This window comes from Primulina huaijiensis, chromosome 2 (genome assembly GCF_012295235.1).
Source record: "Primulina huaijiensis isolate GDHJ02 chromosome 2, ASM1229523v2, whole genome shotgun sequence".
NCBI lineage: Eukaryota > Viridiplantae > Streptophyta > Magnoliopsida > Lamiales > Gesneriaceae > Primulina > Primulina huaijiensis.
Window position 1 is genome coordinate 3,527,638 of NC_133307.1, and position 70,483 is coordinate 3,598,120.

Sequence of the window (70,483 nt, forward strand, 5' to 3'; positions counted from 1 at the left end):
TGTACAAGTATTGTACTGTAAAATTTAACTTTTTATACAGCATTGATTAAGGTCGTATTTTAGAGGGGCAACGCGGGGGAGAAAATTGTAAATGAAATGCGGTATAAAAAGTGAAATTTTAGAAGGTTCCGTAGATTAGCCTAAATTGAATGAGAATCATTTTAATTGAATAACATTAGAAATTATTCCAGGAAACATAATTTTTTTAATTTTCAAAACATTTAAAAATATATTATTTTTCTTTCATCTATCGACTGTCAAATTTATTTCGTATCTAGTTATTGAGAAAATTTAAATGATTCTATGTTACACCGAGAGAAAATACTTTGGTTTGTTTTTTACTAGATTATATATTCGTGTGAACATCTCACTTCAAAACAGAAAAGTACCGATCGACCACAAATATTTGTTTTGAATTGAGATGTTGTCATGAACATCTTACACAAAAATGCATGGAAGCTTTTCTCATTGTGTAGTATAGAATTACACACAAAAAATGACCGTTTATAGGTAAACTAAAATACCAAAGGAAAAATTGATTCTTAAATATCAAAATAATGTGAAATTAAATACCAACGTTCCCAATCATGTGGTATCTAGCCTTCCGATATTTTTAAGGGTAAATTGGAGTTAAATCCTCAAATCAAATAATAGATTTACTGTAACTCTTTATACCTAAAAAACTTTGTTCAAATTCCCTAAAATAATAAAAATGACAAAAATACTTTTATTTGTTAATTTTAATTGATTGATTTACTGGGTCCAAAAATAGTATTAGATTCTAGGTAAAATTATTTTCAACATAAAAATTTATTATTATTGTGTAATTAAATGTTTGAGGAGGAGAATTTTATCAAATAATATGGATCCGAATCCAGGTTTGAGATAAAATATTTGCAAGACTTATTCTAATACTTTGGAATATTTAAAACAAGAAGATCTTGTTTTAAATAGCTAGTGAATTTGCATTTTTCCTTAATTTTAGCATATTTTTTTCATTAAAAAACAATGAAATAAAAATTAAAATAAAAAATTTATAAAATTAACTAAAAATAGCTAGTGAATTTGCATTTTTCCTTAACAATGAAATTATATTCCTCAAAAATTTGAAGAAATTGAATAAGGAGAAAATTATGTTTGAGAAAAGATAGTTATTGTAAGGTTGTTATTTCTTTAAATCTACTATTATTATAAAAGTATGAGTTTTCATTGTTTTTTTAATAAATTATCCTCATGTTTTATGTTTGTCTTTTGATATGCCATATGCTTGTCTTTTGGTATCACCATAGTTATTTTGTCATTTGTTTATCTAACTTTGACATTTCTTGATTTTTGTTTTTGGTTGGACACTTTAATTCCAAAGTTACATCTCGAGGTTTAATCTTTGCATCGCCACTACCTTTGACTTTATCCACTAATTCGAAACTTAATTTGAAAGTTATATTTCGACTCAAATGTTTTCAGGATGACGCTAATAACCAACGAATGAAAAATGTTTTTTCTTGTATGAATCCTAGTTCAATCTTTGCATCGCCGCTACCTTTGATACCATCCACTAATTCAAAACTAATTTGAAAGTCATATTTTGAATCGAACGTTTTCAGGACACCGCTAATAACCAACGAATGACAAATGTTTTTCCTTGTATGGATCTTATTTCAATGGACAATTGATGAGTTGTTCCACTTACATGTATTGCTTCTACTGCTATATTGTATTTTTGTCATTTGTCAAATATTTAACTTTGAATTTGGTATGTTTTATGTTTGTCTTTTGGTATCACTGTGGTTATTTTGTCATTTGTCTATTTAATTTCGGTATTTCTTGATTTTTGTTTTTGGTTAGATGGTTTAATTCCAGAGTTACATCTCGAAGTTCAATCTTTGCATCGCCATTACCTTTGACATCATTCACTGATTCGAAACTTAATTTGAAAGTCATATTTGGACTCGGATGTTTTCAGAATGCCGCTAATAACCAACGAATGACAAATGTTTTTCCTTGTATGGATCATGGTTCAATGGACAGTTGATGAGTTGATCCACTTACATGTATTGCTTCTATTGCTATATTGTATTTTTTGTAATTTTGTCATTTATCAAATATTTAACTTTGAATTTTCTTCTTTCTTCATTTTTTGGTTGAACGATTTAATTACATAATTACATCTCAAGTTTCGGGGTTTAATCTTTTTATTAAATCTGTTGCTTTGGAGACTTCGAAGTCTCCGACTTCGGTTATGTTAAAAATACAACCAAACTTTAAATATGTATAATTTCAATATTCAGTTTTAACTTAAAATCTTTATTGACAATGATCATTATTTTCATTTTCCTGTAAAAATACAGAGTTTTTTTGAGTCAAATGAGTTAGTATACTTCGATTCACAATAACTGGACTATGACGTCGAAGTGAATGTCATTTACTAAACATAAAAACTTTACAAGTAAAAAATTTAATTTATATTTTAGATTTTTTATATAGATATGTGTTCATCTTTCTCATCCTTTATTATTTATATTTAGACATGATAAGATAGACTTATAACTTGATTTTAAATAATTGATTCGTCTGTTTCGTTTACCATGAATTATTATTTATTCATTGAAATTTTTATTATTTTGATATATAATTATCCAACATCTTTGAAGGAAAAATTTAAATTACTATGCATAACCTAAAATATAAGACAACATAGACTAGTTTCGAGGTTTTAGTGTTTGTAATTTATTTTGTAAAAAAATAATAATATGGAAATAACATATTTTTTGGTGAAATATATATTACGTTGAGATGTATGAGCGTAATATTGGACTAGAATTTTTTTTTATGATTGTAAATTCTTTATATGTGTTCAAAAGATAGAGCGGACAGCATATCTTGCGTTGGAACGGAAATGAGATCTCCTATAATTGGAGACAAAAGATTCATATGAGAAAACATATTATTTAAGTATGATTTTAATTCGTTTAAAATATTTTCTAAACTAAAGATAATATTAGATAATCAAACAAAAAAACATTACAAGTTTCAGTTCAAATTAGACAAATTAATTATTAAGAACAATTATGTATTGTCAATGGTGGTTAAATATATAGAGAAACCCAATGAAAATTCAAAAAATAAGAGGAAATAAAATAGAGCAAGACCCAAGTGTGAAGACTCAAATAAACAAAATAAAGTAAGAATCAAATAAACAAAATAAGGTTAGTAGAAAAAAAACAAGACAAATATCAAAAAAATTAATAAAATTCAAACCAGATGATGAAAAAAAAATGAAAATCAGGTATTTAATTGAACAAAAAAGAAAGAAAATTAAAAATAATTATAAAAAAATGAAAAATATATTGAATGATTCAAAAATCAAACCAAAAAAAAAAAAGATCACGATCAATATTCATAATATATTAAGTTTGTTACTTAAGATTGCATGTGTTTTGTTTTTAGTTATATAAAAAAAAAAAGGTCAAATAATTAAAAAAATCAAGAGGTGGACCCAAGTTGTACTCCATTTCATTGATGCTTTCTCGTCCATTATCAAAGTCTCTCCGGTTCAAGCTTTCTGTAAGACCCTTTGCTCCAATTTATCAGATCTTATTATGTTATCTGCATCTCTAGCTTCCCTCGCCTAATCTCCAATCCAACTTTCTTCTGTGTCCCGGAAGAAAAGATGACATCCCTCAATGAAACCTCACTTTCTTGCAAGATTTTTGTGGCCAGACTATCCGCGACTTGGAAGTTCGAATCCGGGGTGTTGCGTATCAAGCGAAAGATTTAACTCAATCCCACGTCTCAAAGCAAGAAGGTTCAACTCGAGATGATCGAAGAGCAGTTGCATGCATTCCAACATCGCATCGACTGAGTTAATTCCGTCGTGGTAGAGGTGAATTAGAAGATGAAGGTGTTGGAACGTGTAGATCTAATTGTTTGGCTTATGTGTAAATAATTATGGTCATTGAAAACCTCATTTTCTTGCAAGAATTCAAGCATTCCAACATTGCATCGACGAAGTTAATTCCTTCGTGGCAGAGGTGAAGAAGACTTAGGACGTAATGGTGGAAGGAGATGAGTTGCCTGCCAGTGCTGCCGAATCTTCATCTGTGTCGGCTCCATCAAGAGGTGCACTGGTTGGCCAAGAATCCATGGTGGGAGTCGACGAAGACTTGATTCAAATAAAGGATCGGGTCGTGGGAGATGAGCAAAATCTCCAGATCATCCCGATTATCGGCATGGGAGGTATTGGTAAGACTACTCTCGCTAGAAATGTTTACGAAGATCAGTTGACGATAGACTACTTTGATATCCGTCATTGGGTGACGGTATCCCAAGAATATAGCGTGCGAGATATTCTTGGAAGGATCCTTTCTGTTGAAGAGCCGATTGATGAGAAAGTTGAGTTGTTAATCGAACGTGTGTACAAAAGTTTAAAAGGTAGGAAATATCTCGTCGTGATGGATGATATGTGGCATGCAGAAGTTTGGTATAAAGTCCGAAGGGCATTCCCCGACGACTATATCGGCAGCCGTGTGATTCTTACGACGAGGTTGTCGGATGTGGCTTCGACCATCGATTCCAACAGCCCTCTTCATAAGATGCGACTCTTGGATGAGGATCGAAGTTGGGCCCTGTTTTGTAAAAAGGCTTTTACATCCGAGTATCCTACCAGTCATGATATGGAAGAAATTGGTAGATCCATTGCAAGAAACTGCAAAGGACTCCCGCTTGCGATTATCGTCATCACTGGACTTCTGAAAGCTAACAAGACGAGAGAACATTGGGAGAATGTCGCCGAAAATCTTAATGTAGCATCCACGGTAAACGATGATCAATTCTCAGGTATATTCTCTCTGAGTTATAATAACTTATCTCATCAGCTTAAGGCGTGCTTTTTGTATATGGGAGTTTTTCCAGAAGATTACCATATTCCTACCAAAATGCTCATTAAATTATGGGTTGCTGACGGTTTTCTAGAACCAGTAGAGTCCAAAAGCTTGGAAGAGTTGGCGGAGGAGTACTTGGAGGATCTTGTCAAGAGAAGCCTCGTTTTGGTAGTTGGTACTCGATCTAACGGGGGAATGAAATCTTGCAGAATCCATGATGTCTTAAGGGATTTAAGCATAAAAAAGGGTCGAGAAGAAAGGTTTCTTCAGCATTTTACCAACAAGGACAACAAGAAAAGTATTCTTTTAAAAATAGCCGAAGGCCCATGTCGCCTGAGTATTTGTGCCGACTATGTGAACTTTGAGTTGACAGATATCCACAACTCCTCCATTCACACACTTCTATGTTTTGGCTCAGAAAGCTATCTCCTATCATCTATTGCTTCGCAGTTTAAGTCACTCAGGGTGGTGGATGAAATACTTCTAGATCCCAAGGATTTCCCTGATGAGATCTTCGAACTAGTTAACTTGAGGTACCTTGCTTTTATCTTGTTTCAAAGCAGTAAATGCGAGATTCCTCCATCCATCTCCAAGCTCCAGCATCTCCAAACTCTGATTATCAAACGGGACATTATGAGTATCGGCCACTCGGGTAAAGTGATTCTGCCCTTGGAAATCTGGAAAATGAAACAGTTGAGGCATCTTGTCTTGACAAAAGAAACTGCCTTCTGTTTTCAGCCTGGTGATGGGCTCGGAGGAACTTCTTCTGTTCTAGAAAACTTACAAACCTTTTCTGGTGTATTGAATTTCAAATTCACCAAGGAGGCAATAGAAGGCTTTCCAAATCTAAAGAAACTGAAGTTCGAATACGATTGTAATGAACCTGGAGAAGGTTGGGCAAAGTTTTGCCTCGGCAATCTAGTCTACCTGCAAGAACTAGAAGTGTTAAATTTGCAGCTGTATGGTTTGGGATTCGGAAGTGTAGATAGAAATTTTGCCTTTCCCCAAAGGCTTAGGAAGCTCACTTTGACGGGCTGTAAAATCCCATGGGAGAAGATGTCCATAATCGGCTGCTTACCAAATCTTGAAGTTCTCAAACTGCTGCTAGGCTCATTTGCGGGGAAGGAGTGGAAAACAACCGAAGGGGAGTTTCTTGTACTGAAATACCTGCAGATAAGAAATATAGACCTGATGGAATGGAGGGTCGAAAGCAGTACCCACTTTCCATGTCTGGAGACGCTGATCCTCTGGTGTTACAAGCTGAAAGAGGTTCCATCGAGCGTGGGGGATATACCTACGCTTCAGAACTTAAGAGTGCAAGTTTCCCACATGAAAGCCCAGGATTCCGTGAGTCAAATAATAGAGGAACAAGAGAACCTGGGAAACGATGCTCTTCAAGTTCGAATAATGCCTCTTGTTCTCAAGACAGGACCTAAGGCGACGCACAAGAGGCCGTTGGCTCAGGCCCAGCCTGGATCGGGCATCCAAAAAAAACCCCGTTAATATTCCACTCATTTCGTCAAGAGAGACGAGACGTAGTTTATCTTAAGTAGTTCTGACCAAGAAAAAGAGTACAACACCTATAAATCCACGAGAGATTATTTGTAAAAATGCTCCCCTAATTCCGAGCTTCATGTTACTCTTTTCAGGTGGCATGTCAAATATAAGGCATCCTCAATTAGATTGAATGGGATGACAGTTTCTCATTCTGAATCTGTAAAATCAAAATTTTGATCAAACCACACGTCGCAATAAACTAGGTCTTTTAATTCTCTAAGAGGTTTATCAAAAAGATCGATATATTCTTAAAAAATCCGATTCGTGCGGATTCTTCCACCAACTAACGAAGAGATCTTGGACCAATGTCGGTTCACGTTACAGGTTGACTCTTGACATTCACACCTCGTATTGTTTCAACATCTTTGAAGTGTAACAGTGGTCTCACCCACAAACAGGTATTGCCGTAGCCAGAATTTCTATATAGTGTGGGGCTGGACATTAAAATTTAAATATTCTTTAAGGTATTTTTAAATTTTTTTTTGTTATATTTTGTATAATATTAACGAGATAAATTTTAAAAATGGGTAAACACTTTTGTTTGAAAAAAATATTCGCAAGAATTTAACGTATTTAGATACATGATAAATATCATATGTAAAAACGAACTTTTTAAATAAATTCACTTTTAAGAGTAAGTCAAAAAATTGAACGTATGTATGACATTATCCATTCAAATAATTTAGCTATACAATTTTTTTATTTTAATAACTAGCGGTTAATTTGTTTATTATTTGATATTTATATATTTTTAGTTTATTCAAGATATTTATGTAAATATATACTTATAATTAGATCAACGTAGATATATACAAAGTGTAAAATTAGATGAGTAAATATATAAACGAAGAACAGTGATATCGATCGATCTGGTATATGTCGCCATCTTGTGACAAACAAGAATACTATGTTATTAATAAGAAACAAGAATACTAACATTAATAAATTTATTTTGTTATATTTTTACAATTATTTTTACGAAAACAAATTAGTATTTTTTAAGTTAAAAAAATTAATAAATTTATTTAGTGGAGTGTTAAATTTATATTTATTAGCAAAAGATTATAGTATTTTTTTTAGTGATTGCCATATTAAGATTCGAAATTAACTAATTTATGATTAAAAAATATGTATACTATTTGATTTTTTTAAAATACAAATATTATTTTAAATATGATTGATGAAAAAATACGATATAAAAAATTTTATATTTGGTTTATAATTGGGTTTTTTAAATATATTATATTATATATGTGTACATATGTTAAGTTGATACTTATTTCGTACAATCAAATTATTTATTTCATATTTTTCGTTAAAATCTAATTGAAAAATAATTTTCAATCTCAGATTTTAATAATTTATGAAAGTTTTTTGATAAAATTTAATCGATTATATATCATTTTCGGATCTTAAAATAAATTTATAGTTTAATGTTTAATTATAAACTTTTATAGTTTCTGATATTTTTATACCGTTTTTATTATGTTTAAAAATTATATAAAAATTATGATTAATTAGATGATGACAAAATTTTAACAAAAGAAATAAATTTACGGTATAAATAATAAATTATTAATCGTCTTTAAAATTTGCTACTATATTTTAATTTTAAAATATTTATAAATAATTTTGATGCCTAAAATTTAATAATCGTCACAAAATTATTCCCTTTTTGTCAATTTTCATTCTATTTAAAGCTAGTAGATTAAAGGGGGGAAAAAAGATGGTTGATTTAATAGATATTAGAAATGTATCTACGTTGTATTTATCATTATACTTGCTCCAAATTAGTTCATATACTTTCATTTAATTTGAAAGTTTTGAATTTACAAACGAAATAGACAATTATTATTTTGTTTTAATTTTTTTTCCTACTATTGTTCATATTGTTGTGCACATGTAATTTTCTGGAATATTATTAATTCACAACTGGTTACTAATCGACTACTATGAAAGACCGAACGAAATAAAATGAATAATTTGATCTATAGACAACGGTCAATGTACCAGATTGCTAATTCATTGGTCAACGCTGCTCCAGCCCGGAAAATGTGACCAATAAGCAAGGTTATCAACCCAAGTATATGGTTCATCGAAAAATCATGACTTTTTGTCCCAAATTGTGCTTTCAATTTGACACATAAATGATATATTTTTATCTTATTTGAGTACGTTACAAAAAATGCTACATTGAATGTTGAGTAGGTCTCTTATGGGACGGTCTCACGAATTTTTATCTGTGAGACAGATCAATCCTACCGATATTCACAATAAAAAGTAATACTCTTAGCGTAAAAAGTGATATGTTTTCATGGATGACCCAAATAAGATAGTTGTCTAACAAAATACGACTTGTGAGACCGTCTCACACAAGTTTTTGCCTTGAATATTAGTGAGATCCACTTCTTTAATCAATGATAATCGATGTAGAATCCTAAAAAGCGATATTGATTGTCATATTTCTGAAAAATAAACAAAATCCTTATATAATTATCCATAAGAAATGTGGTATCGGATAATGGATAAGCAAGTACCTCTCGAGTCGAGTCCCAAATTATATATCCTTAAATTTCTAATTTATGTTTTACATTTAAAATTCTTTCATTTATATAAAAAAATACAATTATTAAAAAGTTATTCTTTAATAAAATAATCATGATTACTTCATAATTTTAAATTTTTAATATTTTTGTGTTTATGTTGAGCAAAATTAAATTTATATTTATGAAAAATGATGAAATTTAAACATCAATTAACAAAATAATTGTTTAAATTGTTTTAGAAACTATTTAATCCATAGTTGTAGTTTATGTATTTGATAAATACTATATTCAATAAATTTTTACTTGTAAATTTGAATTAAATTAATGAGATTTTTTATTGTATTCAAACTTGTTTATATATAATCATAAAATAAATAATTTAAAATTGTCTCCAATCATTATTTTAGTTCATTATATTTCAACTTATGTGATGTAACCAAAAATTTATCTAGGATCCGGTTTAGTGAGCTAAATCATTTGTGTGATGCTGTGCAGGGCGAGCAAGACAATTATATGGATCTGCACGGACGAGCAAAAGTTAAGGGGCGTCGAAGATGCTTAGGTGAGTACCGTGACAAAACTTAATAGTGCAAGCAAAATAGTATCAACTGATAATAATGAGTGAATGTGTAGATGTGTACTTGATATTTAATAAGTTAGAAAGAGTCGGATATCTTATATGAAAAGAAATCTAGTAAGTCGAATTCCTTAAGATGTGAGATTTGTTGTTAGATTTGTGCTGATTTACCTTATCTTTGGTAAATTTGAAATGTATCCCGATAACTTCAAAATTCTTTCCTGATTGCTAAATATTTATAGAATAGGTCTCTTGTGAGACGGTCTCACGAATCTTTATCTGTGAGACGGGTCAACCTTACCGATATTCACGATAAAAAATTTTACTCCTAATATAAAAAATAATATTTTTTCATGGATGACCCAAATAAGAGATCCGTCTCACAAAATACGACTTGTGAGACCGTCTCACACAAGTTTTTGCCATAATATTTATATGCGTCTTTCATACTCAAAAGACTTTGTCCGTAAGTATCCTAATATTTGTTTGGGCTCAGCTCGGGTAGCCATTGGCTAATGTGGGATCGGGTATCCGAGCAATTTTAACTTTATACGTTGTTTCCCGAGGCATAACCAACTTGGATTCTCTGCTGGTGTTGGTCCTTGCCCCATTTACTTGCATCAGATATGGGCCAAGCGCAATCTCATGGATGCGCTTTGGTATATAGGTAGTTCAGGTCGAACCCGAGTCGGATCGACTATCCAAGTATAAAGTTTGGATCGGATCGACTATGTGTTTCCCGAGGTACACACTCGGGTCTATACGTAGTTTGGATCGGATCGACTATCTAAGGTATCATTATGTTTTGAGCCTCATAACTTTAAAAAAAATATCACCAACTAGTTCTTAAATTTTTTTTAATGATATAATTAACCGTTGTGTTATAGGATGATTTTAATTTAAGGACAATATATTAAAATTTTAAAAAAATCACATGTGAAAATTAATTTTGTAATCTATTATCATTAATTAAAGGAGACCTTCGATTAGTAATTAATTTTGAATAGTTTGTTGAGGTCTTTTTCAATTACCTAAAATATTCTTATTATCTTTAAACTTTGTCACTATTTTAAATTAATAATTATTCTAAAAAATTTCAGAACAATCCATAATTTATAATTTTATTTTATTTTTAGTTAATAGTGATTTTTTTTTTCCAATTTAGTTTAGATCATAAGAAAATAATTAAAATGTAAAAACTTGTGTGAGACGGTCTCACGTGTCGTATTTTGTGAGACGTATCTCTTATTTGGAACATCAATGAAAAAATATTACTTTTTATGCTAAGAGTTTTATTTTTTATTGTGAATATTGAGTCTTCTCACAAATACCGACAACAGACGTACTCAATTCATATTTAATATATTATCTTATACACATGGCATAAAAGAATTTATTGCCCTTCGAGTGACGTCATTGCTGGCGATTGTGAGCCTTTGACGTCATCAATGACTCGATATTTTCCCTCTCCCCCGTCACAACTTCGCTGCCAGTTCTCACTCTCAGAGCACCCCACGTACGCTTGTATAAATCCCACTTCGAGTGACACATTCGAAGCCCAAGTGATGCGAAATGGCAGTGAAAGTAGAGAGAATCAAGCTGGGTTCACAGGGATTGGAGGTGTCGAAACTAGGATTGGGATGCATGGGCATGTCGGGCAATTACGGGTCAGCGAAGCCGGAGCCCGAAATGATCTCTCTGATTCACCATGCTATCGATTCTGGAGTCACGTTTCTTGATACTTCGGACGTCTATGGCCCCCACACCAACGAGATTTTACTCGGAAAGGTCTGATTTTTACTTCGACCCACCCTTTGTTTTGTTTCTGGTTTTTGTATGTTTGATTTGATTTGATTGTGTAATTTCGTTCTGGGTTTTGGTTTGGACTATTTCTTTGATGAGTTTTTGTTTGATTTAGTTTTTAAACATGCTTTGGTTGTGGAATTGTCCAGTTTAAGATTGTCAATTCTGTTCTCCATTTGAGTGAATCAATGGATTAGAATATATTAGTACAAGAATCTTGAAGCAGATGACTGATCGCACAAAAATTTTGGAATATGTTCTTGAAGGCAAAGAAATATAGGACGATATGTTATAACAATCTGTGTATTTAAATTTGTTTAAATCTCGGTGAAAAATCAATTGAGTGAGTGCAAATCATTATATAGCTCAGTTTTTCACTTGTGTGTGCAAACATTTCTGTATGTAGAGATGTTTACAACTTCTAGCAGCAAAAATATGATGCAAATTGGAACGAGACGTATTCCGCTTGAAATTAATTCTAAGCCCATATGTAGGTTCACTATTTTGTCTGAATTGTTGTAGGCTTTGAAGGGTGGAATGAGAGAAAAAGTTCAAATAGCCACAAAGTTTGGTATAATGCACAAAGATGGGAAAATGGAAGTGCGTGGTGATCCGGCATATGTGAGGGCCTCGTGTGAGGCGAGCTTGAAACGTCTTGAAATTGATTGCATTGATCTCTATTATGTTCATAGGATTGATATCCGTGTCCCTATTGAAATCACGGTGAGCACTCTTTCATAGGTTTCTTTTGAATAAATTGATCATTGTTATGGTCTATTGTTGGTTTAGTTCTGTTCACTTGTGAGTTGAGATTCAGATACTTTGATTAGGATTATAATCTTGCTTTTGCATTGTGATTCTTGAAAGTTATGGTATGTTTATTTAACTTTTAGTTTCGTTGAGTGAAAATATTGCATTATGTGTATAAATGGAATGACATGTTCATTCCCAGTTCTTAGGCTCTATTTTTATTATCCATCATCATGCTGGAGAATATTTCTCTCTGAGGTACGTCATTAAAATCTCAAGTTATATTCTACATGTTTAGATTGTATCTGTGGTCCTATACTATTCTCAGTTTCCTAGAAACTCTATCTTAATTTTCCTTTCATTCGGTTGTTTTCATCTGAACTGTAATTCATTTTGTACTCAACTTTGGGATGAGCAAGAACATAGTGGTTGGAATGAGAATTGTAGGATTGGCTTTTTCCTAATATCTTTATTTTATTGCATGAATTTCAAGATGAGAGAATTAAAGAAACTTGTTGAAGAAGGGAAAATAAAGTACATTGGTCTCTCAGAGGCCTGTGCTTCAACAATTAGAAGGGCTCATGCTGTTCATCCAATCACCGCCGTTCAGAATGAGTGGTCCTTATGGTCAAGGGATTTAGAACAGGAAATAGTTCCTACTTGCAGGTAACGCTCTCACACATGTACACACACTATAACATTAGTATGCTAGACAATTTTACCATCTTCTTTACTGTTTGACTTTGAATTTCAGAGAGCTAGGTATTGGAATTGTCCCATATAGTCCTCTTGGACGTGGTTTCTTTTCGACTGGTCCTAAGTTGATGGAGAACTTGTCCGAGGGTGACATGCGAAAGGTTAGTGTGTCAATGGCATATGTATTATCATCACACAGTCAGTTGCTCTTGCAGAATACACGTAGCCTTATTGACAAGCTAACCTAATCTGTAAATAGAAGTATTATGCTGAATGAAAATTTTGGAACGAAGTAAATGCTGATTTGTGCTGGTAGGAGAGAGTATTTGATTAGGCGGTGGCTTTGTTCTATGTGCATTTCATCGAGGATTAATAGGGATGTGATCTTCAGTATAATCTCAAAAAAATTTACTAAATCTATCAAGGCTTTTCATGTTCATCATTTTGATAAAATCAATGCCAACTGAAGATAATTTTGAGTTTGGACAAGGCCAAAATTGAAAATCCTGTGCTTGGAAATTTAGGAATAGATCAATTAAATTGAATACTAAGATCACAGATTTAGTAATGGGCTACAGTATTTTATCATTTATTATTAGTTAGAACATAATTATTACTTATGGGCCTTAAATTTGTTTTTATATTTGTTTTGGATTATATTAGGATTTTATGGGCTAGTTTAGGTAATATTTTAAGCACATTATGCTTGTTTTAAGGTGTTATCACATGTAAATGTTAAGGCATAAAACTTGAGCAAGAATCAGACATTTTTCATCAGTAAATATTTGATTCTTTTTCTCTCAAATGTGTGAACTTTTTTCCTATATTTGCAAATAATCGAACTTATAAAGATTTGTTTGTGGCTTTCAAAATTTTTTATCTTCATATTTCTACCTTGCTAAAATTCAGTTTGTGATTGTTATATGATGTTGGGTTCGTTTACCAAATCAAACTACCTTCCTATCTTGAAGTTCTTATGCAATTCAACATTTTCTGTGGAACTTGTTGAAATATTGGTGTAGGATTCCTTCATTACATTCTTGGGATTCTCATAATAATCTCAACTTTAGTGATGTTCTTTTTTATATAAAAGAAAACTATTATGTCCAATTACTGATTTACTGAGTCCGCAGTAGAATCACGTCATCAACTCACAGACATAAGATCGTCTTTTCTGTCACAGCATATTTAAACCTTGAACAATTAAAAAAGGTCATGGCAACGGAAGGCTCAACTTAGCAAATTACCATATCCAGAATGGCATTTATATGCTTTAGCAATTTCATCTTGAATATTAGTTTTTGATTCATGATTTATTGCATTCTTTGCGAAGTAATCTTTTGGGTTCTACCTTCATCTGTTCGGTCCAAGATTTTTTTGTTTATATACTGATTCAAGAATCGTACTCTGTAGAAATTTCCCAGGCTCCAGGTAGAAAATCTTGAAAACAACAAGTTGATATTCGAGCGAGTTAGTGAAATGGCATCAAGAAAAGGATGCACTTCATCTCAACTTGCACTCGCCTGGGTTCTGCATCAAGGAGACGACGTTGTCCCCATACCAGGCACTACCAAGAGTGAGAACTTCAATCAAAATATCAAAGCACTCTCTGTGAAATTAACTCCCGAAGAAATGAGTGAACTTGAATCCTATGCATCAGCAGATGTGGTCAAGGGAGAAAGGCATGCTTTCATGTCCAACACATGGACCAATTCAGAGACCCTTCCACTTTCCTCTTGGAAAGCTGAATAGTGTGTGACTGCGCGGCAAAAGCAGTCAGCTCTTGTGCATCTAAATCTCTAGTATAATTATCCTTTCAATCAGTGTCGAATCTAGAATTTCCCTGCAGGGACTGTCATCTCCTTTAAATTTTAAGTTTTCGTATGGACTTGGTTTTTTGTGTGTACTAGATAGACCGAAAAATATGATTTCGATCCCCGTTTTTCCAAGTTTCAGTTTCGCCTCGACGTGAAATTCCTCGATATAACTCAAGTTTGTGTTATGTGAATGAAATATACACATATTACTGTCTCATGCTATGTGAACGAAATACATACATATTGTTGTGTCATGTTTATGAAGATGCGTTATTTTAAGTGTTTTTTGAGTTATATGTCTGGTTCTCTCTATTAGTATTACAATAATTGAAATAAAAAAATAATTATGTTATCTTTATATTATTTTGTATTCTATCATTTTATTTTACGAGATAAGTTCATCATCTCATTTTATGAGCCGAGCTTGTCTAAACTAGTTCACTTTGGTTCCTGTTTTTTCTATTATCTATTTATTTTTTTTAGTAATTACCAGAATTTTTAGTATGTTTATTTTTTTTCCTTTTACTTTTTCAAATAAAAAATAAACGATGAGGGAATATCTTGATTTGATCAAATTCAAACCAATTATTTTAAATGAAATTTTGCTGAACTCCCGCGTAGAATGGATAGTGTGTACAAATTTGGGGTGTATTTAATGTAGGAAATTTAATGACTTTTAATGATTTTTGTAGATTTTAAAAATTTAGATGTATTCAATTAAGATTTTTACATACTCTATAGAAGTCTAGTGGTATTCAAAATAGACTTTGATAAAGTTTTAAAAAGTCAAATGGTATTCAACATTGACTTTTAAAAACTCTATAAAAGTTTACAGATATTCAAATTTTCAATAGACTTTTTAATAATTTCATGAAATTCATTAACATACAAACATTAAAGCCTAAGGTACAATTATAAATTGTCAAAAATTGTATTTGGTTCAACCCAAAGATTTGGATGGTTTTTAAAACTTCTAACTCATACACAAATTATTTATTTCTCTCTGTCGTTTCACATCACCTCTCTTCTTATCTTCTCTCCTCTCATCTATCTCTATCACTCTCTCAAATTTTTTAAGTGTATCTATATATATATTTTCATATTTCCTTTTCAAATTTTTCATTTTTTGGTTGATTGTTCATTTAATAATTTTTTATTTTAATATCATAGGAAATTTTGAATTCTAGAATTGATTTTGTGATTTTAAATTTATGATTTATACAAATTAATGTAATATTCAATAATAATAAAAGATGATCCAAAAAAATGTCGATTAATTCTTAATAATTGAATAGACTCGCAACAACTATGATTTTTTAAATTTTTTTTAGCATTTTCAATTAATATGTAAGTTATGATATTTTTATACAAAATTATATCAACACAATGCTAAACAATATTATTTTCACATGTATATTTTCAATTCAAAAACAAAATTATAAATTAATCAATTGATGTATTTTAAAAAATTTACAAACATGCATACAAAATCACGTATATACACATATAAAAATTAAATGATTTAACTTTTAAATAAATAGATTTATTTATTAATATAAATATTAAAAAATTATTTTAAACCTGATATATATATCAATTAATTATTAGTTCGAAAAAATTAATAAAAAATAATATATTATAACAAATCCATGAAATTCTACAATTTGAAAAAATCACTAAAAACCATGAAAATTCTGGATTTAATACACATTGGCTTCGGAAGTAATCGAGGGCTACGAAAGTGGATCGGAGGGCGAATATGTGAATCAACGGATTTGGTACTTTTTCCTCAATATTTGATGTGGATTTTTGTGCGTTCTTGCTGTAGAGATATCTTCTGTACATGTTTCTTCAATTTATTGCACCCATTTTTCTGTATACCAGAGCCGAATCCCGTAGAAACCTTAGAAATTTGAAAAGTTTCAGTTTCTTATTGCAATTTGCAGTTTGTTCGTGAGAAATTTGACAAATTTTGAGGGGTTTAAAAGTTTCAAGATTTTATACATATAAACATTGTGAGTTATGGAGTGGGGTGGATCATTTACAACAGATGGAATGGTGAAATCTGATTAATAATGCGTGGAAACATGGTGGTGGCATTACCATCTTGTTAGAATTATGTTAACTTTTATATATAGCATTTTGAAGCTTTTTATCTGCTAGAAATGCGAAGGTTCAGCTGACAGCGCCGACACCATATCAAAATCTTGATGAGATAGAGAATTGCAAGACCAATAAGTCCCGCGAGCTCTATTTTGGCTGAATTTATAAAGCTATCTAATGTTAACATATCAGGCATTGATTCCTATGTATACATTCACAAAAGTTTGAAGTTCTTTTGGGATTTATTACAATTTGTTTAAAGTTTAGTTATCTTATTTATGTTATCTGTATGGCTATGTATCATTTCTTTTATCAGGAAGGCGATGATTGTGTTGCCTATGGAACCCTGAAATATGATTAGCAAAACCAATGTTGAATGAAGAATGTGATGGTTTAGTATTTGTGACTAATCAAGTACCATTGAGTTTTAATTAAGAACTTGTGATTTCTGATTCTCTAGCCTGAAATGTAAGTTAATGTACTATTGTTACTCGTGATTCTCAGAAGGGAAAAAAAAAAGAACATCATTAAAATTCTGTGTAGGAATTTGTGTTGTTTTGGCTCCCATTAATTTATATTTGTTTCGTCCCCCATCAGTTCAAGTTGTGCCAGAAATGTTTCTTCTATGGGGAAAGCAGATAAAGAGATCCTACTACTCCTAGTGGTACACCAAATGATGACCAGCTCGTTCGTGTTTTTAACAATTGTGACATGTTATTTTTCCAGGAATGTAGCACGGAAAAAGTACCAGGTGTTGGATGATCACCCATTTGTGGAGGCGATTAACAAGTTTACTGATATGATGAGAGCTACAATGTGAGACCTGGTTAGGAACATTGGCAGCCGCGATGAGGATATATCAAACATGATCAAGCAAGTGTTTGGTGAATTGGGGCTGCTTCCAAATCTCACTGTGGAAGAAAGAGTCATTGCAGCTGAGAAGTTGGTGGAAAAACCAAACAAAATGGCTCTCTTCTTCATCCTTCCGCAGAAAGCAAGACTTATTCTAGCGAGGAGGCTTCTGAAATCTACCTAACATCGATATCTTGTATGCTATGTTCTCAGCTGAACTTTACCAAGACTTACTCTATAGTGAGGAAGATTTTGAATATCTAACTAACCTCGATATTTTGTGTGAGCTATGTTTTGGTATCTTGAATGAATTCAGGCTCATCACTCTCCAGTTCCAGTTCCATGGCATCATGTGGAAATATTTGTCTGGTTCTTTTGTTGTGTGTGCTTTATGTTTAAGCCCATTCCTCAACCTTTTGGTATGTTCGAATGCTGTACTTTGTGCAACAGTATATAGACTAGTTAAATTGACTATTTGTTTGGTTTTTGTTTTTTTGTTGTTAAATATTGATGCTATTGTTGATTGAATTTTGGTTTTTTTTTTTTCAATTCTCGGGATCTGTTAGGAAAGAATGCCATTCATATATATAGTATAAATGGTTTGGAAATTATTGTTTTCACTTGTTTGTTGTTCATTGAAAATTTTGAATCTTTCGTTTCACAGCTCCCAAATCTTGTTAAATCTGGTTCCAAAATCTGTCACGCAGATTTATTCAGCAAGAATGGAGATAAGTTTTTTATTTTAATTAATATTTTTGTCTTATTTTCACCGCATCATCCAGTGATTTACTGCGTTTTTCTAGACTTCCAATACCCTGTTTTCCAAGAAAATATAAATGTCTCTAATCATGACACAGGATGTACTAAAATTTTCTACAAATAAAGTATGTATCTTAAAGATATTTTTCAGGAAATAATGTATCTTTATTCTTTTACGATCTAAATATCCATACATCCAAATGATCAAAATATGACTAAAGCTAACCAATCACCAAACTGAATAAAGCTATGTATCACATTAGTTACATTAAAGTCTTACCAAATCCTCAATTGAAAAAACCACAAATAGCACTGATCTCCCTATCAACACAACAAGCTTGGCACTGCAACTTTGCATCCATATCCCTCCACCCAGATCTCCAGCGATTCCGATGTGGCGTTTTGCAGAAGATGCGCTGCTGTTTTAAGATGGGATTCTTCACCCACATTCGCCTCAGAGATTCCAACAAATTTTTCCGGTGCGAAATCAATTTTCGTCTCATCGATGCGGACTTCTGCATGTTACTAATGATTTCAATACCCTTGTCTTTAAACTTGTCATCATCGTTCAAAATTAGTATTATGCAAGTGACATAAAGTGCCCCAATGTGACTTGACTTCATAGCCTTGTGTAGTTGGTTGCAAGCCGATTCAAGATCCACCCCATTAAAGTAGTCCACCTGAATCAAGAAATTTTGAAAATTAATTAATTAATCTGCATCATTCAACATATATAGTATACATGATCTTTATCTCATAGAATCCAACAATTATTCAATCATTGAACTAATAAACAAACTTACCACTGCTTGTCGATACAACAATTCGGGATTTTCCGATTTCCAGCACTTGTTCAAGAAAGCATGCTGTTCTTCACTCAGAGGCTTCCAGGAATCTGTACACAGCTTGTCCAGAGACACATGATGGTAGACATGCGAATCTTCGCCAATTTCTTTGAATGTTTTACAACTGTATGTTCCATACCCCCAAAAAAAATGAAAAATCAAAGCGAATTTAATTAAAGAAACTACAACAAGACAAAAAAATTTCAAAACCCGGAAAGGTTATTGGTCTATTTCCATGATTCGAATGTCATATATATTAATATTAGCAGATATGGCGGAAGCCATTGAAGAAGAAAAGATAACTTCCATTGAAGAACATATTGCTACTAGTGAAAATGAAAAGAAAATCTGTATTACCTTTATTACTCGTTCTTACCTGTCAAGTGCGAGTGGGATGTGTGTATTATTTACGTGTATCGATCCTAATAATTAATGTAACGAAGAAAATTTACATTATTTTTAAAACCCTTTTTCAGACTTATGATTAAAAAAACCATAGGATCGTGTGCATGTAGTCATACCTGGACTTGGCGTTGATTATATCGATAACCGAAGATGCTGCAACTCGAGCCAAAACTTCACTAACCAATTCATTCGGAAACGTTTCGATTCTTGAAACCACACGTCGAGTTTCCTTGCAGGAATATTGTCTGGATAATCTCTTCTTAATTCTTGGCATGATTGCAGGCTTCAAGTTTTTCTTGTTTTAGGCTTATTTCCACGTTCTAATCTTGTGAGATGGGAGTTCGCTCAGAAGAAATAGGAACAAGAATTGGATGGCAAAATAGAATAAAGATGATGCTTATTTATGGTAATCAATAATTTCATGTGTCCGAGTCCTTCAAGGATTCTGCATGGAATCTTATTTGAGTTAGAAAAGTGAAGAAATTGATCCTTATCAGATTTTTTTTATGTGACAAGATTTGTTGGCTCCTGATTTTATTTCCATATATGTATTTTTCGTTTTTCATTAATTTCATTAAATAAGAAATATAGATTAATATACACTTCATAATTCATAGTTTTAACAATTTAGAAAAGTAGATACTTTTTTTTTATTAATTTTTGTGTAAAAAATAAAAAATATTTTATTAAGATATGATATCCATAGATTAGATAAGATTTATTGAGATAGTTTGAACTTTTACTTTCGAGATCGAAGAATCATAACTATCAGTGCATTGACAAAGTAGACCCAAATTAGAAAGAAAATACAAAAATAATTGGCCTTCTTTTAATTAAAAAATATTATAAAAATAATTTTAATAAATTTATAAAATATATAACTATCATATTTTAATAAAATATTCATTTATCTTTATTTATATTTTCAGTTTTTAAATAATCGTATCGTTTCTAATATAAAAAAATTTTATTATTATTTTTATTATGAAAATATTTTTAAACTCAACTATTTTCCATTTAATAATACTCTATATACTGATCACACAAACATAACATTAAAAAATAATAATAATAACATGTATATAGGCATCACGTGTCAAAAAAATATTATAAATGTTAGGTATTTATTTAGAAAAGTTGTTAATATACTTTTCATTAAATGAAAAAAAAAAATATTCGAGAAAGGTATTTTTGTCAAATTCAATTAATGTAACCATGTTATACCATTAAGACTCACATATAATAATATAAATAGTATAGATGGATATATGATGTGGTTGATTTGATTGTTACAATCCAATAAACAAATTCAATCTATCTTTTTAAAATCATACCAAACATAAATAATCAGTCCTACCATCCTCTTTATTCCTATATATATAAGTTTATTGTTTTATACTATTGTACATCCTCTCACTCGTCCAATCTCACGAACCAAATAACGCCTACTAATGACAACAAGAATTCCATTGAGATATACCAGACATGTTGAAAATAAATGTATATTTCAAAAACAAAAAACAAACATTATAGCCCACAAAGAATTTCATCCACGAGCTCGAACATAGTAACTTCGATACGCAACTAAAGTTCACTGCACTGCCTAGACAAATCCCAGATCATGTAGATATACATTACAAAACATACTAAACAAATTAAGGTTTACTGAGATATGAAACAAACCACCGCCAAGATTCTAGGGATATACAAACCTCGGTCATCATCGGGTACATGTCCCAGCTTCCATTTCTAATCCTTTGACGACGCATCTGGATCAATGTCTTTTTGAATGGATGATGCCTTTACGTCCCCAGCTTGTTGATGCAGCTGCATAGAGGGTTGTGGCTGCTGCTGCTGCTGCTGCTGCTGCTGAAATTGGTGCATCTGGTGCTGTTGAAACTGATTCTGCTGCTTCTGGGAATGTAATTGGAGCTGCTGTAATTGTTGAGCTGTTAATAATGCATGCATAGCTTGGTTGTTGCTATAGTAAGGCTTTTCGGTTCCATAGGTTGATGCAGGAAAATTCAGCATAGGTCCACCGTTTGGAATCGTCTGTCCTGTCAGCACCTTAAGATGCTGAACCTCCTCCTTCAGGGCATCATTTAACGCTGGTTTAATGGATATAAAAGACTTCAATCAGCATCAAAATACAAATTCTGGAAAGTAAATAGATTTGAGCATGCATTGGAGCTTTTAAAATGCAACTCAAATTAAAGTTCCTACGTAAGTAAGTAGTAAGGAGGTTCTGAAACATACCATCTTGCAACTGCACTTGTTGTTCCATAGTTTGTAACCGCAGTTTGAGCTCATTGTTTTCTACAGTAAGACCATGTGTATCTCTCTGTTGATTAAATATTAGAAGTGAACATGATGCGTACTGATCTTGGGAATAAAATAGTTAACAGGAGTGGGAGAAACATAAAGGCGATAAAACAAGAACAGAGAAGCATCTGCCTTTCTCCCCTTTTCTTAGACGAGGGAAATAAACAAGAAACCTGCTCATGTTTGTTGCATGAGTGGAAGTTAAAAGTTTTTCACCACAAATAACAGACATAGCTCTAGACGCGTATGTTTGCTACACTCCAATAAATTTAAGAATGCCAATGCTAGGCTTAACACAACGAACGATTCTTGGATGTCAGCAGCTGTGACGTTTAAATTCACCCATATTTTAATTCTGATAAGTTTACTTGCTTTCCATTTCATGGGAGGAATCTGCAGTTGGAATAAGAAGGAAACGTAAAAATCACCTGCAATAAGGTCAACTGAGCAGACAAGGAAGTTGCTTCAGTTTGCAAAGTTTGGACTTTCCTTTCAAGTTCAGCAATATATCTCATCTTCCGTTCCTTTGACCTCGCTGCTGACTGCCTATTTGCCCAAATCCTATCAGGAGCCACAAAAGAGAGAGTTAAAAAACAATTAAATTAAATTAAATCTTCTTTTTTTCAAGAAAATATTTTTAGTAAATGCCTATATACTATATTACAACATAACAGTTTTGGGAAATATAAATTGGTAGTTTTGGTAACCCGGAAGGAATTGAAACGCAGCACAATAATTTCAAATCAATTTCATTTTTCTTTCTTTGGCACTCAGACATTGATAGCAAAATAATGCTTTGTTGAATACAAGGGATCTAAAGTAATCTGATACATGGCACTTCTTAATCTATTCACACGAGAAGGGCTAGAAGCCCAAAGGACAAACAACATTAGCAACCCAGAATATGCAGGTGCAGACAGAAAAGTGATACAAAAGTTTCATCTCATGTGATAGAGATTTACGAAACAAAATTCAACATTGGTAAATATCAATAAAAATGTGAAACAATAGCTATCATTAAGCACAAAATTTCGCACAAAACCTAAGGTATGGCCCTTAACTAAAAAATTTGTAAGAATTGCGTCAAAAGAAAATCAATAATAAAAATACCGAAAGCGCACAACGAAAGGTAATCTAAACTTTAGCCGTAAAGTTCAGTGGATAAAAAATTCTCACAAGAAAAAGATCTAAAGATATCATGGCATAACAAAACAGAAGTGGCCGTGGCAAGAAAATACACCACGTATTTGTCCAAACTAGGGAAGTAATAGTTACACAAAACTAATTGAATGATGATTCCTTTCATTCAAATCTCAACTGTCTAAAAATCAGAAGATGGGAACCCAAAATAACATCAAAAGAATGTGATTCCATTTATATTCTACACTGTGGTGCTCGTTGACCATTTCAGGTGAGCAACGCAAAATCGAGGAGCAAACAGAGCATCTGTGAAACTTGTAATTTGCATGACAAGAGTCAAGACTGTAGCGCTAGCTAATCATCTAGTCGTACACATAATAATAAAAAGAAACACAAATATAAAAAATAAAATAGCAATTTTCAATTTATAACATAACAAAAGGCAGGCTTGTTACCAAGATTAGTTGTGTTCGTGCATAAATGAAAATAAGATGAACGTGAAAATAGACACGAAATTGGTGAAATTCACAACATGATTGAGAAGACTATCGTACTTGTTATATATTATGTACCCCTACTAGATAAAAAAAATATATAAAATAACAAATAATAAGTAAAAAACATAGCATAAATCATACATATGTGATTTCTACTTTTCAAACAATGGATGGAGACTCCTGATAAGCACCATTTCCAGTTTCTGTTTCACCTGTATGCCGACATGCCTACGGCAACTAACTTATAATTGGCATTTGAACTCATGTAGAAGCACCTAATGTGGGGCCCATCTTCGTGGTGGGGAATTCTAAAATTGGTAACCTGATGGTTTTTAAGAAGAAAATCTTAACTCATCCCATGTTTTCCACTTATTTTAAAAGATTTCCATGTTGATGCATAATGATTTGCCAAGCTATGAGCCCTAACCCTGAATTTCAATTTTCGTAATGTGCAGTTAGACCTACAAAAATGGTACAAACAGAGTAGTCCAGATTTTTATGGAGATAACCAATACATGAATTATAGCAAATTAGAGATATGTTATGCAAGTGTTACAACGTACAGGGGTGCAGGAGTGAAGATTGGATAAAGCATCCAAGTGTCTACGACCAGCTAGACTCATAAAAAGTATCTATTTTTAACGGGGAAAAAAACCATATGCAAGTGTTACAACGTCAAGGGTTCAGGTGTGAAGATTGGATAAAGCATCCAAGTGTCTACGACCAGCTAGACTCATAAAAAGTATCTATTTTTAACGGGGAAAAAAACCACTTGGTGGTTACAGTGGTATATTTTAATACCACGATATGTTTTGGACAGCTATCATAAATGCACCAATTTCCATTAGATAACCTTAAGCTTTGATGATAAACATGCCTATACCACCAGTGTGACAAAGATTGAACAAAATATTCGCAATGAAAAACATATGCAAAGCAAGCATAATGCCCAAAAACTATCCTAATGGAACATAAACATGACTACTGAACTAAGCAAAGAAGATTACACATTACAGAACTCATTCAATACCGTGGCCACAAACCGACAAATATTGTCACAAAACCGCATAAACCAATGTCAATGGCCCATAAACATAGATTAGAATTAAATGAAAAAAAAAACAAAAAAATATAATAAAACCAGATTTTACCCTGCGGATCAGTATTGCAAGATATTAAGTTCATAATTTGTTTTAAGACTCTTAATTACATCAAGAAGACTCGTGGAAGTCAACAGCAAACTACAGCAAACTAAAGAATTAAATGCTTAACTGTTAAAGTAATTGGTCGATATAGAAACAAAGACCAGAAGAACTACCAGAGTTCCGTAAACATAATAGTTCGTTTAAAATGTTACCTCTTAGCACGCTTAGGGTCAATAAGAGCAAGCTCAGCAAGTTTAGCAGCAGACAAAGATTTCTTAGTCTCAGCAGAAGATGGATCATCGGAACCTGACACGAGCATCTCGGGCTTGATAGTGGTTGAACCATCCATGGACTGGCTATGTTGATGCCTAATTCTTGGCTTATCAGTGAAAGATGGAGTCAGATTATCAGTTAATGTTGTGGTCGCAGATGGCGCACCAGGTTCAGCAGCTGACGAAACAGACGATTCACCCATTTGGAATTCAGAAGTAGCGGAGGTCGAATTAAACTTATCCATATCAAGATACATGGAGAGCAAGTCCTCCTCGGTATCATCAGAAAATGATGGTCCATCAAATCCACCCACGATTCCTAAATCACTGTCAAAACTTATATCATCTGGAAGGGTAAGAATCTCTGAATGAGCTCGTCGGTGGCCCAGATTCTTAGGTGGGTTGTCAGGCATCCTGCTTATATCTTGACTGAATCTTTTCGAATCAGATCCCATGCCGAGACCAAAATGGCCCTGGTCTGATAAACCACCTGGGCCCAGCGGAGGCAAATTTGAAGATCCAGATATCTCCGACTTCACATTAGAACTGCCCACCGGTGGTGAGAAGACAGAATACCTCCCTGACGGAGGTAGTAAACTGCCACTACCATGGTGAGACTTATCCTTATCCATCTGTCAGAAACTCCAAAACCTACAAGCTCCAAAAAACAAACGAAAACAAGACCACTTAAACACACATTCACGCACAACCAAAATTTTAAAGAGGAATATAAAAATCAATCCAAAAGACTTGAAACCATCTACAAATGATTCCTCTTTTCTACAAATTAACCAAATGGGTATTTGATTGAGAAAAGGATCAGACACAAAATTTAGAATCTGCCAATGAGTTACGCATAAATAGAAAAATAGCAAACAAAACCCTGATCCAAATCTCTAAATACAGCAACCACACCACATACATAACACAAATTCAAGATTGAAAGTAGAAACAGAACAGATGATTAAAAATTCCAAAACACAAAAACCCATTAAAAAATCGATGAAGAAAGCATACCAGCACAAAAGTAAGAATCTTTTACACCTGCCCAGAATTGAGATCTAGAATGGAGGAAATCGAAAGAATTTTACAGCTATTTCACAAGCGAATCACATCTCACATTTGGTCAGATGGATGGTCGGAGACATTTTGAAGCTTCACGCACAAATTTACTGAGATTCGATTCAAAGTAATTATTACTGAGATTTGTGCAATGCAACATATACTTTCTTTTACTATATTTGAATTTTAAATATTTTTCGTCAAATATTTGGTATAATAAAAAAGTTAGTTTGTTAATAAAATAATAATAATTCTTTGGCAAAAACTTGTGTGATACGGTCTCACGTGTCGTATTTTGTGAGATGGATCTCTTATTTGTTACTTTTTATTGTGAATATCGGTAGGGTTGACCCGTCTCACAGATAAAAATTCGTGAGAACGTCTCATTACTTTAATTCTTTTTACAAAAACTTTTTGAGTTAAATCAATTTAAATATAAATTGTTGAAAATTTATGTTAAAATTAAAAGGTGACATTTTTATAAGGTTATCTATTAATTATAATGACTTTTTAGTAAGGTTTTTTCGAATGTTTTTAAAGAATTTTGAGTATTTTATTGTTACTAGTTGTAGATTGTTGCAACTTAAAATAATTATCAAATAAACTTTTATCATATTGTTTCATGAATAAATTTTGTGAGACGAATATCTTATCCAAACAGATCCATGAAAAAATATTACTTTTCACTAAAAGTTTGGTTCAGATCGAATAGTCTCGCACATAAAATTATTCTACAATAGACCTACCACAAACTTATTATAGTAAGGACTTTAAAATTTTGAATATTTGACACTATAATTATTTTTGTGGGCTATCAATAGTAGAGTACTTAATGTAGTAAGAATATTTTGGGCATTTAAAAAATTTTACAGGTATTGTATTGATAGCAAAATTAATTCGTTTATATATATAATTTTAATAATTTATTTATAATTTATTGTTAGGATAAAAATAAATATTTTATACTATAATAGGAAATGTCTCACATCATGGAATCACAAACAAATGGACGATTGAGATTCGATCATAAAAAAATAAATTTAATTTACTACCTTAATATTTTATTAAAGAAATGTAGGAAATCACAATCTCATGCCATTTCTTCCAATAATTTGATTACATTAATATGGTTAATATTAAAATAAAAAGTGGGGTGAGTCTCATGTGAAACCGTCTCAAGGATCTTAATCTGTGAGACGGGTCAACCATACCCATATTCACAATAAAAAATAATACTCTTAGCATAAAAAGTAATATTTTTTCATGGATGACCCAAATAAGAGATCCGTCTCACAAATACGACCCGTGAGACCATTCCACACAAGTTTTTGTCTAAAATAAATTACGAAAAAAACTAAGGAATATTTATAGCATATATGAAAATAAAAAATGAAGTATACTAAATTAGAGAATCATATCGCCTGATTTACTAGTATATTTATTATTTAATTAATAATAGTAGGAAAGCCAAGATTGAATTGAAAATATATAAAATAGGATAAAATATATTTTAGAGATTAAAATGAAATAAAAAAAATAAAATGAATTTTAGACAGCAACAATAAAGTAAAAATATATATTTTTGGTTTTGTATGAGCCTGAAAGATTGGTTGAGAAATGAACAAATAATATGGTGCATTTTGTTTTGAAATTTGAGTTAAACTTGTTTATCCATAAAAAATAATACACTTTATCCACTTAATTTTATATTTTACATTTCTTTTTAAATTTCTCTCCGACTATTTTAATTTCTTCATTTTACATTAAAAAATACATCTTTTCAATTTTTTTCGAACCATACTTATCGCATATTCACATGTATCACAACTTATATATATATATATTCCGATAACAATTCAAAATTCTAGATTACCTGGAGACAAAATTCTTTGAGATTACATCTTGTGTTGATAAAAATCATTTTAGTACATGAACTATTGTTGAATTAATATATTAATTATTAATTAATATAAATAAATAACAATTGATAAATTATATACTTAAACATAATATATTTTAAAAATATTATGTAATAAATTATATATTTTCTCTTTCTACATTATATGATGATTATGTTACAGTTTCGATTTAAGTTTTGAAAACACGAACAAGCCATAACCTATGACCTTCGCAAAGTCAATTTAATAGTTCAACGCGTATGACAAAAAAAAACATTTAATATGACTACCAAGGAAAAAAGTCATCGAAAACATAACCATTGAAAGAGGTTAATATATAAAAAAAAAATCTTAAAAATAAAGATGAGTGATCGAGAACACAAGACAATGCTAATCAACATTATCGAAATGCACCAAATTCTTGAATCATTATGGACTTCAATCAAAGAATCATCCATATGTATGATCACGTCTCACCGCCATATTTTCTCAACCAAAGAACATCAGAGCACGATTTCAATGTCTACATCAAACGATCATCAAGGATCAGTATGTTTGCCCTGCAACAACTTGTTGATGCACCCGTACTCAACCTTCAAGATCGAGTATACTCATAAGAAGAAGAAGAATGGTTGAAGAAGCTATAGTTGATCACCAGGCTTCTCGTCTGATTGATTGGTAGTGAATCACTGGACTTCTCGTCTGGATGATCGGTACTGGGTTAGTTGAGGCTTGTCATCTTGGCTGACTGAGTATATTATTAATTTTAACTGAGAATGTGACTTTTAGTTCGAGCGAGTTTGTACAACATATTTTTATAAATCAAAGTCTTATAATGAAACTTCCAGAAAAGGAAGAGGGGGAAACGTAGAGAAAATTGATTATCATATTTCTAAAAACAAACGCGTGTATTCATTTATCTAATTTTACACAATCAGTTATGACATGCTTGTCTCTAATATATTTTTTTGCTTTGCTATCAGTTTAAACAAAATATTTGTTGCTGTCATACCAATTTATATCAATAATTTATATTAAAACTTACTCGGTGCATCAATTTTGATTAATTATAGATTCATCGGTTCTTAATTGAATCTTAAAACACTTTTAAAAAGTCTCAGACTGATCATAACATATAACAATTTCAATATATTAATAAAATAAATATATTTTTTTTATTTATATTCAAATTAATCTAAGTGCCTAAATTTTCGACCATGAAAATCACCGATCGGGACATAAGTGAAATTTCATGTCGTTTTATGGAAGCTTCAATTGTCCAGAATATTTTATTTTCATGATATACAATTTTAAAGTTTTAAATTTTTTCAAATTCTCGACATATCAATATTTAGATTTTGATAAATTAAAATAATGATTAGGTGTGTTTCACTCATCCGAATAGAGTATCTTTCAACACATGTGACAGATATTTATTTTATTATTAATTTTTAGTATATTAAAATTTATTTTTGAAGTATATAAAATTTATTTATTGAGTTGTAATTTCAATAAATATATAATTATAACACAATAATTTATATAACTTTGTATTGATTAATAATTATAATATTTTTATACAAATCTAAACAATTTATTAATGGCAAAAACTTGTGTGAGATTGTTTCACGGGTCGTATTCTGTGAGACATATATCGTATTTAGGTCATTCATGAAAAAATATTACTTTTTATGCTAAGATTATTACTTTTTATTGTGAATATCGGTAGGATTGACCCGTCTCACGGATAAAGATCCGTGAGGTCGTTTCACAAAATACCTACTTTTTTTTGATAGTTTGTGTATTCAAATAACTTTTATCCCATGTGAGGAATATAAATTTTACAAAAAATAAATAAAAATTATTATTAAAATAGGGTCAGATGGATTCAATACTCATTCCTCTTCACAAAGACAGATCCATGGCAATGGCGACGCCGCTGACGTTATCATTCCACGAGCAATCTCATCGAGTAACACTTTTCTACCTTTTTCTTTCCGATGTTCATCGCTTTAACATTGTTTAATAATTCAAAGAGAGAAATGCTTAACTTTCCGGCGTCTGTATGGACTTCGGTTGATTCAGGTGCTATACACTGTTCAATTTCATATATTTTTGGTGTCTTTTGAATTTGAACAGGGTCTAGACTCTGGATTGTCATGTTTTCTTTTCTATAAACTTCATAGAATAGAATACCAGTCGTGCTTTTATGTTTTTTTTTTCAGAAATCCAAGAGTTTGAGACCATAAAGCTGTGTTTGGATTTAAAGATTTTTACCATGCGGTTTGCAATGCTTGGTTTTATCGCCATCTGTGACTTGTAAATGTTAATACAACGAAATCATGACTTTCAGTTGTAGAACTTAATATTGTATTTAGCATGAGACAATGAAAACTGAACAGTCCAAGTGCATAGAGAATAATTTGGTCCGAATTTACTAAAGTGTGAAATTTCTCCAATGAGGTAGGTGGGCATACTCTGTGGTATTGAAACATTTTGATGAGGTGGCCGCGATCCTGATTATGAAAAATATACCATGAACACAGTTTTTTAAAAAAAGGAATACCCCTGCTGCCCTGCTCATGAAGCCTGATATTTTATAATGCCTTTATTCAATACTTTTGAAAAATCTAGTTTGGTTCTTCTGAATGTTGGTTTGGCTCATTTCATGCTTTATCATGGCCATAGCATGTTGCTGGCTCTTGGAAGGATGTTAAAATCAGTGGTGGTGTACAACCTAGAAAATATTATCCGGGGAGCAAAACAACATGCCCAAGGTAGATAACTTGCTAATTTTTTGAGATTTAGGCGATTTATATACATTAGTAGGGTGGCATGTTATCCAATTATGAATTAATGCTTGAATTTGTGTATGTTGTATACGGTGGTTTGATTCGAGCACATCAAGATCTTTAGAAGTCCCGTCTAACAAATTATTGTTGGAATATAATACTTGAGATCGCAATAGCATCCATCAAATCTTTGTTATGAAACAATCCTTAAAGATTAAATAGGCAAATAGTTAAAGGTTGAAAAATTCTTTTAATTTTTTTGCTTTTTTTAAAACCAAATTAGCTTCATTCTCTAATAAATCTGTTTGCTCTGTGCTGTTTCCTCCAATCTGGAGGAACTCACATGCACTGCCCATTACATGTCCTATACCATCCACAGCAATATTAACGGTGGACAGACAAGACAGTCTTGCACTGCTTAGTATGCTTCGCCTATATTTTATTGGATATATCTATTCTATTTATTAAAGTTGAGGACATGATAGTAACTACCTAGGAAAGACACCAACTTTTTCTTCCAATTTTAACATTATATGATAATAATATTACATTTTTGTTTTTTTAAATTTCAATACACACTTTTAATTTTATTTTTTTATTTCAACAATTCAAATATCAATTTAGTCACTCTATAATTTATCAAATTTCACTTTAGTCCATCGATAATAATAAAAAAGACTGTACACACACGCATCGCGTGTGCACATTAACTAGTACGTATTATTTTCTTACCTCTCTACTCTTGGGTGTTAAAAACCATCTCTAGCAGGAATAATTTGAATTGGCAAACTTTCTATTGAGCAGTATCGGAAAGAGAACAAAAATCCTTTATAAACTTTGTAACAGAATGGAATATTACATCTGTAACTTTACGGCTTGATAGCAAATAATAGTGCATTGTGAATGATGTTGTTTCTGTTACTCGGTCTCATTTCTTCAGTTTTTTAATATTTTGTTACTTTTTCAGAAATGACTTGGTTCTCCTTGTTTTAATACACTTCTTACTACACCAAGGGGATGTACCTATGCTTTACTGATTCTGCACTATCAAGTTTCAGGTCACTAATTTTCTGCCGGTCCACAAAGTCAGGTGTGAGATATATGAAGCCATTATCTGCTGTTGGCTCCGGTAATATCAACAGCTCACTTAGAGATACAAGCAACTTCTAGTTTTCCTTGTTTGAGAATAATTATGTGCACAGATACAGGAATAGAGGCAACAATTACAGATCCTTCCAACAACGACGTGAGAATAAAAAATGCCGAGATAACTGTGGAGTTTAAAGATGAAAATAAGATGCAGGTGAGAAGGAATTTGTCTTTCTGGTTCCTGCACCATTTAACTTCTGTTCAAATTTTCATGTTTGTGCAAATAGATACTCAAGTTTCACTGAGTACTATAATTTCAACATCAGCTTTGCCTACTGAAGAAGACTTAACTTTTCACTGAGAATATGAGTCTTAATCTACCAGCGAATACTCGGGGGGGTGGGGGGAGGGTGTAATCCTACAATTCTGAAATTTTGATGCTGAATAAATTCTCATAAGCATTTGTAGTAGCATATATGCACAAAAAATGGCAATTTATGGTTGAGACTCTTTTTCTTATCACATTCTTTGTTTGTTATAAAATTTTAAAAGCTTACATTTTGTTAGAAACTTAATTCCTGAATGTGGGATTGGGAAAATGAAACTCTACATAGAAATTACTTGTATAGTTTGAGGTATCCATGCGTTTTAATTTGAAGATTCACCTTCAAATGTGAGTTTTTTGCCTCGTTTTCTGTTATGTTTCTCTATTGAAAACATCAAATTTGCACCGATTCTTTACAAAATGTTTGGTGGTCAGGTGAGGGTTGATTTGACAGGAAAGGAGACAGATATAGTGTTTGAAAAAATTCTTAGAAATTTAGCTCGCACAGCACCACCAGTTCCTGGTTTTCGTAGGGAAAAAGGAGGTAATTATCTGTACACTTTTTCAATTTTGAGACATTTCTTATCTTAATCAATGTCTTGAATTGCTCTGTGTTTCTTCTAATAAATAAGTATTACTCGAGCTGATCTTTCTCCCTAGTAATGGGGACACGAATGTTGGTATGATTAAATATGGTCAATTTAAAGTCTTTCAGTTCTTTGTGAATTGGTTCCTGTAGTAAATAGATATAATTACCAACCATTCTCCTTATGGATGCAATTTCTATCTGCCTGGTAATTTAGGGTTGAGATATAACCAAGATAAGTTCATATGATTGGGGATCATTTTTGAAAGGTCTTGATGTTTTTTTTTTTGAAGAATGCTAAGTAAAACTAGCATTTAAAACTCCGCAATCTCTAGGATATAAAATAACCTCCTAAACCATAAAATAAAATTTTCCATTGTCGTCATCTCAAATAATAAAAAAAAATTCCTAAGAAGCTAACCATCTGACATCTCCATCCCGTACTAAAATAGTCTTTAACTTTAAAACAATATTTTCAAAAATTTAAAAATTCATAAAGTTAAATTTATTTAATGCGGAAATAGTAGAATGGCTCGAATAAGTGCCTTCTACCAAGAACCGCCCATCCTCGCCAGCCAGCGCCAACTTAGTCATCCTCACCTGCATCGACGAAAACTAGTGAGTCTAAAGGCCTAGAAAGTCCTTCTGTAAATAACAAGTATCATATAATAAATCAGACATGCATTAAACATTTTTCCTCAGACTTTAACATATGAAAATCCCTTTTTTTTCACCTCATATTTTTTATAAAACAATATTACAGTCAACCAATCAACATTTTTCCTTAAAACCTCCTCAACCTCATATCCTCAAATTAAAAACCTAAAAAAAATAAATTTTATGAAGTGTGGCTCAAAATTTCCTCCAGTCAACAATCATAGTCGCTTGATCAAGCATACAAGGATCCAGGTTTGTCAGAGCAGCACCGACGCAAAGGCCAACGCCCAAAGCCCGTAATGGTGACAAAGCAGCACCGGCCGAAAGCCGACACCCAAAGCCCATAATGGTGGCAAAGTAGCACGTCCAAAACTTTGAAAAAATTCGTAAATATTTTATGAACCCGAGGCTGAAAAGAAATGAAGATCCCCTTGCTTGAAAACTTAAAAACGCAGCTGCAACCAATTTCTTTTTAAAATTTTTTCTTTCTTTCCTTCACTCCTCTTCAAGAACTCACGTACATTCATTTTCCTAAAATTTTCACATCCCTACTCATGCACCCAGATACATGCAACCATTATTTTCAAAAGAAAATTCTTTCTTCCACTTTTTCTTCAAGAAACCACGCAAGGCTACATATATAGATGTATACACTTGCACACACACACATATTCAACGGTATCCACAAAAGTAAACTGGTTCACGCAATAAACCATAGAACACTAAAGGTTGCCATACTTATATCCGCAAGTATCAGTAACATGGTTATTTGGTTCAGTAACCTCGAAAAGAATTAGAAATCATTTTACTTTCTACCATTTAAATACCAAATAATTAGTTGTTTCATTTTCTCGGCTATTTCAGCAAGTGGCTTCTTGCCAGACACCATCGTAAATATTTATAATATTTTTCTTAAAATTCCAGGAACTTGCTAATATTGATTTTCTTATTCATTGATCTTTTCATGTGCCTGTTGGATTCTGCAGGGAAGACATCAAAGGTAAATTCTTTTTGGTTCTGTTGCCTTCTATTTTTTGCCACCAAATGCACGTTTCTTTTGAAAAACTATTTCTGTTATTATATTGCAACTTGTAAAATTTTTATGCTTCATCGTTGATCACAATTCCATTCCGATGTCTCTTTAATGGGATTCCATCCGTGGATGTTAGTTTAACATGATAATAATTTAGCCTGAAGCATAAGTCTTGTGAAGCTACACCAATTACTTCCCTAGCGTACTTTATGAACGATCTCAGTGAACAGGTTAACTGGAAAGAAGAGAAATAACTAAGTCAGACATAACTTTTCTTTTCTTATGGATCTATAATTGTGATTGACCTGATGAAAAATCTCACTTTCATAAGCTGGTAGCTTATATGGATGAGAAGGTTGTTCGAAGGGTATGTGTTGGTAAGAGTTAAGATGATTGTGCTCCCTCTCATCATGTACCTAGTGATGCAACCTTGAGCCAACTTGTGAATACTAGGTATTTTTTGGGTTACCCAAAGAAAATTTGTGTATCACAGGGACGCATTGATAGGCTCCGATCGGATGTTATTTCTCAAATAAGCATAGTCCCTTGTAGTCATGTATTTGTAGCCCAATGACAGTTACATATTTTACCTTCAAAACAAATTTTTTCGGGTTGTCTCTGGATTGGAACATATGATTTGAAAAATTAATTTGGAAGAATGCTAGTAAATGACTCAAATAATTAAGGATTTGAAATAATTTGATTTGAAAAATCATTTATTGTTACGCGTTTTACTCTGATATTTTTTGGTTATTGGGATGTCTTCTTCCCATGACAACCGCTCCTCATTACTATAATTCTTACTTAGTTCAAGGGACAAATCTTGTCAGAGTTTGAATAGGATGTGAGATTCAATGCAATAAAGCAGTGTTTCTCTTCTTTGATAAAAAGGTATATGAATAAATGAATAATGAACGTAGAATTGGACTTGTATCCTTCCTCTCATTTCTATTTCTCCCTAAAGTTCCAGTTCTTGTCTTCCTCCGGAAATGTCTTAAATCTATATCGCCATTTATCGCAGGTCCCAAGAGACTTCCTTCTACAAATTCTTGGTGAAGATCGAGTTACCAAGTTTGTAATTCAAGAAATCATTACCTCAACATTGGCTGATTACGTAAAGAAGGCAAGCCCCTTGATATTACTCTTTACTGCTTTCTTGATGGAGTTCAACTAGTTTTCTTAAATCCAGTTACTGGACAGGAAAATCTAACTGTTAAGGACAACAAGATTAATACCATACAGACTGCTGAAGAGCTGAAGGCTGTATTTGTCCCAGGAGACAATTTCGGAGTCAATGCTACGTTAGAGCTTGAGAATTCTGCAGAAAGTTTGGCTGAAGTAGAATTGCCTGTTTAAATTGTCGGGACAGGTTTCAAAGTGAACCATCCGCATTACGTCCACCGGAATTCTAATTGCCCAGCAAGGTTAGTGGCAATAAGATTTTGTTTTCTTTGTGGGTATTGTTTGACAGTTGCTGCTCGATAACACTGGGTAAGCACCGCTCCAGTCTTGTCAATCTATGTTCTCTTAGATGAATTGAGCTGGAAATTTTATTGCAGGTGAGTTCGTGGTTGGATTCGTCTCCCATTATGGTGTAGTCATGGCTTTTTCATCCATAACATCCAAAGGTGAAGTTTTATTAAAGCATCTCTTATGAAGAAAGTAGGTATTGCTCAATTTGATTTTAGCTGTTGTGAAATTCATTCTATGCTGTGCTACTATCGATAGTGCTACAATCGATATGTTTCACGTGATATTTAGGTTGATTATATGGATATTGTATGATTCAAATCATCATTGTTACACTCAGTTATACTAAATTTGTGTATTCGAGGGTTTTTTTTTTTTTTTTTTTTTTTTTTTTTTTTATTTTAATTTTTTTTATTCAAGTTTTTTTTTTTTTTTTTGTATTTTAATCAACACAAAAACTCACGTGAAACGGATCGATTGGTTAATTTTGCGTAACGAATCTTCGATACTATCCAATTCATGAAAAAATATTTTTTTTTCCTAAATATTTTACTTTTCTCTTTTAAGTGTTGGCCTGACTAAGAATATCTAATGGGGAAATACTTTGTTTTGATATAACCTACATACTTATACACATAGAGAAATCAAATATTATGACCCATGATGAGTGTTGATAAAAAATAAAAAATAAAAAATAAAAAATTAAAAATAAAAAATAAAAAAATAGTTGAATGAGATTAAGTTTCATATATTAAAAAAAAGTCCAAATGTTTTTTTTTTTGGAAAAACCCAAAAAAACTTTTTCCTAACTTAATTTATTTATCAATAAAAATGTTTTAATTGGTATTATCGATATTTTATTTGAAACATTTATCAATAAAAATGTTTTAATTGTTTATGTTTCAAATAAAATATCGATAATACCAATTAAAACATAAACAATTGGACTTAATTTATTTATCAAAAAATCAAATAGCTCTCAGAATTCTTATATTCCAACATATTTGAGCTAAAATTGTTAGAAATGTGCAATTTAATTTTGACGTGTAATTGTGCTCAAAACTATTTAGTTGTGTTACTAATATGTAATAGAAAAAACCATCAAATCTACTATTAATTAATTAGACTGTGAACTAGTATTTAATATTTTCATTGCAAATTCAAAAACTTTGATTCGAAAATCAAAAGAATCAAATTCAAATAGAAAATTTAAATAAAAAATGGGGTAGTTGTAGTCAAAATGATCTATTTGAAAATTTTTAGCTAAGGTTTGGTTATACAATATATTTTATGACAAAAACTTCTATGAGACGGTCTCACGAGTCGTATTTTGTGAGACGGATCTTTATTTGGGTCATCCATGAAAAAGTATTACTTTTTATGCTAAGAATATTACTTTTTGTTGTGAATATCGATAGGGTTGACCCGTCTCACAGATTAGGATCCGTGAGACGGTCTCACATAAGACTCACCCTATATTCATTCCATTAGTATCATAAGAGACCTGCTATTGAATCAAAGCCTTAATGATATCCAAAACATTTAATTTACGTTTAAGACTTTGCTTGGAATTGATTTTGGTGTCCATTTTCAATATGTTACATATGTCATCTTCAACCAATTGCATTATTTTATTATTGTTTTAACTTCAAAATAAAACAATTTCTGCATAAAATATAAAGTTGTTCTCCAACCCATATGTTGCAATGCAATAATTATCTCTATTTCGTAGAGCAATCGAAACATGATTATTAACTTGCACGATTTAAAATATTAGAGAAGTTATAATTTTTTGGTAAAAATGACAAATGTTCGGTTCTACAATTGTTATCAGAGTCAATGTTACGAGTTCGATTTTCATTGATGTGCATGAGTGTGATTATTGAAATAGAGAATGCCGAGATACAATAATTGTCTCTGCTTGGTAAATCAATCAAAATGTGACCCTTGAATTGTTGTATGACTTAAAATATTAGAGTTACATTAACAAGTTATAACTTTTGATAAACCGACAAACGTTCGATCATACACCATCAACTCTAAAAGGAATATTCTTAAAATATCCCATGTAATTTTATTTACAATACTTATTTTAATCTATAAATTATTTATTTATAAATTAACTAGATAGAAGAAAATCTTACAATTAAATTTTAATAAAAATAATTTTATTATTGGGAACATTTAATTAGAAATTAATTTAATCTAATAAAAGTATTAATTCAAATAAGTTATTAAAATTATCTTTACGAATTAAATAAAATAAATAATTTAGTTCAAGTAATTAATAAAATATTTAATTTTATTTACTTTATATTAGATGATTTGTATAATGAATTAAATATCAAATATATTATACAATTGATTTGAAAATTTAATATTATACATTCATATTGCGAAATAACATATAGCTCAAACATAATTAAAAAAATTCGAGATAAAATTTTGTTTTTACAAATAAAAAACTACATAAATATATTTAAATAATTATTTTATATATTTTTTAAAATTAAAAGTGAGATAGTCATCTTACAAATTTTAAAAATATAGATAAAAATAAATACATATGTTTTTAAATATTTTTAAAATGGAAAAGATGTATGCTTTTGTAAGGAATAACCGAAAATAATATTATATTTTGCACAAAAATTTCATAAAATTATTTCACTTATCAATTTTATGTGACGGATTTATTTTTTAAAATATTGATAATATAAATTATATAAAACAAAACGATTTTAATTTATTTCATCTGTTCCGATAATTTCCAGGAAAACACGTGAATTTTGTCGCTAAATTGAGCCGCTGGTGCGCACGCCGGCCCCTCACACGTTCATTTAACTATCCACAAACCCTACAAGTTTCTCAAAATCTCAACCCCATGGCGATGGCTGCCACCGGCGTAATTCTTGCTCCGGTTTCCGGTAATGATTGGCACTCCCGTTCAATCAGATATTGTATAATACTAGTAATCGTAATAATCAACAAATAATGATAAATTTAACTGAAGTTGTGATTCTCGTGTTTATTTCTCTACGTAAATGATGAAATCTAGCAGTTTTCATACTCTGATTTGATTTTAATCTTCAATCTTCTTCGGTTTGGTGAATCTTGATTGGTGTTTGGATAGAAGGTTTTGGTTAAGCATTTGAGTTCCCATGCTTTAATCTATTATTTTAAGTTAATAGGAAGTATCGCGAGTTTGCAGCGAATCAGAAGGGATGAATCACTTAACCTCCTAACATGTTAATTTTCAAGATTGTATTTGGAGGAAAGAGTTTGGTTTGAAACATAGATTTGGAGATTTGAATTTCAAATCACTCCAATTTTGTGTCTTACGCATGACTGGAGAAGTAGCTTAAAAATGTAACTAAACATTTTGGTATACATAGAAAGTCAGGGAGGGTTTGTTTCTGTCTAAGACTCTAAAGTGTTTCCTGACGTTTGTTTTGAACGAAAATGTATCGGGGAATGAATTGTACCTTCTTTTTTTTTTTGTTTTAGGAAAAACACAGAATTTAATGTAGCGCTAATCGTTTAAGTTATTCTTTGGTGATTAATATCATAAGACAACGTGGGGTATTGAAAAAAATTTAGATGTGGTGTACTGTGTTGGAACAGTTTAGTGTTTTCAGGATGGGTGCAAATTTGGATTAGATGAAATATTATGTTTGGAGATGTAGAAATGAGTTTTTGGAAAAGGAAATAAAAATGGATAATGTAGATGTTTTTGTTTCCAAAGATACGAAATTATTTTATGAAATGTAAATTAACATTGCCTCAATATCATCATAACAAGTTGAGTGAATTTATGCGACGATGCTTTTCAAGCTAAAATCTTTGAACTCGATTGCACGTCAAGAAAGCTGGGCTGTTGAGAATTTATGGCTTTAAGCTTTGATTTTCATGTCCATTGCCAGATTTTTCAGCTCAATTGTGGCAATGTAGTTGATTCCGTTGGGTTATTCTAGATTGTTTGAGCTGTATTGCAGGAGGGAATTATCGTAAGACCTGCAATCGTTTATCATCAAAATCTGGTGTCTTTACTAAGACATCGCTGCCAGTATTTACAATACAGAAAAAGACGTTTCATTTCCCGACCAAGCGCTGCTTTTCTGTTCGAGCGGAGTACAAGTAAGCAGTTATTATTTTTTTAATTATTATTGGATTATTTATTTGTTTTTTTACATCTTAACGAGTCGGATCTGCACATATTGGATTGACATCAACATGGGGACAAAAATTTAGTAAAATGTATATGTCTTGCTAAAGTTGCATGATGCAGTTAAAAAGAATTGGAAAGTAAGTCTGAGATGGCATGTGTGTATGGTTTCTGGTGATCATTTTTGCCAATCATTTATGCAGCTGGTCACATTTTATTAAAGAATTATTGTGATTTCATCTTTTATTTGCATATCGTAACTTCTTTTATGTATTTTCGTTCCATTGTTATCACAAATGAGTTTTGTGTACGCTGTTGTGCTAGTGGAGTGTGTACCACATCCGGGGATCATTCTGAAAATAATCATTTGTTACAAGTTGTATGCCTCTCCGTGATAGATTTTGTCACTTTTGTTCCTCCTGCAGTGATAGTAAGATTTTTTGTCACTTTTGTTCCTCCTGCAGTGATCGTAAGGGTGGTAGTGATGCTGATTTTGTTGCTGGTTTTCTTCTTGGAGGTGCAGTCTTTGGAACACTTGCTTATATTTTTGCACCACAGGTAATATATGTTAACTTTATACCTCAATTTCTGTCTTATGTCAATATTTATGTTAGATGCTCCCTCAGGCTCTGGTTGATGTTTCATCTACATTTATTGGATAAAGTGATTGGCGTAATTCAATTATTCTGAGGCATCAGATCGCATTACAATTTCTGCCGATAACCTGTGATGTTAAACTGAGGGTAACCTGACTAGCAGAATAGGAAGCCTGACTTCACATACTATACCAACATAACATGACGTGGATAATGTTAAATTAGGGAAGTCTGATCGCTGATTGTCTACCGAATGTAACAGATTATCTTATCATCTTAGAGAGTTACCATGGCAGGCACAGTGGTTAAGAGAGAACAGATAAGATGGTGCTGACGTATCCAAGAAATGCTTATGGCCGCATTTTTTCCATTGTTTCAGTTTTCTGTGGTATTTACACTCTCTTTTTTCCTTTTTTGTATTGTTAGATACGACGATCACTGCTAAATGAAGATGAGTATGGCTTTAAGAGGGCCAAGCGACCAGTTTACTATGATGAAGGCTTAGAGGTTGGTTATGACATGTCAAAGTTTCGTGCTTCCTTTGACCAAACAAGAAGTTTTTCATTTTTTTTATTCACCCCTTCATTAACTGTCCTTACTATTGTCCTTCAGAAAACCAGGCAGACCTTGAATGAAAAAATAAGTCAACTCAACTCTGCCATTGACAATGTTTCTACCCGTTTGAGAGGTGGCAATAATTTACCTCCGGTGCCGGCTGAGACGGATGCTGAAGAAGCAGCCTTGTAAAAACTCTTCTTTTTTGTTAAATCTAAATGGTTGCGAGATGTATAATTTTCCAGTTTTTACCAGTTGGTTGGGTGATGGAATATAAAGTTTTTTGCATAAATGAAATGCTTGAAACAAAGCTGTGTTTTCTGTCTATCTTGTTGATCTGCTTTATTCGACAAACAACAAAATTACTCTACTTCTGAGCTCAAACCCCTTTGTTTACAGTAATTTACGAACTCCTGCTTGAGATTTCTGCCAAATAGGAAATAGAAGTTCTGGTTTGAAAATTTTAGCAATCTTCATATTTTAAACTTTTTTCCTTTTATAAAACAGAAGCATAGTAGTGAACATGTTTTTTTTTCTCCCTAATTTAAGAAAAATTGATTCTAGAGACCATGCAAGTTAAATTCTGGTTCTAGAAAAACTATTGGCTACAAGATTCAAAATTCCAACGCTAAAGTACTAAAAACATAAAAATGCAAAAAAGACTTTTCCATGAATTTAATTTAAAAGTCGACCAAAATACATTTAAAAAACACTCCTGGATTCCAAGATTTTTCTATATTTTTTTTACATTTGTATCAATAATAACTAGAATCTTTAGGCTCAGTTTGGTAAGTGATATTAAGGTGGGATAATTTATTAATATTTTGTTTGCTTTGGATTCGCTTGGTCTGTAGGATGTGATAATTGAATGATTAATAATTTGATTGATAAATGCTTGATATGATAAGATATATAATTTGAGAGAGATATAATATCATGTGTGGTGTGAAATTAGCGAGATGGATAAAATCATGATAAATTTCTTAATGACCAAAATACCCTTCATCTTAATATTTAATTTATTTCCCATTATCGTTTTTTCCTCCCCAAACCTACAGCCTGTTTTCCGAGAAATCACACGCCAATTGTAAACCCTCTCCCATTTCTTCGTCCCTGAAGATTGAAAGCTGAGGTGAGATCCGTGAAAGATCTGAAGCGAATAGCCAACAGAAACCTTAAGCATGTTTTTCTGAGTTTAATTTTCTTTTTTAACAGGTGAGATCAGAGATTAATTCTACAAAAATCGTTCGATCCAGTGGAAGAGAGCAAGAGCTACCTGTGAGAACAAGTAATTATGAATAATTTTCGAAATTCTTATTCAAGTAATCATTTAATTCCGAGTTTAACAAAAATCAAATAATCACACATAGCTTTAAAGCTTTAATTTATCAAGTTTTACCTTCGAATAAGCTTCAAATTTCTTCGGATCTGTAATAGAAATGAGGATTTGGTTGTCCCCTGTCGATTTCGAAATTCTTCAACAGCGGTCAATGGCAAGAGTGTTCTGAAGAAATTAGGACAATGACGTAAAGAAGATCCGGTTGCAATTTTGATATTTAAAATCAGGGGTATTTTGGTCATTAGTCTTTTCTGGTGTAGTCGGATAGTTTTTATCCATCTTCGATGTGGGGATTTCTTCTCCAACACAAACAGTAAAAGTTGTCGATAAAATAGTCAATGTCAAGTTTAATAATCAAAGAAAACAAAATATTAATAAATTATCACACCTTAATACTACTTACCAAACCGGGCTTTTGATTATTAAACTTGACATTGACTATTTCAGCGACAACTTTTACTGTTGGCAAAAACTTGTATGAGACGGTCTCACGGGTCGTATTTGTGAGACTGATCTCTTATTTGGGTCATCCATGAAAAAGTATTATTTTTTATGCTAAGAGTATTACTTTTTATTGTGAATATGGTTAGGGTTGACCCGTCTCACAGATTAAGATCCGTGAGACGGTCTCACATGAGACCTACTCTTTACTGTTTGTGTTGGAGAAGAAATCCCCACATCGAAGATGGATAAAAACTATCCGACTACACCAGAAAAGAGAAATGACCAAAATACCCCTGATTTTAAATATCAAAATTGCAAATGGGTCTTCTTTACGTCATTATCCTAATTTCTTCAGAAGACTCTTGTCATTTACCGCTGCTAATTTATCCATCTCACTAATTTCACACCACACATGATATTATATATCTCAAATTATATATCTTATCATATCAAGCATTTATCAATCAAATTATTAATCATTCAATTATCACATCCTACCGACCAAGCGAACCAGGAATCAAACCTCGGATTCCAATGAAACTCGGATTGTTGTAAATTGTTAAATCCTTCCAAATGGTATATGAACCAGTTTAAAAAGAAAATAAATAAATAATAAAGTAAAGTTTTTCGTATCCAAAAACCCCGAGCCCTTTTTAACTTGAGTATGTTTTTTGTGAGACGGTCTCACGAATCTTTATCTATGAGACGGATCAACCCTACCGATATTCACAATAAAAAGTAATACTCTTAGCATGAAAAAGTAACATTTTTTCATGGATGACCCAAATAAGATATTCGACCCACGAAATTGATCCGTGAGACCGTCTCACAAAATTTTTTGTTTTTTAACTTATAAAACATCTCTAGGATTTGCATATTAAAAAACTCAACATCTCGTCAATTAATATACTAGGTTTAAAATACTATATTATTATAAAAAAAATTATTAAATCCGAGCAATATCCCTTGTACTTTTATTGGGAAAAAAATTAAAGTTTCGATCGAGCAATAGTAATTCGGATTTCTACTCATTATTAAAAAATTTTATATATATATATATATACCCGGTTCATATTTATAATAAAAATTAATATAATTAAAAATAATAATTTTTCGTAGGTCGAGTCGAATAGGATATATGTCTCATAAAATTGATGTATGAGATAATTTTTGTGTATATATGTGTATACATATTTTATTTCAAATAAGTTGAAACCTGAGAAATCTTTTCCAGCTTTTTAATTATTTTTTTCACCCGAAAAATAAATTAGTTAATTTCTGTTATAAATCCGAAAATTCTCTCATTTTGTCACATTTTGATAAATTAATTAATTAATACTATTTGATTAAAAAGACCCCAGATTTTGTAATTTCTGTTCACTTCACATACGTGTGTTTTCTTCGCCGACCCTACTTTATTCTCTTGCATCGGGGCGGCGGCAAGGTGGTCCGGCGGTAGCGGCTGGGACGGGTAAGCTGACTCTTCCAAAGTTCCTTCTTTCTTATTATTTCATTGGTAAAAATTCTTTAAATCTACATGTCTTGAAGTATTACCTATTCTGGTGCTTATGCGAATCTCCTAGCGGGTGTATGATTGTATTTTGATTTTTCAGGCTTCGTTCTCTCTTGCTCTTTTAAATCAGCGCCACCAAATATTGAAGTTATTTATTGTCTGTTTGGATTGAAAGAGTAGTTTATTCCTCTTGTCCGGATAATTTTGTGTTTCAGGTGATTTGTTTTCCCTTTTGAATTCCTCAATTATAATGATCCAAGGCACAAAGCGTCTGACAGAAAAGAGTTGCATTTGTAAAAAGTTTTAAATTGAGATTTTGAATAATTTAGTTTCAGCTAAAGAAGTGTGACGACTCACATTGAATTGATGACTTGAGATGTTGCAGCCCGAACCAACCCGAAAACTTTTTACAGATTGGACAATAGTACTATTCAAAAAATTGTACTATTCGGGTGGGTCGGGTCGGATTGGACAATAGTACTATTCAAAAATTGTTCAGCCCGAACCAACCCGAAAACTCTCAATTCGAACATGAAACCGAACCAACCCGTATAAATCGATTTTGAATATTTTTTTTAAAAGAAAATTAAAAAATTAATATTTTAATTTAAACACATGATAACAAAATCTCCATAATATGTATGATTTAAATTTGAAAGTCTAATCGTAGAAAAATAAAATATATTTACTAAATAAAATATATAATTGTCGAAAAAATAAAAAAATGTTCAACATAAATGTTAAATTATGAAACTTTATGCTATAAATATACAATATATAAAAATGTAAGTCATATTTATTAATTATATTTTTTTAAAAAAATTAAAATTTTCGGGTCAACTCGGTTTGACCCGAACCCAACATAACCCGACCCAACCCGATCATTTTTTTTTTCGGGTTATCTATCGTGTTCAACCCGATCTGACCCGAACCCGAAAACTCCAAACCCAAACCTGATTTTTTTTTTGGGTTGAACCGTGTCAGGTTGATGTGACGTGTCTGATTTTGACACCCCTATATGAGGAGTCATCAAATTCAGTAGATTCTAAAATTCCTTCTCACAAGTATCATCGTTATTTTTTTTTTCCAGAGGTTGGAATTTGTTTAGAATTAGTTTCAAGATTCATTTGGTCACATTCATACTCAAGAACTTGATCGGAGGCTAGAATCTTAGGATCATTAGATACAGAAGTATTTTTCAACTATGGATCATCTACGGATGGAGTTTATTGTTTATTACCATCTACGAGATCGGAATCAGCAAATGTTTCAACATATGTAATGTTTTCTAATGGGCTTAACATGATTTCAGGGTCTACCATCGTCTGAATTTGATACAATGTATACATATTTGCATTATCAACATCTCCATTAATATTTATCAGACCATGTACAATCACTACACCATGAATTATGTAAAAGAATTTGACATTAAACTTATTTCCACGACACAGCATGTACATATCATATAAATCCAAAAAGTTAAATCCATCGAAGTTCACATTCTTAAACTTACATTTCATACCTCCAATATCGAACTTGTCTCAGTCGATGATATGCTTCCTTTCCTCCTTTGTTTCTAACCGGAAAGGCCCGATTCCATTAAAAAAAAATTAAAATATACTATTTAGGCTAAAAATTATTTTATGAGTTAATAATTATTTTATATCTATACTATTTTATTAAAATTGAAGACATGATAGTAACCACTTAGGAAAGACATCAATTTTTTCTTCCAATTTTACCCTTATATGATACTAATATTACACTTTTGTTTTTTGTTTTTTTTTAAAAAAAAATTTCAACAACACTTTTATTTTTATTTTTTTATTTTATAAAACTGAAGATAGAAAATTATTTCCTTTTTTTAAACTCTATAAAAATATATTATTTTTAGAATATCACTAGATTTTGATTGAATATTTATATATTTTTGTAATATATAAAAGTGCTTAAAAATAATTTAATTTTTCCATATTAAATACAACCCCTAAAAATAGTTAGATTAGCCATTTTTGTACGAAAATTTGGTGAAACTTTTTAAAAAAAAGGTATTTTTTTAAAATAATAATTAGGTTTTGCCTAATTATATATATATAATATGATATAACATAGAAAATGGGAACGCGCTTCCTTTTCTTCCCTCCGCGAGGCAGCGTCTACGAGTTCTCCCCACTTCTGGAAAGCGGCGGCGCGGAGCCATTACGGCGGCATCAGCAGTAGGATAAACTAAGCCTGTCTTTTTCTATATATGTACATTTCTGCTTGGCCGACTATATCTTTGCCGGAGCTGTTTATATACTTTCTGCATCACACTGTAATTTACTCAAACGAATTTGTTTGTTTGTTTGTTTGTTTATATACGCCGGCATTCATGATGATGGTTCTCTTGCTCAGAATTTCATGTTTGACATATGTTATTTCACCTTTTCACAGCTATGGTGTTGCTTTCCCTTGGAGAGAAAAATTTCATAAAGGGCGGGATAGCTCAGGACCTTCGTACTGATGGAAGGAAAAGATTAGCTTACCGGCACATCAATGTGGAAACTGGTGTCATTCCTCAGGTATCCAGATTTCAAATCTTTGGATGTTCTTTTGTATGCCTGACATTTTATTAGCGTCGCTCCTTTCTGATCATGGACATGAAAAGGCTAGCGGCTCAGCAAGAGTGATGATAGGTGCAACAATTGTCATTGCAAGTGTGAAGGTATTTCACTGTCTTGACATCAATACTCAAATTTGCATTTGGATTCAACATTTGATTGAATTTCTCATTGTTTTGGGAAAGTAATATGTTATCCTTCAGTCATTTTTCTTTGAGATCTATGTTATAATTCGACTCATGATCAATGCATAATTTCATTTGCAGGCTGAGCTTGGCAAGCCCCATCCTTCTCATCCTGACAAAGGAAAGGTTTCTATTTTTGTTGATTGCAGCTCGACAGCTGAGCCAACATTCGAGGTGTAAAATCTTTCTTGTTTCTATTGATTTACTGCCGATAGTTCAAACACTGGAGTTTACTTATGATTGCTTTGCATAATTGGGAATGAGATTTTTTAGGCGAAAACATGTTCCAACTAATTTATAAGAAGTTTTTTGGGGAAAAGGGCATAAGTTATGTGTGTGTGTGTGTGTGTGTGCAATGTTACTGCACACGTACTTTCTTTCGTACCCAAGCCCCGGGTTAATAATGACAGTTGGCAAGTTGTCCGCTTGAACTTGAATTGAGAAAGGAAAGCAGATGAAGCACTTAACCATTCATCACAATCTGGAGATTGTTAGTTCTTGACGATCTGGAGCATCTTATAGGGTTTACTGCTGCTCATTTGAATGTTATGATTTATAGATCATTTTTTTTCTTTTTGTTGGAGAATATTGTTGTCATGTTCAAACATGAATTTATCTTGCATTTGTTTATGGTGGGCTTTAGATACTGGATGCTTCTATTATTCAGTTACCCATTTTCTGCTTTACACTTGACTGGATAGTTATATTTATTTGCCAAACAGAGGTTTGGTGAAGTGATTCGTTGATTTACTCGTGCTTGTAATGGTAGGGTTTCATTTAGGCTATTTTGATATATCTTTCATGAGATTTAAAGTTTGGCTTTTCATATTGAGGCCTTGAGGTGTGGAATCATTAAGTGTACAGGGTGGCCTCGATAATGTGTTACAAATTTACTGAATCGTCATATTTTAAAGCTGTGCTGCCAATGCTTGTCTATCGGTGATGCCCTGCAGTTGCGTAAGTTAAATGAGTATCTAAGTGATTTTTTGGAAAAATTCATGCTACAAAAAGGTTTAAAAGACTATTTAAAAAAAAGGGTTTAAAAGACTATATTAAGCATTTGTTAAAGCTTAAAACTAATGTTGAAGTTTAAAATAAAGTATGCGTGTCTGCAAATTCCAATACTGAAATAAGATATTTACCGAAGTTTTAGTCTTTATTAGAATACTCTTGACTCTTTGGGACGACCTAATTCATGCATGTCCCTGTATATTCTCATTTCTCATTCAATGTGCAGCGTATCTATAATGGGTTTGTTGTAATTTTGTTTCGTCCATCACAGGGCAGAGGCAGCGAGGAATTAGCCGCGGAGCTCTCTTCGGCACTTCAATTATGTCTTTTGGGTGGTAAAAGCGGGGCAGGTATAAATAATCAATGAGTAAGGGAGATATTATACTTTGACAGTTTAAAGACCTGAAATTTTTTATGCATTGGGCTGCAGGGGCTGGGATTGATCTTTCGTCTCTATCTATCATTGAGGGGAAGGTTTGTTGGGATCTTTACATTGATGGTCTTGTCCTTAGTTCAGATGGTAATATGCTGGATGCCTTGGGAGCTGCTGTTAAGGTTTATTTTTCTTTCATATTAGAGATTCTTTAAATTACTGTATGGTAGTTTTACTTTTTCATCGCCGTGTTCTTGTTTGCTTTTCCCATTTACGCTGCCCCTTCTAGGCTGCGCTAAGCAATACGGCCATTCCAAAAGTCCAAGTTTCAGCAGATGCCTCTTCCGATGAGCAGCCAGAGGTTGATGTAAGCGACGAGGAATTTCTTCAGTTTGATACAACCGAAGTTCCTGTCATTGTCACCTTAACAAAGGCAAGATAGTTCAAATATCTGGTATTTTGTCTTTGACATGAAACCTTTAAACACAACCAACTAGTTCTCTTATCTGAAATTTCAGGTTGGAAGGCATTATATAGTAGATGCAACTTTGGAAGAGGAATCCCAAATGAGTTCCGCCGTCTCTGTTTCTGTCAATAGGCACGGCCGGATATGTGGGCTGACAAAAAGAGGGGGTGCGGGATTATATGCAAGCACCATAATGGATATGATATCAGTTGCTAAACATGTAAGTGAGCAGTTGATAAATGAATTGGATTCGGCGATAGCAGCTGCTGAGGCTTGTGAAGAGGACTCGTGAGAAGTTGCAGTTAGCTCCTTTTAATTTTAAGGCATTAATCGAATTTGATCATTGTAAGTGATCTGTAGTTTGAGTTTTATGTTCAAAATTGCGCTTTTAATGGCAAGTGGTTTTATTAGAGTGAGTGAGTTATGCCTTCAAATTCTTTGGGTTTATTAGTTTCTTGATTAATAAATACTTTTGGTATGGTTAATGTTTTAAATTAGTTTTAAAAATTGGACCATATTGTTGGTTAAAACGGGTGACCCAAATGTAAGTCGGGTCCAACTCTAATTAATCCAACTTTTAATTTATGTAGGAGAAGAAACCTTAGTAAACCCATAATTTTGTATTGGAACAAATTAGGGATGAACATTCGGTTAATTTAATCGGTTTAACTAGTTTTTGAAATCCAAAATCGAATTGAACTGATATAGTTGAAATAATTGATTTCATTTTTATTAAGAAATAAACCTAGTTTTTGAAATCTAAAATCGAATTGAACTGATAAAATGGTAAAAAACTTGGTATGAATTTCTGATTAAATAGAATATTTGTACATAGACTTTTGATAAAATGGTATATTTGTACATGCAATTTTGATGTAATAGGATCTTGGTACATGTACTTTAGTTATTTCTTTTGTTAGTAACTAGTGGTCAAATCAGGTTTAATTTTTGATAAAATTTAACTAAATTATAAATTTTACCACATATCACAAAAAATTAAAATATAAAATTTAATATTCTTTATTATATTAAAATCACTTGTAAATAATTTTATTCTAAATATAAAGTTGATAACTAAAAATAAATTTTTACTTAAACTTTTCATTTAATGAAATTTTCACTTAATTAAAATACTATTTTTATTTGTAATTACGATTTTTTGATTTTTTTAATAAAAAATACATAATGAGTTATTATATCATATTACAATTTTATATCACACTCTGTATAAAATCGTTCACAGGTGATCAATATTTATAAGTGTTAATAACAATAAAAACGTACTCGAAAATTTAGGAATTCAGTCAAATAATAACAATAGTAATCAAATCGTAAGTTCAAACAACGGATCTTTAATTTCGATTAAAAAAAAATTTGGTTCATAATTATAATGAATGAACAATGTTTAAAAATGTTTCTAAAAAATTCAAACATAATCAATTGAAAATAAATGGAGAATATCATTTTGACCCCTATGAAACTTGTAAAAATCATAAACCCCATAGTGTAAATTTAATAGGCTAAACACGCCCTCTGTTATTCTGAATGTAGCTTACAACCCCTACAACCGGGAAGTAAAATTCACGTGATGTGAACGTGAGTATTATTTATTATATTCTATATTTTGTTATGCAATTGTAATTTAAAAAATTTACTATCAACTTTTATGTTTCATGATCTATTTAATTTTTACGTAGGAGTGGATTCAGTGCCGGTTGTTTTATTCGTAGGTGATAATGTTATGATAGAACATGACACTGTAAAATATAGTATCACCGCGTTGAGGACAACACAAGTATCACGATCTATTAATTTTCGTGAATTGAAGGAAATAATGTACCGGTTGACAAATATTGAACAAAATTTAACTTAAAATTGTCAACAAAATATTCTTACATTGACAAGTTACGTTGTGTAGAAGTGCATCTTGACATCAATGATGACAACAATTTATAGTTTATGCTGGATTCTAGTAACGAAATGTAGTGTATTGAATTGTATATTGAAACAGATTCCATCGAGCATAATGTACATGTTGAGGTTCCTGAATCATACATTCCATGTATAACTGAAGGGTTCAATTCAACGGGATTTAATGATGAAGTTGGTACTTCTACTGCTACTTTTTTCAGAACAGTAGATGAAAATCCTTCTAATTCGGAGTATTGTACTGGGGAATGAGATCGGTATATTATAGGCACCGTAGAAGAAAATGTCTGCTGGCCGATTTCCACATGAGGATGGGATTCTGGTGCAAAAGAATGGAACTCGGTTGACGCAAATGCAAGTATCGATTGTTAACTTAATGCACATACTGGTGGATCGGATCATGTATTGACACCTTTCGTGCCTAAAGAACAAAGATCGCGTGAGTTGTCATTAGATATTCACCTTGATGCCATCGAGATAGATACTGAACCTGATACAACTACAAGTGAAACAAATGAAGATAAGCATGATGACAAGAATGTCACATTTTCTTATATTGGTCAATCTGTCCCGCCTGTTGGTCCATCCTTATATGATGTACCTATATTCTTTAGTACAATATATGATGAGCGATGATCTGATTCTGTTGGAATCCCATTTGCTTCGAATTTGAGTTATTACAATGTAGATAGAGGAGAAATTTGCACGAACATGGTTCTTAAAAATAAGAAGCATTTGATTGCAGCAATTAAGGACTTCTCAATTAGAGTAGCTCGACGTGAATACCAAGTTGTGGAGAGAGTACAAAGACTTTGTAGAAAGTTTGTTGTAAGAATAAATATTCAAGTATCAACCGTAGGTGAGGTCTTCGCGCATCGTTAAAATCCAAATTGAGCTATTTCAAGATAACAAAATATGGTGGTCCAAATACATGTATGTCTAGCTAGATGAGGTTAGATCATCATAACCTGGACAAAAATATGATTGCAAAAACACTTAACGGTATTGTTTGGTGTGATTTCTCATGTGAGATTAAATATGTCATCTAGCTTGTTAAAGATCGATACAATTATCAAATCTCATATGGTAAGGCATGGTATAGTTTAAAGCGAGCGGTGGAAAATGTAAATGGTACATGGGAGAGTTCAGTACGTTTTTTGCCAAGATACATGGGGTGCCCTTGTGAAGTATAACCATTTACCGACATACAATTATGCATTCAAGGTGCTAAACTACGATTTTTGGGCCTTCCGACCATGTACATATGGGTTCCGACATTGTCGAAAAATAATTAATGTTGATGGTACTCATTTGTACACAAGTATAAGCACAAGATGCTTATAGCTGTGGGTTTAGATGCAAACAACCAAATATTACCTTTAGCATCTGCAATTGCCGATGAGGAAACATATGAGTCCTGAAAATGGTTTTTGGAACTTCTATGCAAGCATGTGGTTCGAGGATCCACGGGTGTGTGCCTTATCTCCGATAGACATCATGGCATCATTAATGCTGCTGAAGAGATACCTGATTTTAGTCATCCACGTGAAGTACATCGTTTTTGTCTTAGACACGTATGTTCTAATTTCAATACACATTTTAAAAATGTTCATCTAAATGATTTTTAGTGGAAAGCAGGCACACAACATCAAATACGCAAATTTGATTCCATCATCATGAAGGAAATTAAAAATCTAGACTCGAGAGCTTTTGTTTATCTATCTGAAATTGATAAATACAAGTGGATTCTTGCTCACTATGGGGGATGGCGACGTGGAGTTACGACGACCAAGATATCTGAGTGTCTTAATTCTGTTCAGAAGGGTACTCGTCGACTTCTTGTGTCAGCGTTATTTCAGTTGACATTCAATCGTTGCTTGAGTTAGCGACCGTGTAAATAAAGTCAAATAAAAAATTAGCTTGAGTTAGCTTGACAGTATAAATAAAATCGAATAAATTAATTACTATATCTAATAATATAAACAATAATTTGAAGTTCTACACAAATAATAATAATAACAAACACATATGGTATAATAATACGTGAGAAATTATTTAGGGTGTATTTTTTCACCTTTTAACACATGCATTATTATTTTTAAAAGGAATAATGCAAAGTATTATTATTATTTTTTAAAAAATAATAATGCAAGTAGGTGTGATTTGCATTGGCTTTAAAAAAAAGTGACGTCAATTCAATTGATGTGATACATTTTCATTTCAACCGTCAAATTATTAAAATTAATAAAATAAACCGTTACAAAACCCTTATTGTAGTTAATGGTTATATGGGATAGTATATTTTTTCAAAAATATTTAAGAATCAAGTTAAAAAACGTGATTTTTTATTTTTAAACAAAAAACTATGTGATTTTTATTTTTAAAATAATCTTTTAAATTAAATATGGAACAAAAATATACATAAAAAACACATCAAATTTAAAATTAATATTATCGTAATATATAATTATGTATTTATTATAAAACAATAATAATTAATGGAAAAAAACATATAATATACATTTTCTTAACATTTTTTTTTAAAAATGATAATGATAATGATGATGATAATTTATTATAATAAATGATTTTGAAAATTCTTTACAAAAATTAATAACAACTAAAAAATCACGTAATAATTAAAATGGTAAAAAAATTAACTAACAAAAAAAAGCGTAACATAAACAATAATTTCATTTATAAATTTAATATTTAACATAAATAATTTATATTAGTATATATACATTAATATAAGTTGGAACAAATATTTACCTGCAAAAACACAAAAAAAAGCTTCGAATTAATAAAAAAATTACCGGAAGCGAAAAATAAATTCAAACATTTAGGAGAACTTACCGATAAAAATATGAGAGAGATGAATGAAGAGAAGAAATGAAGTATTCAATTTATAGAGAAAAACATATGGTATAATAATGTGTTTGAAATTATTTAGGCTGTATTTTTGCAGCTTTTAACACATGTACTCTGATCGAGACGTGCAACTTTGAAATTAAACCAAGTCACTTGCATTATTATTTTTTTAAAAAAAAGGTCAGTGCAAGTCACGCCTACTTGGAAGGCGTGACTTGCATTGCCTTTTTTTTCCAAAAAAAATGTAAAGCCAATTCAGTAGACATGATACATTAATTTTACTTTTATTTTTGATTTATTTTATCAAATTATTAAAACTAATAGAATAAACTGTTTAAAAGCTCAAAAGAAATAAACTCTTCAATTTATAGAGAAAAACATATGGTATAATAATGCGTTCGAAATTATTTAAATTGTATTTTTGCAGCTTTTAACACGTGTTGTACGTTCTTCGATCAGAGTCACCGATGCGTAAAATTTTATTTTTTTAAAATAAAGCAACTCACGCCAATTTCATAAGCATGACATGCATTTATATTAAAAAAAAATTAGTAAGGCGTTACTTAAATTTTTTTTATTTTTTTAAAAAAATTAAATAAAGCAATTCACGCCTATGACATACATTTATATTTAAGAAAAATTAGTAAGTCACGGCTACTTGCTTACATTTTTATTATTATTTTTTTAAAAAAAAAACAATGCAAATCACGCATACTTGGTAGGCGTAAGTTGCATTGCATTAAAAAAAAATAATACAATTCATTATTTTTTTAAAATAGAAAGTCACGCCAATTCAATAAACATGATACATTAATTTCACAATCGTTTTAATTTTTCTTTATTTTATCAAATTATTAAAATTAATAAAATAAACCGTTAAAAAGCCCTATTTTTCAATCACCGGCAACAATACAAATTACTATCATTTGTAGCCAACGGCCCCCATCTTGGCCAAATTCTCGGCAACCTCGAAGAATTGGTCTTTGCAGCAAAAGCACTTGAACTAGAGCTTGTTCATGGACTCGAAACAACAACACTTTCATTTCCAGTTACAGTGGCTGTAGCTCTAGCTCTGACTTTTCATTTCCAGTTGCATTGGTTGTAGCTCTAGCTTTGGCACTTGCACCTCCAGTTCAAATGACTCTAGCTCTGGCAGTTGCATCTCCAGTTGAAGTGGCTCTAGCTTTGGCACTTGCACCTCCAGTTGGTCTTGCAATTGAACTTGAATCTGCACTTGCGTCTATTTTAGTCCTACGCAAATGGCTCATTTGCACCGTTCTAGTAGTAATGTTAATATTCTACCATCATTCATACATGTTAAATTCAAAATATGACACTAAATTACACAATATAAGACATAAAAAAAAATGAAAATTACACAATACCACCAATCTACTACTAACACTTGAATATATATTTGATACAAATGATGTAGCTCTTAGAATCTTGTTTTCGAGAACTTTGAGGTTGTGTTTCCCGGCAAACAAGCAAAATTATTATGCATGAAAAATGTTAAATAAAAGTACATTTAGTCTCACCTTTGACATTGTTAATTTTCCGGTTGTAGCTTCTGCATTTACTTTTGATTTCTAGGAGATTCTTGACCAGTCCCTTACATTGAAGTTATTGTAAAAAACAGTCAACTATGTATTTATAATTGAAATATATGACGGTACCTTAAAATATTTAGAACTTGGATGAATTGGATTTTTAAAAATTGACTTATTATGTGTTTGTTCCAGACACTTTGAGCATGTATGTGTAATACCCTTCCTTGTTGAAACACCACTTCCCTCGTCAGCTTGTCTCCTTCTCATTTTTTGAGCTAGGTATGCCCTTCTTGCTCTTATAAATTGGTGCATTAAGTTGTTGGCAAGGTGTTTTTTTAGGACCGAGTGCTTGTCGCTTTTCCAAAAGCTATATCTAGTGGTAATGGTGCAACTCAAATCTTTTAAACCGCACAATAGCTCAATCACCACGGTTCGATCGCTCTACCATGCAGGAAATTATTGCACCCAACAATCTCCATCTCAATAATTGCACTCATTGCAATCAATGAGAATCGAACCCGTGACCTTAGCTTTGATACCAATTGTAGGATCGAGCTCTTGTCGCTTTACCAAAAGATATAGCTGGTGGTAATGGTGCAACTCAAATCTTTTAAAACACACAGCAGCTCAAGCACTACGGTTCGATCGCTTTATCATGCAGGGACAATTATTGTACCCAACAGTTTTGCTCAAGTGCTTTACCAAAAGCTATAGCTGATGGTAATGGTGCAACTCAAATCTTTTAAACCACACAGCAGCTCAAGCACTATGGTTCGATTGTTTTACCATGCATGGACAATTATGGCACCCAACAATTTTGCAATAATCAGTTCCCCCGTGAACAACATGTATCATGTATGAGTATACCTTCAAATATTCATCCTTGCTATAGCATTTGTGTGCAAAATCCTCCAGCTTCTGTCTACTATGACCAGTAGCAGTACATGCATGAGAACATGGATAACCACATAATTTGAACATCCCACATGTGCAAGTCTTCTTCATCAAATCAACCACATGTTGGGTTAATAACCATGGACTGAAAAACATTGAATTTGATACTAATTTTCACCTGAATATATTGAATAAAGTTTCTGGAAAACTTTTGATTCTTGTTGATCTTTTTTCAATATATCAGGATAAATCTGGCAAATGTATTTCTCCATCCCAGTATTTCTCAATTGAATTCTCTTCATCAGCTTGTTTCTTATACATTCTATCTTTGTTATTATATGTTTATCCTTACTTTCATAATGTAGTTGTTGAAGGATTCTGACAAGTTGTTCACCACAACATCACATAAGCATCCACTGAAGAAATGACTTCAAGCCCAGAGTACTGGTGGAATTTTCTTGAGTCATTCACATGTTGTCTCTTGTCTAACATTCACTTTAGGATCCACAGGTGCAATTTTCTTCATATGCTCCTCAAACTCATTTGTGTTTCTGTTGTAGAAGCCTTCCTAAACAAGTATTTCAAATCAAAAGTTTTGAATTTTTTTTAAGTTCTGATACATATGCCTCAAGCAATATCTATGCTCAGAATCTGGAACAAGTTATTTCAATGCTTTTATCAGTCTTTTTTGTCTATCTGATATGAAAGTTCATTTATCTTCTCACATTCATCCTGTATCTTCCAACAGAATTGTGAGAAATTATGTCCAATTCTCTTTGTTCTCAACTTGCACACTACAAAGTATATAAGCATCATATTATCATTTTCATCCCTACCAACTGCCACCAATAGTTGGCCATCATGTATTGTTTTAAAAAAACAACCATCTAGACCAATAATTGTCATACAACTTGCTAAGAAAGAAGATTTCATTGCATGCAAGCTAAAATAAAGTTTATCAAATGTTGGGGGCTCAAAATCAACATTTATTTTGAGAAAAAATGTACTTCTTGGTTTAAAATTTCTCACCGTCTCACAATAATCCCATAGATGATGGTAATGTATACTGTCAACACCTCTAATCTTTTGAATATCAGTCGTTTTATCCCTTATCATCTTCATTTGCTTACATCAACTTCACATTTTGTCTTTATAATATTTTTTAGTTGGTCAATCTTGATACCAGGATTATCTCTAACAATCTTATGAAATCTCTTGGCCAAATACATATGGTTGGGAAGCTTGTTCCCATTACTTCTAGTACGATTGTGTTTGCCCTTAATAGTTTTGATTTGAAACGTTCATCCACCCATGACCAGAGACACATGAATCATCCGATTAAAACCACTTTTGCACTCATATGCTATCATCTTCTTTTCATTTTTCTTCAGCACCAACTCATAACCCTTACTAACATTGTGATATCTCAAAACCCCTCTAATTTCTTGTGCACTCTTGAATTTGATTCCCACAATAAATGAAAACTTATTCGTATCTTGCCCCTCTTTGAAAGCAAGATGTCTAGGTCCCTCTTCATTAGATCCCTTCATACTTAAATTATCACCTTCCTCTTTTATCTCACTCAACTATTCAAGTCATTACCATCTTCACCTTCTTTCATCTTCTCACAAATTTTACTATTTTTTTCTTCTTATTTCTCAGTTCAGTTTCCTTTGGAAACACATCATTCTCACTATTCAAACTGTTAGCAAATATCTTTTCACCACTGTTCCCCTCATTTTCTTCCAAAAGTTCATATGGTGTAGTTGAATAATCTTCATCTGATGAGTCATCAAATCCAGAAGATTCTAAACTGCCTTCATCCTCACTACTAAAAACATTACCAGAATCAAGATGATAGAGATTTGGATTTTGAACAGGAGAAGAATCTGGAATAAATTCAAAATTATCATCTAAAAAGGGAAGATAATCATTTAAATGTTGTTCATGTGGATTAAATTCAAAAAAAGCAGGAACAAAACAATCTCATTTCTCACAAGTATCATCATTATTTCTATCAGAGGTTGGAATTTTTTCAGAATTAGTTTCAAGATTCATTTGGTCACATTCATACTCAAGAACTTGATCAGAGGCTGGAATCTTAGTATCATTAGGTACGTAAGTATTTTTCAACTCTGGAGCATCTACGGATGGAGTTTATTGGTTATTACCATCTCTTTTATATTCAAGATAACTTACGGGACCACAATTAACAAACGTTTCAACATATGTATAATGGGTCTACCATGATTTCAGACCATTGTCTCTTCTATTTAAATGATTACAAATTCTGAATCTTGATACAATGTATACATATTTGCAATATGAACATCTTCATGAATATTTTTCAGACCATGTACAATCACTATACCAAGAATTATGTAAAAGAAATTGACCGACCTTAAACTTATTTCCACCACACAACCTGTACATATCATATAAATCTGAAAAGTTAAATATATCGAAGTTCACATTCTTAAACTCGTATTTCATACCTCCAACATAAATTATTCTCGGAAACGTCCTATTGGAGTTAAGCTTAAACCTACCTCCATACCATACATCAAAATTCATCGAAAAATCCATACCACGAAAGAAAAATAGAACATGAAGATATATCAGATTTGAGAACACCGACAAAAATTTCCATACGTTGCCACACTGATGAGTGAATTGGGGATTAGGTTTTCTTCCAAATCTCCTCTGCAACATTAAGGAACGATGCTGTAAAAACAAAAAAGGTGTAAGGTCTAGAAATTCGAACTACGTAACCTGACTGCATACAATCTAGGGTTTTAATAAAATGTGTTTAATTATTTTATTGCATGATTATTGCATGGATATGCTGTTTAGTTCATGGTTTGTTTTAAGTTTCATGCATTAGGGCTTTAAGTTGTATTTCGCGCTCGAACGAGGAACGAAGACCAGAGATAATTAGGAAAAATATTTTTATTAATTATTTAATGAATGGTGTAAATAGAGGAGAATTTCGAAATTTGGCCTTGGTGGAGTATTTTTACTCTTCGGGTCATATTTTAAACTGATAGAAAAATTTAGAGAGTGGGTGGACTTTTTAAGGGTTCATGCAATATTTTCAAAAATGTAATTAAACGAAATATTTTTCGAGAGTGTTACTATGCTTAATGGATATATTTTATTGCTTAATGGACCCAAAACTCTTTTAATTCCTTTATTTTTAATTAAGGGCTCATTAGCACCTTATATTATAATTTAATCACCTCATTTGCAAACCCTAAACCTAGCAATAACCTCTCGGTCGCCCCTCTCCCATTCAGCAACAACATTATGAATTTCCAGTAGCCCCATCTTCGAAAATCCTCTCAAAGTTTTCAAAGAAATCATTCTCGGCCTCTCCGGTGCTCGTCCTACGCGAAGATATCTAAGGTTTCGAGCGTATATTCGCAAAAGCACGTCATGAATCTTTTTTTCTCATCGTTCACGCTATTTTATGTTGATGTGTGTGTGTTTGCATGAGGAATGCATAGATATATTACGTTGCATCGTTTTTGCAAGGTTTGTCATGAAATACGCCTATCGTTTTGCATATAACTCACATTTTCTATGTTTTGGTGCAAGGGGCTGCTCAATCTAAGTCTTTTAAGGGCCGTGTAGGCTTATATTGAAGGTGTCATGGTGCTGAAGTCGAGGGTCGGTCGAGATAAGGTGAAGGCCGATGGGTTTTATCCAAGGTAAAGCTCGTTATGGCTAGATAGAGAAAGGGATAGGAGCAGCACGCATGGGCTCAGTCCAGCACATGGTTCAGACCCTAGTGGGTCTGTGTCGAGGTTGGGCAAGGTTCATGGGCTGCTGGACGTGAGGTTAGGGCCGATGCGACGAGTATGTGGAATGTTAGTGTGAATTTCGGACAAGCCGAGCAACATGCGTGCATGGGACTGTAGGCGTGGGTTTGGTTGGTCCAGTAGTGAGTCCATGGCTTGATCTTGGTCTTAGGATAGTTGGTTAAGTGCTGGACACGTTAGTTTTGGGTCTAGGATCGAATTCGGGGCCGTGGGTGCAACTAGGGTTAGGGTTTATGAGTGCAGAAAATTCTAACGGGTAGCAGCGAGCTTTAAGTGGTTCAAAACGGCTGGAATTGTGTTATTTAGGGGCTGGTAGGGTGTGAATAAGTTGTGGTTAAAATTTGGGAAAGTTTGGTCAAGTTTCGGGTTGATTCGGGTTAAAACCGGGACCCGTCCAAGTTTTAAAACGAATCATATAAGTTATAAAATGAGCTCGAATTTAAGTATAAGAAACGATTATGATAGGTTTTGAGGTGTTTTAAGGTGTCTGGTTGGCTTCGGGTCGAAATTTTGAGGTCCATGGGTAAAACGGTCAATTAGGGTTTCCAAGGGCAAAATGGTCATTTTGCACCCGGGCCGAGTTAACAGTCCTGGCAGCGCCCTGATCACAGAAATTCCATGTTTTAAATGTTTATGATATCATGAGCACGACTTTTTATGGAAATATGAAAAATACGTTGCATGCTTGATTTTAAGGAAATTTACGTGTATGAATGATTTTTATAACTGTTGAATACGATGACATGTTTTTTTTGGAGGAAGGGAGTTGGTTGTGACTAATATGATGATACGATAATACGATGACATGTAAGGCCAATGCTCAGTGGATGGGTAATACTGTCGCTGATGTCCCCACCGCCGGATACCGCAGTTATACATAGATGGATACATCGACTAATACAATGATCCGAAAGTCGCAACTAATGAACGGAATTCAAATAAAGAAAAGTGAATACGTATATGTTGATATGATGCGATAGGAACACGTTTATGTTTTATCATGTTACGTTTATGCTTACGATTTGAATCTCATGAAATCTATTTTTAATTACACTACTTTTCACTGTTGCATGCTATGTATATGTACTTGTTATAACGATCCAGTGTGTTGAATCTTTACACTCACTAGGTGTGAATGATGTAGGTGAGCATATTGATGAGGATATTGGAGGCTTCGAAGACTGAGTAGACGGAGTTGGATGTGCGCAAGTTAACCCGAGGACCATACTTCTTCCGCACATCATGTTTATGAGTCGGGAGTGACCGTGGATATTTTCATACACTTTCGTTTTTACATGTCGATTGTTTGTTAGGATTTTTGCATGTCTTACATTTGAATTATTTCACATGCAGTCTAGGGTTTGACGATTTGTCTTATTTTTAACCGCAGTATTTTTACTGTTAGTCGAATACTTTTATTTTAAAATGTTTGATTTACAGCTATTATTACATGCATGCATTAAAGTGTATTTTTCGATATTTAGTTTACCAAAAAAAAAGAAAAAAAAAATTCTAATAGCATTTTAAGTAGTAGACGTTTCAAAATGTGTATTTTTCCTATTAAAAGTATAATGGTAAAAAAATCTTTACATAATTTCAAAATAAATAAAGTGGGGTGTATTTAATATAGAGATTTAATGACTTTCAATGACTTTTTTAAACTTATAGATTTTCGTGAATTTGATAGATTTGTATTGATTTTTATAGAATTTCAAAGATTAGTAAACATAAATCCCTGGACTTTTGTGGACTTTTTGCAAGATTTTTGTAGACATTTGTAAACTTTTCATTGATGATGTGAATTTTGTACTCTTATAAATAATTACATACATACATACATACATACATACATACATATATATATATATATATATATATATATTTGACATAAATAACATCTTCACTTTAAAATAATTTTTTTAGTGTGAATAAATTTTACTTATTTAAAAAGTAAATATGTTTAACATCTTCACTTCAACATGCATAATTAATTAATCAATAAATTTTTAATTGATAAACAAATATAAAAATTTAAATATATATATATATAACAAATTTTTATATAAATATAAGATAAATAACTAATCAAAACAGTGTGAAATTTAACAAATTTTAGGCAGTATTATGAAAAAAATCTAAGGTTCGTTGTTGTAAATATTATCAACGTCACTCCACATTTGATTTGCTATAGTATCTCTCCATGCATTTGCATTTGCATTTGCATTTCCTCGTTGTTGTTCTTGAGTGTCAAATATTTGATCAAAGTTGTTATATTCGTAAACTTGTTATGATGAAGTTTTTGAACTTCATTCTCTGGTTTAACAGGAAATGCATCAGATCGACATTCCTTCCGAAGAAAATTGTGCAATCCGGCGCAAGTCAATACAAGCTCCATCTGCGTTGTATATGGAAATGGAGGAGCTGTTTTGAATATTTTGAACCGTGATTTAAATATACCAAATATCCTCTCAATGGCGTTCCTCAAAGAGGCATGACGAAGATTGAACAATTCTTTTGCATCTCCAGTATGACAACCTTGGCCAGTGAATTCCTTGAGATAATAACGAACACCTCTAAAAGAAGCCAAGAATTGACGCCGATTTGCATATCCACAATCTACTAAAAAAAAATTACCTATCATACCATATTTGTAGAATCAAGTAACCAATGGATAACACATATAATCCTGGAAATTACAAATTTTTAAATAAGTAGCATATAAAACAAAAAACATACCTTGTGGCACTTTAAGACCGTTATTTCTTGATAAAGCATCTGTCAATATATTTGAATCACGGGCAGATCTCTCCCACCCACTGAGCACATAAATAAATTCTAAATCAAAGTTACAAGATGCTAAAACATTTTGAGAAATTGTCCCATGACGATTACGATAACGGTTAGTATCATGCCCAAACATTGTTGCTGGAATATGAGTGCCATCAATAACCCCAATGCAATCCTACAATAAGAAAAACATAATAAAAAATGTGGTACTTATAATAATAACAACTAAAAAGAATTTAATCACTTACTTTAAAATAAGGATAAAATCTTGTACTCTCTCTTATTTTTTTCTGGAACTACAGATCTAGGTTTGACCATCATATCTGCTGCAATGCTATTCAATTCTCTCAACATCTTGTTGAAGTTTTGGCTAGTATTGTATTGTGATCGACCGAATATTTTACGAATCAAGCAACATCGAGTATTTTGACCGACAACAAGTAAAAACATGGCAAGCATTTCTTCAATACAAATATATCTTGTATCTTGCAATGGTGTTTTTTCTCTAAGGATGTTGCACAATTTTAAAAATACGTCATGGTACATTCTATAAATTTCTCGAAAGTTTGTTGGATCCTCTTTTAATATTTTATGGATATAATCATATACACTTGAAGTTATTGGTCGTCTATTTAAGGGACGATGGACACGTTCGTCATTCATGTTAGTTATATGCTTAGTTAGCACATAGAGGATCTCAAGAATTTCCCCCAACAAATACCTAAAAGTTTCGAGTAATTTTTCTTCGAATTCCTCTTCTTCCATTTGATCTTCTACATCATGTACATTGATATATGACATTTTAATGAACCTCCTGATATCATACAAGGAATTAGAATAAAAAAATTTATGAATTTATTGAACATCATTCCATGTAAAACTCAAAAATTATATAAATAATCCAAAAATCCACAATCAGAAAACAAATAAAAAGAATATGTCCATAAATTAAATCACAATATAACTCATTATTGATCATGTCCCTAAAAATACTCGTTCATTTAATTTATAGTCTATCAATCCGAACGCTCTTCAATTGTCATTTTCAAGAAATCCATCTTCTTTGATCTGGTGTTAAGTAAATCAAGTACTTTGTATCGAGTACGATTATCCAAATTTGGGACCTCTTTGATAGCATCCCAACAAGTATCACCTGCATTCCCTATTAATTATATCTTAGAAACTACATTCTCAAGAGAGTGAGATATTTCACATATATAATTTGGGGCTGTATTCTTGAATTTGCTTGATTTTGCTTCAAACTCAGTCCTATCTTGTTTTCTTGTTGTTGGTGGAACCTCTGAACTTCTGGGCTGAGGGGATAATGGTAAAGTAGAGTCCTCAAAAAATGGAGGTTGGTGTGAAGATTCTTGTTTGTCACTTTGCACGAATTCACCACTATCATAATCAAAGACATAATCATCTAATAAATTAATATCCCTATTTTCTTCTATCTCAAATGTACTTGCATCGGTGTCATCTCCTAGTCCAATTGAGTATTTTCCAGTAGCAGTTCCAGTCCCGACCGCAATTCTCAAATCTTCATAATCCTCAAAAGTGTATGTCCGAAAGTGTTCATGTTTAGGATGAGACTGGTAGAGAACAAAAAACAACAATTGTTAAAACTAGTTATAATTCTAATTACAAATATAAATTATTTTAACTCAAAGACTTTTATCTTGAAATAATCCTTCCATACTTCATCTTTAGCAGTGAATTTCTTTGTCACGGAATCCCATCCAAAACCAGAGTTATGACGTATAAGCTTACAATAATTGTTGTATCGTTATTTGAACCACTTTAAATGACTTTGATATTGTGTAATAGTCTTTTCACATCCAGGTTTTTCGTTTAGAGCATGAAGTATTTTTTTCTCCACAGTTTTTTTTTGTTAAATACTCCATTCTTATCATGCCATCCTCGAATTGCGGTATCAACCATGAGTTTTAGCAATTCATTACTCTCTTCAGTCGCCCACACATTATATTTTGCTTGTGAATCTCCCATTATAAGTATTACTTGAGTATGCATAAGATATAAAATATACGGTGATAAGAAGCAAACAAGCATATGCATTTTACTAGATATTGACCAAAAGAAGTAAAAAGATCTAGAGACAATGATAAAGTGTGATACAAACAATCAAACAACAAAGACTAACAAGAATTTTAAGAAATAAGCTTCTAAGTTCTATGCCTATCACAACTACATGATATACAGTGATTTTAAATCAATGTATTAGTTCATAAATGGACTGTACATGTGATGTTTTTCACTGTGCGACATTTAACAATGCAATGAAATTAATATTATTGAATGCCTTAAAAATATTAATATCAGATATTAATATGTCAAACTTACTCATTATTATGGTTAATATATAATAGATACACATTCTTATGTGAATCCAACACAAGTGCGGATTCAGGCTATCCCATCTTTGCATATATTAGGTATTGTACATTTCCGGCCAAGTATCGAAAGTGTTTTGCATATGGGGTGGGTTCAAAAATTGTTAGGGAATTTGGTCATCATAATGACATATGAATGAATAATATATATTTGAATACAAAACACACACAAGTTGTTAGCCTATTGTTATATCCTGCAAAACCATCTGCATTAAATTAAGAAAACAAAGCCTCCTCATATGATATATTAAGGGTACCTCGAATGCTGCATTATGTTATGGAGGATTGGATTTTACACTCAGGGGCTATGTTGATTCAGATTATTCAGGTGATCCTGATAAGAGAAAATCTACTACTGGTTATGTGTTTACACTTGCAGGGGGAGCAGTAAGCTGGGTTTCAAAACTGCAGACAGTTGTGGCGTTATCTACAACGGAGGCAGAATATATGGTAGCTACTCAAGCTTGCAAGGAGGCAATATGGATTAAAAGGTTATTGGAGGAGATCGGGCACAAACAAGAAAATGTTTTTTTGTTTTGTGACAGTTAGAGTGCCTTGCACATCGCAAGAAATCCAGCCTTTCATTCCAGGACAAAAAACATTGGAGTACAATTTCACTTTGTGCGGGAAGTAGTAGAAGAAGGAAGCGTGGATATGCAGAAGATCCATACGAAAGAAAACATAGCTGATTTTATGTCCAAGCCAGTGAACACTGATAAATTTGAGTGGTGTAGATCCTCAAGTGGTCTAGCAGAAACGTAAGCAGCAGGGAATGTCAAGATTGAAAGGATGTGTGGAGATGTGTTTGATTCTCAATCAAATCTCCAAGTGGGAGAAATGTCGGCAAAGTCAATGAAGGCACAGTCTTTGCATTAAATAATTAAAACGTGGGTTGGCTGCGGGAAATTTCGTAGAAGTTTCAGATAACGCGTTTTTAACGCGTCTTCACACGGTCAAGGGATTCTATAAATAGAGCTCCCCCTTTCATTTTGAAATTATCCCTTCTTCGAGTTTTCTCTCATCTTATAACATTCTATAATATTTGTGAGGTGTTTGTTCTCCTGTATTAAGAGAGTGTGTGTTCTCTTTGGAAACACAGTGAGTGAGTTGTACACCACAAAATATTATAGTGGAAATTCTTTTCATCTTGCCCGTGGTTTTTACCCTAATAATTTTTAGGGGTTTTCCACGTAAATCTCGGTGTCCAATTTATTCTTTATTTTCGGGTTTATTATCTCAAATTCCGCACGTGGGACCAACATGTGAAATCCTCTGCCAAGATTGAAACCAAGAGGGGACCCAAACTGTACAATAAAGTATATTATGAGAGTATTTTGACTCGTATATCAAAGGAAAGCAAACAAAAATACTGTTACGAAAATCTTTTGTATTACTTCAAAAAATCCATTTCATCTCAAGAAATTTAAAGAAAATAACAAATTAAACAATGACATCGACTCACCACTAATAAAAAAAACTACTGCAAAATCATAAAAAATTGATTCCACGAAAGGCTTATCCAAACTGTCTAAGCTACTCTCCATACCAATAATATAATCATCAAAACTATAATTGCCAGCCACATGCACCTACGTGAATGAACCAAAATACACTTGTTGAACACATGATTTGAATACATAGAAATCATCAATAACGATATATGAGTGTGAAAGATATTTGTTCAATTAAAAGTCTACAAAAATCTCTAGAGTAAGTAGAAAACAATTTTTGAGTTTCTACAATTGTACCTATAGTTTTATGGTTTGTACGTAAAGAATTATATTACAATAATTGGAAATCTATGGAAATATTATAAGATGCCGATAGATTTTTTTAGATTTTTAAAAAGTCAAGTTTGAATAACAAGTGCATTTTTAAGACTCTAGAAAAATCTAATTTGAATACCACTAAATTTTTATAAAGTTTGTAAAAGTCTATATTCAATACCTCTAGACTTTTAAACTCTACAAAAATCTATAAAAATAATTAAATTTCCAAAATTAAATACACCTCCCGAAAACTCTGCAAAATCAGATGAGGCATATGAGCTACATTCTGAATAATCGAGAGTGTGTCTAGCAATGCTTGATATTATTATAGAATAAACAAGGATGGTAGAAGGAAATTATACTTGCCTTGATATTAAAATTTTGAATACTTTTATTTTTGTAAAGTTTTTAAAAGTGAAGGTAGAAAATAATCTCTTTTTTTTAAACTATATAAAAATATATTATTTTTAGAATATCACTAGATTTTGATTGAATATTTATATATTTTTAAAATCTATAAAAGTGCTTAAAAATCGTTTAATTTTTCCATATTAAATACAAACCCCTAAAAATAGTTAGATTAGCCATTTTTGTACGAATATTTGGTGAAACTTTTTAAAAAAGGTATTTTTTTAATATTTTTTTAAATAATAATTAGGTTTTGCGTAATTTTATATATATAATATGATATGATATAACATAGAAAATGGGAAACGCGCTTCCTTTTCTTCCCTCCGCGAGGCAGCGTCTACGAGTTCTCCCCACTTCTGGAAAGCGGCGGTGCGGAGGCATTACGGCGGCATCAGCAGCAGGATAAACTAAGCCTGTCTTTTTCTATGTATGTACATTTCTGCTTGGCTGAATGTATCTTTTCCGGGGCTGTTTATATACTTTCTGCATCACACTGAAATTTACTCAAACGAATTTGTTTGTTTGTTTTTCGATCTCTTATAGTTGATCAACGAGACTGTTAATCATGGGTCGAAAAGGAGGGAAGTACAAAAGGAAGGCAAGTAGTGGTCCGACGAAGAAAAAGGCGATTCCCTTCAATTCGGATGACGAAGACATGATGAATGATGAAATTGATGCCTGTACGTGTTTATATTTATCGTTTATATAGAATTCTGTAGAAACTGTACGGATAGATTATTGATAGCCGTGTTTCTTTACTCTTAATTGTGTGTTTTTGTTGTATTTTTGTTTCTTTCGGGTTGTTGTTACTGGTTTGTGTTTTTATCTAGTTCATAAGCAGAGAGATGTTGTGCCGTTGCGGTTAGATGAGGATATGGAAGAATCCGACGAAGAGGGCGAGCAATCTGTGTTTGGTATTGAGGTTTGTTTTTTTTAATTTAGTTTTATCTCATCGGTGTAAAGATTTGGTCTTTTTGAACGTTTTGGTATTTGTTTTGAACGTTTTGGAATTTGTTTGATTCATTCATTCTGTGTTTACTAATCGTTTTCTCTGTGCATGTTTTTACTCGCTCTCTTTGTGTTTTGTGGTGGTTTTTTTTTAACTATACAGAGTTAATAAGAATAAATAACGAGGGATTGTTTTTATTTTTCATTTGATTGAGCTATTTAGTGTCTAGTTAAGCAGTAATGGTGAGCTATTTTTGTGTGCTTTTTCTCTGAGATTGCATTCCAAATTTGTATTTTTGTTATCTTCTTTTTCTGTTGACTTCTGTTTCTTTTCTTGTTCTTTTAATGTACTTTGAATTTAATTTAGATAAGGGTGAAAGAAAGGTCTGAAAATTTTCCTATTTCTTATAAAAATCTTGTTCATTTTCTTTTTAACCATTTTGAGTAGGCTGAAGAAGACGATGAAGAGGAAGATGCTGAGATTGATGATCCCCCACCTAAGGGTTTTGAGGCAAAATGTAAGAGTGTTAGCTCTTCTTGCTGTGAATTCAAATGTGCTGGATATGGCTTTGATGTTATATGTAGTAAAAAGTGTGGGTTTCTTTCCTCTGGAGTTTCAGAATCACTGGAGCATATTTTTCTCTGTCTGAAACTTATTTGTTAGATCTTAGAAATGGTTTTTCTTATATCAAGTTCAGATTTTGTAACTTTTCGATTTTCTCAGGTGGTAGTGTTTTTTATTCTTGGATGGTGTCGGGTTTTGTTTATGACATACATTATAGTCTTCATGACCAATACTGCAGTCAACTGGATTTATGAGTCATGAGGTGATTTCTAGAGTTGGTTTCACTTTTTTGTGCTGAACTTATTTGTCTAGTGTCTACGTGACACTTGTAGGTATGCGGTTACAGTTATTATTGTTAGGACTTTTTTTTAATCTAGAGGAGCAGATGCTTTGTTCTTTGTTTTTTCCTTGGTCATCCTCATAGTCGGGTATCCCTCGATTGGGCTATTTTTTTGTTTCCCTGATTCTTCATATATTAAATTTGTTGTATTAATTTCTATAGTTGATATGTATAGTGCAGAGGACTCAAAAGTACATGATGGCTGAGTTTGGCGGAGTTGAAGATGAAATTTTTGATGATGCCCACGAGGAGGAACATGAAAATGTTGTTTGGGGCGGTACTAAATACAAATATGGTGCTGATGTGGTCAATGAGGTAGTTTCCAAACAGTTCTGTGTTCTTTAATTCACATTGTACATAACCTATAGGCTGATTGATTGTCATCTATTGCTATGTTGAACTTTTAATTATGCAGTTACCTCCAAGGATTACTGTAATTTAAATACACGATTTTAGTTGATGTACTGTGAGTTATTTGTTATTTTTTATACAAGGTGACAATTCTGGTTGTATAAGAAATTCATTATCAGTTTTCTCGTTGCGAATCCAAGTAGGAATCATTATTCCTTTCTATACTATTTTATAAACTTAATCATCTTGAGGATGCCCTATTATTGTCCTTACATTACGATAAACCTTTCTTCTTAGATTATCTTTTGTTTCTCATAATCTCATACAAAATTTTCTATTGTAAATTTTAATGAGGTAAATGCTAAATTAGAAGGTGCAATCTATCCCTCAAGACATTGGACCCTCATTCTTTTTCAATTAGAGCAGTTATGGTTCATGGACTTGGTGCTTGTTGTCCTGCTTGTTTATGATCAGCTAGTTTAAATTCCTTGATAATGGTGATCCCCGACCATAAAATCTCTTTTTCTTCTCGGGGCTGACACGATAATAAGTGGCAAACTATGCTGAGAACTTATAAGCTATATCGGGTTATCGAGTATGTTTGATTGAAAGCAGTGCAAAGCATCAATGTGTATACCTGTCTACTTGAAGTTATACATTGGGAATTTTTTTTAGAAATAGATTTGCTTTGTATTTTATTTTGGTGTGTGT

The 70,483-nt window shown here is 32.1% G+C and overlaps 8 protein-coding genes and 2 long non-coding RNA genes across 16 annotated transcripts in view; 8 read left to right on the forward strand and 2 right to left on the reverse strand.

Annotated features, from left to right (window-relative positions):
• Nucleotides 1-3,507: 3,507 nt before the first annotated feature.
• LOC140964529 (putative late blight resistance protein homolog R1A-3) lies at nucleotides 3,508-6,750 on the forward strand. Its single transcript, XM_073424393.1, has 2 exons — nucleotides 3,508-4,836; nucleotides 4,972-6,750. The coding sequence occupies exons 1-2, from the start codon at nucleotides 4,053-4,055 to the stop codon at nucleotides 6,381-6,383; spliced, it is 2,196 nt and encodes a 731-aa protein (XP_073280494.1). The 5' UTR covers nucleotides 3,508-4,052; the 3' UTR covers nucleotides 6,384-6,750.
• Nucleotides 6,751-11,032: 4,282 nt separating this feature from the next.
• LOC140964537 (probable aldo-keto reductase 3) lies at nucleotides 11,033-14,880 on the forward strand. The gene is made up of 5 exons (XM_073424404.1): nucleotides 11,033-11,348; nucleotides 11,886-12,086; nucleotides 12,607-12,779; nucleotides 12,868-12,970; nucleotides 14,223-14,880. The coding sequence occupies exons 1-5, from the start codon at nucleotides 11,133-11,135 to the stop codon at nucleotides 14,559-14,561; spliced, it is 1,032 nt and encodes a 343-aa protein (XP_073280505.1). The 5' UTR covers nucleotides 11,033-11,132; the 3' UTR covers nucleotides 14,562-14,880.
• Nucleotides 14,881-16,330: 1,450 nt separating this feature from the next.
• LOC140958974 (uncharacterized) lies at nucleotides 16,331-18,109 on the forward strand. The gene is made up of 2 exons (XR_012171862.1): nucleotides 16,331-16,404; nucleotides 17,456-18,109. It is a non-coding gene; the product is annotated as an uncharacterized lncRNA (long non-coding RNA).
• Nucleotides 18,110-18,454: 345 nt separating this feature from the next.
• Nucleotides 18,455-20,211, reverse strand: LOC140958981 (F-box protein At2g35280-like). Its single transcript, XM_073416646.1, has 3 exons — nucleotides 19,707-20,211; nucleotides 19,144-19,309; nucleotides 18,455-19,020 (listed from the first exon to the last, which is right to left on the reverse strand). Exons 1-3 carry the CDS (start codon nucleotides 19,862-19,864, stop codon nucleotides 18,628-18,630), a joined length of 717 nt encoding a protein of 238 aa, XP_073272747.1. The 5' UTR covers nucleotides 19,865-20,211; the 3' UTR covers nucleotides 18,455-18,627.
• An 867-nt stretch (nucleotides 20,212-21,078) lies between these two features.
• Nucleotides 21,079-26,189, reverse strand: LOC140964545 (probable transcription factor PosF21). The gene is made up of 5 exons (XM_073424411.1): nucleotides 25,984-26,189; nucleotides 24,907-25,617; nucleotides 22,341-22,473; nucleotides 21,847-21,931; nucleotides 21,079-21,698 (listed from the first exon to the last, which is right to left on the reverse strand). The coding sequence occupies exons 2-5, from the start codon at nucleotides 25,596-25,598 to the stop codon at nucleotides 21,340-21,342; spliced, it is 1,269 nt and encodes a 422-aa protein (XP_073280512.1). The 5' UTR covers nucleotides 25,599-25,617; nucleotides 25,984-26,189; the 3' UTR covers nucleotides 21,079-21,339.
• A 3,622-nt stretch (nucleotides 26,190-29,811) lies between these two features.
• LOC140964550 (uncharacterized) lies at nucleotides 29,812-36,228 on the forward strand. 6 transcript variants are annotated; one of them, XM_073424415.1, is made up of 9 exons: nucleotides 29,812-29,898; nucleotides 30,615-30,703; nucleotides 31,771-31,847; nucleotides 31,921-32,021; nucleotides 32,568-32,676; nucleotides 34,362-34,375; nucleotides 35,430-35,531; nucleotides 35,609-35,832; nucleotides 35,968-36,228. In XM_073424415.1, the coding sequence occupies exons 1-8, from the start codon at nucleotides 29,848-29,850 to the stop codon at nucleotides 35,762-35,764; spliced, it is 699 nt and encodes a 232-aa protein (XP_073280516.1). In that variant the 5' UTR covers nucleotides 29,812-29,847; the 3' UTR covers nucleotides 35,765-35,832; nucleotides 35,968-36,228. The 6 variants fall into 6 exon arrangements, with proteins under 6 accessions (XP_073280516.1, XP_073280529.1, XP_073280521.1 ...); XM_073424428.1 differs by having other exon boundaries at nucleotides 31,927-32,021; XM_073424420.1 differs by having other exon boundaries at nucleotides 31,777-31,847.
• Nucleotides 29,905-30,475, forward strand: LOC140964586 (uncharacterized). Its single transcript, XR_012172912.1, has 2 exons — nucleotides 29,905-30,245; nucleotides 30,394-30,475. It is a non-coding gene; the product is annotated as an uncharacterized lncRNA (long non-coding RNA).
• A 2,410-nt stretch (nucleotides 36,229-38,638) lies between the features above and the next one.
• On the forward strand, nucleotides 38,639-41,501 carry LOC140964593 (uncharacterized). Its single transcript, XM_073424460.1, has 5 exons — nucleotides 38,639-38,802; nucleotides 39,871-40,012; nucleotides 40,505-40,598; nucleotides 41,063-41,143; nucleotides 41,249-41,501. Exons 1-5 carry the CDS (start codon nucleotides 38,760-38,762, stop codon nucleotides 41,381-41,383), a joined length of 495 nt encoding a protein of 164 aa, XP_073280561.1. The 5' UTR covers nucleotides 38,639-38,759; the 3' UTR covers nucleotides 41,384-41,501.
• Nucleotides 41,502-46,923: 5,422 nt separating this feature from the next.
• Nucleotides 46,924-49,632, forward strand: LOC140964602 (uncharacterized). The gene is made up of 7 exons (XM_073424471.1): nucleotides 46,924-47,051; nucleotides 47,138-47,194; nucleotides 47,357-47,449; nucleotides 48,558-48,636; nucleotides 48,717-48,841; nucleotides 48,949-49,092; nucleotides 49,178-49,632. Exons 1-7 carry the CDS (start codon nucleotides 46,926-46,928, stop codon nucleotides 49,415-49,417), a joined length of 864 nt encoding a protein of 287 aa, XP_073280572.1. The 5' UTR covers nucleotides 46,924-46,925; the 3' UTR covers nucleotides 49,418-49,632.
• Nucleotides 49,633-67,865: 18,233 nt separating this feature from the next.
• LOC140964612 (protein THALLO) overlaps nucleotides 67,866-70,483 on the forward strand; it is a 15,228-nt gene continuing 12,610 nt past the window's right edge. Inside the window, exons 1-5 of one of the 2 annotated variants that reach the window (XM_073424475.1) lie at nucleotides 67,866-67,995; nucleotides 68,112-68,248; nucleotides 68,399-68,490; nucleotides 68,965-69,034; nucleotides 69,597-69,736. In XM_073424475.1, coding sequence (XP_073280576.1) covers nucleotides 68,134-68,248; nucleotides 68,399-68,490; nucleotides 68,965-69,034; nucleotides 69,597-69,736 — 417 coding nt within the window. In that variant the 5' untranslated portion in view covers nucleotides 67,866-67,995; nucleotides 68,112-68,133. Of the gene's footprint in view, nucleotides 68,000-68,111; nucleotides 68,249-68,398; nucleotides 68,491-68,964; nucleotides 69,035-69,596; nucleotides 69,737-70,483 lie in introns of both variants that reach the window. The other variant, XM_073424483.1, reaches the window with a different exon arrangement.

Excerpts from the sequence above, each read along its gene's own strand:
- LOC140964529 (XM_073424393.1), top strand. The coding sequence starts at position 4,053 with ATGGTGGAAGGAGATGAGTTGCCTGCCAGTGCTGCCGAATCTTCATCT. Across the intron at positions 4,837-4,971 it reads AAACGATGATCAATTCTCAG|AACCAGTAGAGTCCAAAAGC; the intron begins GTATATTCTCTC and ends ACGGTTTTCTAG.
- LOC140964537 (XM_073424404.1), top strand. The coding sequence starts at position 11,133 with ATGGCAGTGAAAGTAGAGAGAATCAAGCTGGGTTCACAGGGATTGGAG. Across the intron at positions 11,349-11,885 it reads ACGAGATTTTACTCGGAAAG|GCTTTGAAGGGTGGAATGAG; the intron begins GTCTGATTTTTA and ends GAATTGTTGTAG. Across the intron at positions 12,780-12,867 it reads GAAATAGTTCCTACTTGCAG|AGAGCTAGGTATTGGAATTG; the intron begins GTAACGCTCTCA and ends TTTGAATTTCAG.
- LOC140958981 (XM_073416646.1), bottom strand. The coding sequence starts at position 19,864 with ATGCCAAGAATTAAGAAGAGATTATCCAGACAATATTCCTGCAAGGAA. Across the intron at positions 19,310-19,706 it reads ATAATCAACGCCAAGTCCAG|TTGTAAAACATTCAAAGAAA; the intron begins GTATGACTACAT and ends TGGAACATACAG. Across the intron at positions 19,021-19,143 it reads TGTTGTATCGACAAGCAGTG|GTGGACTACTTTAATGGGGT; the intron begins GTAAGTTTGTTT and ends TTCTTGATTCAG.
- LOC140964545 (XM_073424411.1), bottom strand. The coding sequence starts at position 25,598 with ATGGATAAGGATAAGTCTCACCATGGTAGTGGCAGTTTACTACCTCCG. Across the intron at positions 21,932-22,340 it reads CTCAGTTGACCTTATTGCAG|AGAGATACACATGGTCTTAC; the intron begins GTGATTTTTACG and ends TTTAATCAACAG. Across the intron at positions 21,699-21,846 it reads ACAAGTGCAGTTGCAAGATG|CGTTAAATGATGCCCTGAAG; the intron begins GTATGTTTCAGA and ends CCATTAAACCAG.
- LOC140964550 (XM_073424415.1), top strand. The coding sequence starts at position 29,848 with ATGGCAATGGCGACGCCGCTGACGTTATCATTCCACGAGCAATCTCAT. Across the intron at positions 29,899-30,614 it reads TCCACGAGCAATCTCATCGA|CATGTTGCTGGCTCTTGGAA; the intron begins GTAACACTTTTC and ends TCATGGCCATAG. Across the intron at positions 31,848-31,920 it reads ATTATCTGCTGTTGGCTCCG|ATACAGGAATAGAGGCAACA; the intron begins GTAATATCAACA and ends TTATGTGCACAG.
- LOC140964593 (XM_073424460.1), top strand. The coding sequence starts at position 38,760 with ATGGCGATGGCTGCCACCGGCGTAATTCTTGCTCCGGTTTCCG. Across the intron at positions 38,803-39,870 it reads AATTCTTGCTCCGGTTTCCG|GAGGGAATTATCGTAAGACC; the intron begins GTAATGATTGGC and ends GCTGTATTGCAG. Across the intron at positions 40,013-40,504 it reads TCTGTTCGAGCGGAGTACAA|TGATCGTAAGGGTGGTAGTG; the intron begins GTAAGCAGTTAT and ends TTCCTCCTGCAG.
- LOC140964602 (XM_073424471.1), top strand. The coding sequence starts at position 46,926 with ATGGTGTTGCTTTCCCTTGGAGAGAAAAATTTCATAAAGGGCGGGATA. Across the intron at positions 47,450-48,557 it reads CAGCTGAGCCAACATTCGAG|GGCAGAGGCAGCGAGGAATT; the intron begins GTGTAAAATCTT and ends CGTCCATCACAG. Across the intron at positions 48,842-48,948 it reads CCTTGGGAGCTGCTGTTAAG|GCTGCGCTAAGCAATACGGC; the intron begins GTTTATTTTTCT and ends TGCCCCTTCTAG.